We start from the raw sequence: 58,865 nt of genomic DNA, 5'->3' as shown, positions 1-58,865 counted from the left end.
AAATCCAATTTTGCAGGAGAATTTCATATTTTTGTTTGTCACTCTTGATTAGGATGAACTCTTTCTCAAGACACATCTGTTTTTTTCAGAAGGGACTGAATTATCTGTCCACTCAGAAAATTGTGAGTTCAGCATTCATCCTATTATCCTCCCCTAAGATGTTTTTTAAAGTAACGATATGTTTTTTGTAATTTTGAGGGTTTTTTCTAAGATTGTTTTTATCTGCTTTAATAAGAATTTACACATGTGTAGATGTTCATCAGTTAGTACTGATAGTATCTTTGGTAGTAAGCTAGCTAAAAAAAGCTTTAGTCAGAGAACACATAAATGCAAACAGGTTTAATCAGTTCCAGATATATAGACCCTAGAGCTCCATATAGATTTTCTCCATCTAATGGAACCATAAAGACAAGTCTGTTCCAAAGGTTTTTCCGAGAAGAGGGCACTGCTGTCCTGAGGCACCGTAGATAACCTATGCTAACTGCATTTGAAGATACATTTACTTAGTACAGTAACCTATTAGTGAAAAAATAGCTTTCCTCAATTCTTTAAACTATCTAAAAATTACACTTCTCTCTAAATGTATACTCTCTCTGTGTGCTTTCTCCGTTAGGTTCCCATCTTGTTCGCAGTCAAATTTGTGCCTTTCAGGCAATTTGTCAGTATTTAGGGAGAGGCAAAACTGCCGAATGCCTCTCGGCATCCCCTAACAGCACAAAACGGTCTGCTCAAACTTTCAGAAGATGTAATGTGGGGCCCTTTCCTGCTCTTTGCAGATGATGCTCTCCTGTCCTGTTGCAGAAGGTCGTCCTGTGGGGAGTACACGAGGGGTGTATTCCTTGCACTTTTAAGGTGCCTTTTCCCATCCCTTTTGTGTTTTGGTTCGGCAGCAGCAGTCTTGGGATCAGTTGCTGTAGCCCAGCATGCCTGCCCATGCTGTTCCCTAAGAAACAAAGCACTGAAATGGCTTTTAAAACAGTCCAGGTGTATACTTAGCATACCAAAAACCAGCATCTGGGCAAGACTCTAAGGACAGGACAGGAGGACATACCTGAAAAAACACCTGGTTGCTAGCTCTCTACAAATAACCCCCCTTATCAGAATCAAAAGGGGAGGCTCCGTCGTTCTTCCTTTCCTTCCCTTTAATATAAAGAATCCAATTCTGTAGGTGTTACTCAAATATGTGACTCAAAAAGCTCCAACACAGATTTAGTTGACCTTCTTCTGAAGGTTAGTTAAAGCTTCCGCAATGCATTTGTACCTTCTGACACTAAAAATCAAGCCTGACTGCCGAGATGCCTATGTGAATGCCCTTTTAGACTTTTGGTACAGGATACAAATATGATTCTAAGTTAAACCTGCAGAACATACGCAGTGGTATGAGCAATACGCAGACCTCAAGTCATGTTATGGTGGATCTGTGTAACGATTGGCATCTGTTCTAAGCTTCAAAAACTAGGCATGTATCTTAGATATTGTTTGCAGACCGTAGAAGGTGATAAAAATGAGAAAATGACACAAGTCTATTGGTAGACATAATATTTGAGTTACTCACCAAACGGAGATACTTGCCAAACAACAGAATGTTACAGCATTCTCAAGTTAATGAAAATTCACTAGAAGGCAAAGATTGCCTAATTCAGTGCATCCACTGATGCCGAGAAGCACTCATGTGGTACAAGGGAAGAGTGAGCTTCAGAATATGCTGAGAAACTGCACCACACTGAGTAAATGCTAAGCAGGCAGATAGAGCTCTTAGATGAGTGATGATAGCGGCTTTTGGGAAACCTGTCAATGGGAGAAAAGCAAATAATTATAAATGTACTGCTTGCATTAATAATTTTGCTGCAAACAGAATTATGTTTGGAAGGTAGAGGGAGAATTGTCTTTTCTTCTGAGTCTTTGTCTGTCCCCTCCTTTAGTCTTTACCTCATGAGTACATCTCCTTAGTCTCTCAGCTTCTTTAGTCTTTCTGCCTGTAAGGCTATTAAATCCTCTCATCTGCTGTGTCTGTGGGAGAAAGTCCATACCCTTCACAGGCGAGTGCAGACCGACTGCGCACACAGTGTTCCCTCGCCACAAAGCGAGAATGGGAAAGCTTCTGAAGAGCCGCTGTGCTGCTCGGCTGCTATTTGCAATAGGAAAAACTTTTACAAAGTTGATTGGCTTGACAAGAGGAAGGATTCCCCTTTGCTTCCCAGGGAAGTAAGGTGAAGCTTCATTATTCAGGTCAGTCTCAGGGGAACACTTTTCTCCCAAGGCCCAAGCACTTGTACTGCCCATATTTCTTTTTAGTATAGACCTGTGAAATTCTGTCACTATGGAATCTGAGCAGCTGTTAGAGACTGACTTTATTGGCCTTATGTTTAAGAAATAAAGTTCAGCCATGGAATAGCTATGTGAAAGGTCACTAACTGGAATTACGCCCTTGTTATGCCAAGACAAAAATGGTTTAAAGTGTACTATGCTTTTAACTAAATGAATTTCTCCCTATCTTGGCTTAAAAATTCAAGTTCTGTCTTTTTGTGCGCCTGTTTTGTTGCTAAATTTATACCAGCTAAATTTTCAGAGAGCTGCAGTTGTACTTTGTTAGCACACATCCGCACCTGTACTTCCCGATGTGAAGATACACGAAGCAGTGTTTCTTGTGTTACTGAAAACTTTACGGTGAGATGGAACGGGGTGATGTGGCACCTTGTCTAATTTGTCTGGCGTAGTGTGAAGATGCTGGAAAGGAGAGCTAGTGCTCATCAGCCAGACAGCAACATTATTTTCCAAGAGATGAAAAAGAAAGTCTTTCTCTGTTGATCCCAAACAATCTGCCAAGTTAAAGAATTTATATGCTTATTATTAAAATAAGAACAACTACAGACCCGATAAGCTGCATTGGAATGATAGACACTACTGCTGCGTACAGTGAACCTGCGTACAGCAGAACTAACCCATCTATTCGACAGTGGGGAAAAAAAAATCATGGTTTAATCTCCCTCTATTTATCTTGTGGATTTAATTGTAGTAAGTAAAACTCCCTGTTCTAAAACAGACAAAAGACTAAAGCAGGCTACATGAAAGAGTTTTGGTCTTCAGAGTTGTTTCAGGATTAATTTAGGTTGGCCCTTTTCACACTTGAATGTGCACAGGAAGGCCCACCAATTCCTTGTTTCAGAATTGTTTGAGCGAGGTACTGTCTATGGGGCAGAAACATTAAATACAAGCCAAAGAGAGGAGATGAAAGGAAAAACGTAGAATATATAGATGGAGAAGAAAAGGAGGGAATATTAGGAAAGAGTGACTCCTAAGAAAGAGTATGCGTCTCTCTGAGTGAGACTACAGGCATACAGTCAGCTGCAGTCCAGAAGCCATACTGCCATGACCTCCCCTATGCCTGGAATGACAAGCTTGATACCTGCTTTTGGCTGCAGTATCCTGGCGGTACCACCTCGCTTGCTTCTGATTACTGGACTTCAGGATTCTCCAAAACATTCACAAAGGCTACGTGCCCAGGAATTTATAACACACTCCATAAGAAGGAGCTGCTCAGGACAGCGAAGCATTTTCTTAAATCTAGACAAACTCAAGGCACGCTGGAGAAAATAATTATTCATATACTGATGAATAACTTGGGGTTTAGCTGTAAATGCATACAACTCAGTTGTTCCCCATCTTACCCAGTGCATGCTTAATTGGCAGTCTCAGCAAAGCCTTTGTATTCTTCTTACAGTATCGACTAACGGTCCAGTTTTGGCATGGTTTGGTTTGGGTTTTTTTTGCCAAGGCCCTCTGTCAAAGTAAGAGGTAACTGCTTGCAATGTGACTGTGTTACTTCTCCTTTGCGTTCTTTTCACCAGGTTTCACAAAGGGGCATTTTGCTGCACGTGTATCCAGATTTGTATCTCTGCGTGGTCAGAAATAAACTTACTTGTTCCAATGAGTCGGTAGACTCTGGTGTACTTTCCCTGAAGGCAGGGAGGCAGGGGAAGTCCTGGAGAGAGAAAGAACACATGAAGCATTCAGTCAGTTAAAGAGCAGGTAAGACTCTCCAGAAATGTTCTGCAGTCCCAGGGAAATGTAAACAGCCCTGTGTGTGTTGGCCCCGACGTCAAGTTCATGTCCTACTTCTCTGAGGTACCTGAGATGTCCCTGAGATGCCTGAGGTACATAGCCTTTAGGTAATTGCCCATGTAGTTAGTATTACAACGAGCCTAGAAGTGCGTACAAGACCAAGGATCTCTCATGCAGACTTTGAATAGTGATCCATCAGGCTGCCCAAATGTCCACTGTGGGAAAAAAATATTTTCAGGGCAGAGCTAGCCTTTTAATAACCTTTTAATAGCCTTAGTGTTTTGAACAGGTGCTACATAACCTCTGCTCTGAAATTTGGAAAATTTGCAAATTGCAAGTTGCAAAATTTGCAAAATTGCAATTGAATTCAAGAAAATTGGTCACCAAACTCCCTGGCTTTGGTTTGTCGGGGTTTCTTGGTGCTATACAGTCAGAAAGTGGGGAAACCCGGAGTTTTGTTTACTTACTCTCTCTGCTTTGCTCCTCTTTGTTTCTTTTCAGCTTTTCCTCTGCAGTCACAAGGATCAAAAACATTTCCTCGTAATGAAAACTGAGATTCTTAAGCATCTCTGGGTGTTCAGAGCCTGAGCTTGAAGTAAAACACAAAAGGCTAAGACAGTAGTCAGCGGCATCGAAATGCACAATTAACTATCTTCCAGTATTTAGGCAACCACAGGACTAATGACAAACAGGAAGGCTTTCCAAACACAGTGAGCCCAAACATTCACTAAGAATTCAAGTGAAGATTCTGTTTTCCAAGTCATCTGCCAGCTTTTTCAGTTACACAACACGCTACCCTTGCTAAAAGCAATCTAATCAGCAGGCAGCAAAAGTTCCATTTTGGAGCTCACCCTACTGTTTCGTTAATAGGAATAGGTTAAGAAGTTTATCTGATTGAGGCAGAGAGGCACAGAAGACAGCTTCAGAGAAGTGTAAGGCAAGCAAAGAAAGGAATGAATCTAATCTGACTTCAGCTACATACAGTGGACGTTGTTCTGTGTAAGTACTGAGAAATTACCTATAAAAGACATGAGAACATTATAATTTAGCTAAGTGTATAACCAGTGCTTTTTCCAGCATCTGAATGATAAGTAAACAGATATTTTCTTACCAACTTTTTGATTTTGTATTTTGATTAGTGTCCTGTATTCGGTTAGATCCTTTCTGCCCCTGTGCATCACTCATAGGAAGGTTGCGTGGGTAATCTGAACATACTCATTTTATCCAAGCAGATGCTCTCCTGAAGCTCCACACCCGTAGTGTTTCACTGGTGACTGCATGCCCACACATACAGCTGAAGCCTCCTTTCTGTCTCCTGGATGTCCCAGGTCTCCTGTTCTGTAGTTCCTCAGCTTTGCAGCTATCTTCAAGCATCTGACTGAAAGGGAATCGGACGTTGCACCTTAGAACGCAGTGTGTTTGCTGGCTGTATGGAGAGTGAATTGTTAAAAGCGAAAGCAGTCAATTACGCTCTGTTAGTTTATATGCTTAAGAGGACCATAAGCAGCAAGGCAGGGCGTTGTACCAAAGGAAAGGACTACTCTGTTGAAACGACTGTTTCAGTGTAATGGAAGAAGTGTAGTGATGTTGCTGTGTACTCCTAACTACAATACATTCAGTATACAGCAAATGTTTCCATAGCATTTCTCTCACATTGTCGTATGTTCTCTGCAGTAGGTACAAAGGCCTCATTAGGTGGAAGAGTATTTTCTGACAAACACATTTTTTAAGCTTAGTCATACAAACCTCGGAGGACAGTCTTGTTACAGACTGTAAGTGCTGAAAAAGGACACTATACTATATGCCTCTGGCTGCCTAATGGGTTGAAGAAGTAGGCAATACTACATGAATACAGGAAGGCATATACACTGTTGGCTAACAACTTAAATCACACGGACTAAGCCTTTCATTTCTAAAAGTCAAAATCACAAGCTGAACAGTTTTGAAAAAGGTTGCTAAATACACATGGCTGTGCTGCATTCCTGTTTGTGTACTATTTAATTTTTCATAAGAAGTATCTTCTATCACTGTATGAATGTTCTCTGAGGCATAATGATGGTGTTTGGATTTTAGAAAATCTGTAGGCCATTACTTTTTTCCCTACAATTCATTTTACTGAATAATTAACAGATTACATTATGTCACCTGATTAGAATATATTAATTAAGCTTAGAGACTTTGTTCCGTTCACATACTAAATATTTCATTTCATTTGCTGTGTTTGGAGGACATAATTCTGGGCCGGTCGTATGGTACATTGGCACATAATGGAAGGACTGGACTCTCACCCTGACTGGAGGAAAAGATTAAAGAAGCTGTAAAGGAGACCACATGACTATGGAGTAGGTTGTCTGAAACCATGAATGGCCTGTCAGAGAGCAAGAAAAACAGGAAGCTAATGGCTAGGAGGGAGGGTCAGGCAGAGGAACGGTTTGGTTTATTTCTAATAACGGAAGTAGAGATGTGCGATTTTGCTGTTGCTGTTCCCTTGTGAAGAATGTATTTTAAAGGTGGGTTTTTCTGTCCTTGAAGGCGAGGACAACACTGGGAAGTACGCACAAAGTGAGGTCAAGAAGACTGAACAGTCTCTGCTGAAATAAAAACAACAGGATCGGCAGAAGAGAGAGAAAACATTTATCCTAGCGCGTAATATGGTTACGGGTCTTTCCTAGCAGTCCTAGATTTCAGTCCATTTCCTTAGTAGCAGAAACTGCACCTGTGTCATACATCCTGGTATGTGTCCTGAGGAACTCCCTGTTCCTACTTGGTGATGCTAATATACAGGATTTCATTACGTCGGTATGTTAGAACATTTGTTTTATGTCTTGGTACACATACCAACTAATGAGCCCTCATGGGTTCATATGGAGTTATGGAAGTATTGCCAACCTGTATGAAAGATGGGAAAAGAGGAGTAGAAAGGTTGAATAAATTGCCCAGTATTACCTAATACGCCAGTAAGAGGGCCAAAATTGCAGCTCAACATGCTGTACTCTTTGCTCCAAGCAGCGCTACCTTGGGACCACCACTTTAAAAGAGTTCTGAAGTAACCATAAATTTGTATGTGAAAATATTGAGCTGAAGGAAATCGCCACTAGCAAAGGGAATCTGAGTCTGCCTGTAGTCAGTGGAGTTGTAGCTACCTAAGCCAATAAATAGAAACGGCAATGAGATGATGCTGAAGCATCTGCCCAGGCTGTTCTCTTGCTGATGCATGATTGTTTCTGCTGGTACATTGGAGAGTTTCGGATCTGAGTCCTTTATTACACTAATTAATTCCACATATTTTTGGTGCTTATGCATTTGAAATTTAAACAAGACTATCGCTTTCCCCTCTTTTTTATCCAGCATATGTGTATGTCTCTAGGAAGTGCTTGCAGCTTGGAATGGCTCTGATTTCCTGTTTTTGAGCAAAAGCATGAAGCAGTGGAAAGTCAGTAGTAAGTCAAACACAGTACAGAACTTACCTTCTCCTATCACCGCTGCTTTTGCTGCACGTGTGTTAACGCAGTGCAGGAGAGATCTAGGGTGGATGCTGAAGCTGAGAAAAGCCACCACACAGCCCAGCTTGGCCAGCCCGAAGCAGACGTAGCTGAAGTCAGGTCCATTACCCATCAGCAGGGCCACTGTGTCGCCTGTTTTCAGATTCCCAGAGTGTAGGAAGACCTGCGCTACCCTGCTGATCCTCCTGTCCACATCCTGGTAGGTGTTCACCTTCCCTTCGGAGATGAGGAACAGCTTGCGGGGAATCTTTCCCACTCTCTGCATGAAAAGGTCAATTATGGAGAGAATTCCACTGCTTGCCCACTTCTTTGCTCTTGCTTTTAAGCTCTTGCGCCTCAAGAAGTAGATCAGATCTTCCCAGAAAGATGGGAAAAAGGTCTTCAGAGACACAAGCAGCAACACTAGTCCTCCAGCAACTGTCAAAAGCCGCGTCCATAGCCCATATTATTTCCTGGGTGGGGGGGGAGGGAAATAATAGATTAGCTATTTCAGAGGTATAAAATACATTACTATAATTAATAACGAGTTTTAAGACAGAGACTGGGAGTTAATAAGCTAATTACAATTCCTCCATTTAATTTGAGAACTTTTAAAAATACCATATTGGAGTTCACCAGAATACAAAGGCCCAGAACAATAAAAAAAGAAAAAGGGAGTAAAGAGTGAAAAAGATTGTGCAGTTTGTCAGGACAGAGGAGTTCATCCAGAGTAAAGAATGTGGCCAGGGTGACAGTAGAATGAAAAAGACACTGGCAATTAAAAACAAGTTGGAAGTTTAGAAATGTAAAAAGGATCCAAAACCCAAATGAAACAAAATGAAATCAGGAAGCAATTTGACACCTTTTTTTTTTTTAAAACTTGGAGTCATAATTTTGTCTAGATTGTTTTTTGTACCCTGGCAAATCCCAAAAAAGTTGGAAACAAACAGTTAATTCGTATGGTATCGTATGTGTATTATGGATGTATGCTAAGTATTGTGCATCTGTAAGATGCGCCCAACATGCTCTTCTTCGCTGCCTGCGTTGTTTTTGTGGTCCCATGGAATTTGAGACCATCATCTAATCCTCCACAGGTTTGAGCAGTCTGATGAACATGCACACATTTCAGGCAATACTACACTGTGTACCTTCTCAGATAGCCAGGTTCCACCTCAGGATTTTCTGGCATTTGCAATAAATGGTGATTCATAACTTTGCATTATTTATCATCTTTTCAGTATTTAGAACAGCACCCTGAAGTCTCAAACAACATCATGCACAAGCACGTACTAAGATTTGGAAAAAAACCTTTCTAGCGTCAGTGTTATTAACTTTGTTAGCGTATTTCAGGCAACCAGTAATTGCCATCTTTTGAAACGGTCATCGAGGAGGACTTGTGAAGATCACACAAGATCCCTACAATCTGATGTGCGTAACATCGACCGGTGGTCTTTTTGAAGTTTCAGCCATGATTACTACAAATACTTGAAACACCTTGTGTGACAATCTAGGATTCAGGAACACTTGAGCAGTCTGGGAGCCTTTTCTAAATGATGTGGCCTCCACTCTGCGGTTTAGAAATATTTTACTGACAAGCTGGACTTTTGGTATGTTCATCAAGCTTGCTTACATTTTTAACAACATTCCGTGACTATACTAACTTGTGGATTTTTTTGCCGCAGGCAGGGTCTTGTATGTACCATAAAGCATAGGTAAAGTTGTGTGGGTAAAAGAGCAGGTAAGACTCTCCAGAAATGTTCTGCAGTCCCAGGGAAATGTAAACAGCCCTGTGTGTGTTGGCCCCGACGTCAAGTTCATGTCCTACTTCTCTGAGGTATCTGAGATGTCCCTGAGATACCTGAGGTACATAGCCTTTAGGTAATTGCCCATGTAGTTAGTATTACAACGAGCCTAGAAGTGCGTACAAGACCAAGGATCTCTCATGCAGACTTTGAATAGTGATCCATCAGGCTGCCCAAATGTCTACTGTGGGAAAAAAAAAATATTTTCAGGGCAGAGCTAGCCTTTGAATAGCCTTTTAATAGCCTTAGTGTTTTGAACAGGTGCTACATAACCTCTGCTCTGAAATTTGGAAAATTTGCAAATTGCAAGTTGCAAAATTTGCAAAATTGCAATTGAATTCAAGAAAATTGGTCACCAAACTCCCTGGCTTTGGTTTGTCGGGGTTTCTTGGTGCTATACAGTCAGAAAGTGGGGAAACCCGGAGTTTTGTTTACTTACTCTCTCTGCTTTGCTCCTCTTTGTTTCTTTTCAGCTTTTCCTCTGCAGTCACAAGGATCAAAAACATTTCCTCGTAATGAAAACTGAGATTCTTAAGCATCTCTGGGTGTTCAGAGCTTGAGCTTGAAGGAAATCTTTTTACTTCCAAAAAAGTAGGTGCCCCCCAGGACCTCCAGGGCTGTTTCTGCTTTCCAGCCAGGCAGCCTGCCGCAGTGCTGGTGCCGGGGGTTGTCCCTCCCCAGGTGCAGGGCTTTGGGCTTCCCCGTGCTGCAGTTCTTGGGGCTGATGCCTTGGCAGGGTACGACCCCAGGTTGATGCAGAGAGCAGCACCATTGGTGACTCGGCGCAGGAGGAGGGTTTGGGTGCCGCCGTAGGGAGGCTGCCCCGGGCAGCGCAGGCTGGTAGGAGAGCGGAGCCCCGCGACGTGGGGCAGAGGGTGCGGTGAGGAGGAGGACGGGCCTGGGGTGATGAGCGATGGGGCACGGGCTGGCCCTGGAGACCCCCCAGCTGGAAACGTCTGTCCGGGGACCAGCTGCAGAGATGCAGGCCTGGAGCTGGGCCGCACTTGCCTGCGGGCAGTTTATTTGGATTGATAGATCTGGGGCCTTCTGATGGACTTGCAGGCCGGCTGGCGCCCCAGCTGCTGGCCCGGCCCTGGTTTCGGCAGCTCCTGGGGCCTGGTCCTAGTTGGGCCGGTGGGGTGGCCTCTTGGGTGGCTGGCAAGAGTCCGGGGAGCTGCCGGCCCTCCTCTTCGGGGCTCGCCGAGGCCCTCCAGGGGAGCGGTCCCTGCCCCGGCTGGGAGTGGAGGGACCTGCCCCAGCCTCACACGCATCCTCCTGCGGCTCTTCCTGCTCCCCGTGGGTGGGAACGGGGGCGTCGGGGGGGCTGCTGGGACCCCCACGAAGAGCAGCGCTTGAGGTGCCGGGGCGCTCCTCTTCGCCGGCTCCCGCAGGGCTGCCGGAGGGGCCTGGGCCAGGGGCAGGAGACCCCCTTCGGGAGGCAGCAGGCCGAGGGGCAGCCGCAGGGCTGCCCTCCCGCTCCTCGACGGCATGGCCGTCCTCGAGGCCCAGCAGGCGGTGGGCCTCCCTGCTGCAGCGCTGCACGGCGACGTTGATCAGCTGCCGTACGAACGTCGCCGCGCGATCCTGGAGGCTGGCCTGCAGCAGCCGGACCAGGACCCCTTCGTCCAGCCCAAAGAAGCCCAGGACAGACAGGATGAGGTCCTCCAGCACAGCTGCCGTTGAAGGCTCCTCCTTAAAGATCAGCCCCAGCTGCTGTTGCAGCCAGGGCAGAAAGCGCTGGAGGAGAGCTGGGTGCTCGTCGAAGAGGGAGGCCCAGGTGTCGGGCTGGAGGCCGCTCACTGGAGGCCTGGGCCCCGACTCCACCACCCGCGGCTGGGGTGTGACAGGGCGCGGGGGGCTCTGGGTGGCTGGCTGCCTGGGCGCTCCTCTTGCCTGGCGGGTCCCAGTCGACGCTGATGCCAACCCAGATGGTCTCAGGACGACCTCTTCAAAGTTATCGTCCGCCCGCACCGAGTGCACGATGGACTGCACTCTCCTCTTGCAGAGGGGGCACTCGGGCTTGCTCTGAGCCCACCGCAGGATGCACCCGTAACAGAATTGGTGGAGGCACGGCATCACGTAGGCAGCATCATCCCAGCTGTCCAGGCATACTGGACAGCGGTCGCCTACCTCCATGGCCATGCTCTCCACTCACTGCGGTGGGCGGGGGGAGCCGGGGGTGATGAACTGCTCCCTCCCTTTGGCGCTGCAGCAGCGGGTGTTGTGCTGGAAAAGGAAGAGAGGCCACGGTCATTGGGTGGCCCGGCGAGGGGTGGAAGAAATGCCCAGGTCCCTCAAGAAGGAAACCCTCCCAGCTCCCCAGGGTGAGGTTTCCCCACCCAGCTCACCGCTGCTGCTTCGAGCGCGCCTCCTGGGTGCCCCGGCTGCCTAAAGCTGGCAGGGCCGGGGATAATCTGCTGACGGCTCTGGGGTCGGGCACAGAGAGCTGCAAGCAACAGCTCCCCAGTCAGGACACCAGCTCCAAGGCCTCGCTCAGCACTCCAGCCTCACAAGCTGCTCAGCTGGAGTGTGGGCATGAGCCAGCTCAGTGGGACTCAGTGCCCGCATAGGAGCAGCGAGGGTCGCCTGGTCACCATCGCTAGGTGACACAGCCCATCCGTCGCTGACAACAGAACCCATCGCTCGGGGACTCGGTGACATCAGGGTTTTCTCCTCTCTTTCTGCCCTAGCTGGAGGGCACAAGGGTGATCCCCTTTGCTCAGCACCCACCAGGCCTCATGAGGGCACTACATCCCACGTGGGGTCCCGGAGACACGTTGACAGAGCAGAGAGGCTCAGGGGAGGCAAGGAGGGTCTGTGGGGCTGGGGCTGGTTCAGCATGGAGCAGAGGAGGCATCGGGGCACCTCACAGCACACCCCGGTGCCTATGGGGAAGGTATCAAGGGGATGGGGACAGGCTCTTCCCAGCACTGCCTGGTGGGAGGGTGAGAGACGGCGGCACCTCCTGAAACTAGAGAGGTTCAGGCTGGAGGTAAGGGATCAAAACCAAAATCCCTGTGAGGATCATGAAGCACTGGAGTGGGTTGCCCAGAGACGAGGTTGGATCCCTGAGCCTGCAAATCAGCCTTCAAGACCTGAGTGGCCACAACCCAGAGCATCCAGATCTATATTCATTGTCGACCCTGCCCTGAGCCAGTGCAATTCTGTTCTCAGCATGGCGTCCGATGAAATGCTGAGAGACCAAGTACTGGTTTTTAATACTGTTCCTCCCTGGTTTCAGGGGAGCTGCCACAAGGCACCATACGTGCCAGCAACTCATCTGGGCCCCATGAAACTCTGGTGAGGGTGAATTTTGGCCTCTGAGTTTCCTATGATATCCGATAGTGGTCAGAACTTCAAAAGTGCAGATGTTCCCAAATGAAAAATCGCAAAGCTGACGTCCTTAAAGAATAAGACAGCCACTTGAATTGCATGGCATATATTTCAGGAATGGCCTTTAGAAACATGGACACTTTCTTCTTCCCATCTCCCCTAGCAGCTAGTGCTGGAATATTTTGTGGAACATTTTAGGCAGCCACATGTCATCTACATATACGTTCCATAATGTAACGTCTCAATATTCCAGTGTAGTCTATAAGCATAGCAGCTCACGCCACAGTACAAAAGCAAACCAAACTGCTTGATGTTTTGGTTTAGCCTGACAATATTTGGCCACAAAACGTCTTGTTCATGCTTTTGGAACTAGTCATTCTAACATGCCATAGAAGACCTTCTTAAGTGCCCACTTCATGAAGAAATGTAGCTAAGTGCAAGGTAGTATTTCTTTCTTGTAGGTCATATTAATAAATGAGTGTAGCAGTCACTGTCAGTGATCCAAACCATGCCACTGAGGTTGGCTCCTTTGCAAGTACGCTTTTATACCAAGTCTACTCTAAAAATTCTGGGATGTAGATTCTGCTCTCACTTGCAACAGGGTACCTACCTAAGGACAGAATGCAGCATGTAACTTGCAATGTTACTTGCCAAAAAATCTTCCTTTATTTTTTTTTTCTTTCTAGTGTGAAGAGTTTTGCATACACTTAAATTTATAGCATACAATTAAGAACTGTGTACATTAATACTAGATCATCTTGTTATATGCATTCTGCACAAAAACGCACTGCAATTGACAGGTATTAAAATGTGACACAATTTCTACATTTTTAAATTTTGTTACGTAAAAGTATTTTTACAATTCAACATTAAAGAAATACAAATAAAATATTTCAGTACAAAAAGATTTGTGTTGTTCATACACTGAACGTATTTAAAGATGTTCTATACCAGAAGTATTTTACAATGCATTTGAAGGAATTACAGCCTTTTAAAGAACTCTTTCACTTGTAAAACTGTGTCAAAATGGAAGTGGCATCCACGTCAGTCCACCATGGTGGAGAGAAAGCAGCAGTTTCCTTAGATGGTGATTTCCATTTTGTTTGAGACGTGTGAAAGCTGAATGGAGTTGTGGGTTTTACCAGGATGGGAGCATAAGGATTACTTCCTCAGTTCTCTCCACGGGAGTCTCAAAGGGTCAAAAAAAGGAAGGTATGAACAAGAGCACTTTTCATCTCTGCAGCAGAAGTTACAGGACGTGCGAGAAGGATTAGGCCTCATCTTGTGAAAGGGTAAAGCGATGTCCTGGACCCTCAGCTGTGCAGATGCTCAATGAAGGTTCAGATCCTGCTGTGCCCATCTTTCTCGTAAAAGGTCTGAAAAGCAATCAGATTTTCAGAGTGTGTGGTGACTTACAGCTGGAACAATGTTGTGTGCAACTCTGTGTGAGGAAGTTATCATAAAAACAGTCAAACTAATCAGACAAATGGTTCAGCGTGTACAAATTTCTGTATGAGCGCATCTTACTCATGTTATTTTTGAACCCTCTTCTGCTTGTAGGTCTGCAAAATGCCTTACCTAGTGGCTAGTGTGCAAGTCAGTTTTGCCATTAAGGGAGGAATACTTCACTAAGGTGAGCACTGAAGGTACTAGAAGTGAGTCAGTGAGAGCTGCCAGGGGAGAATACCTAGGAAAGGGCATAAGACAGAGGCAAGCAAATGGTGGTACTTTTGCAGCACGCTCACCCAGCAGTTTGCAGCTCAGAGACTTCCTGAATGTGTCTTTGTGTGTGAAAGCTCTCCAATGGGCTTTTCTTTTGGGGGCTTGGATTCCTTGGTTTTGAACGGTTCAAAAGGTTAGTATGCACAAAACTGAGCAGCAAGAAGTTCCATTGCTTAATTACACCAAGAACCACCGCCTGCTTACTGTCAGGCATCCATCTGCTGCTTGCATTTCATGGCACCTTTCTTTTCATTACGCTATTATCCTAAAATACACCGGTACATTGCGTGTTGCTCTTATTCAGGCTACCCATATCTCTCGCTTTGATGGGGGTCACTGTATTTGCCACTCAGAAATTATGAAGGTTCCCCAATGAACAACCGCTGTAGAAGGTTCACCCAGTTGCCAAGCCGCATCTTTTGTCCCTTTATTCTTTCTTCAGATCTCTTTTCTTTCCTTGCAAGTGCAGCTACCTCTAGACCAAATTTAATCCAAAGAGGGCAGTATTTCATCGATTTTGACAAATAGTTTCCCAACTTCTAGTACTCTGAAAAGTGCGTGGTACAGCTTGTGGGGCCCTCAGAACATTCTCTGATGAGGGTTTACTTTTCAGCTCTGCATACTGCCTAGCTTCCAGAGCATGTTTTACAAGTAATGAACACATTCCTGCTTAAGCTAATTAAAAATAAGAACTTCAACCACAATACCTCACATTCAAACCCAGAACAAATGGAGAAGTTATGAACGACCATTGATTTCCAAATTGTGTTAGCTGGATATTTCATTTACATTTACCTTTTCTTTTTTAGTTGTTATGTTAGCGAAATGTGATAGAGCAGGAGCACCACATTGGATTGATGCTACACATACCCAGCACATCTTCAATGTGGCATACTGATATGATATAACACCCTATAGAAACCACTTCACCTTCAGCTGGAGCATGATTTGTCTGGAGGTTGATGGTGATAAAGAAATCTATGAAGATAAACATCAATTAGAGCTAGATGGGAATTTTTCCTCGTAATGGAAAAAGCAAAGCAAATTAACTTGTATTTTTTCTAAATGCCTATTTTAGAAAAAAAGAACCTATAGAGAGATATAGGTTAAAGTAAGTACATGTGGATTGCTGTGGAACTCTGAATTAAAAATATAGTATAAAATTAAATTATTTTTCTAAAAGGAAAAATCAGTGTTTCAAAGACTTTTCCCTAAATCAGGATTTCACCAGAATTTATACTTTTCTAATAATGATGCTGATAATAATGTCAGCTGTAGTAATGAGCTGACATTTATTGTTAAAGAAACATTTCCCTAGAAGTTTACTGTTCTGTTGTGGTCTGCTGGTAAAAAATTAGGCTCCCACCCCCTTACCCCATCCCGCCCAAGGCTGCAGAGATGACAGAGTTCAAACTCTGCCCTCACGCAGTGCTTGTGCAGGAGGATGGATTTAATCCCAACTTGCTTTCTAACAGGATGGAAGATGGATGTGTGGAAACCAGCAGTCCCTCCCCTGCTGAGCCATGTGGGTTTTGTGCTAGAGCAGAGGATTGGTTCCGTGACCCCATCTTCTCCCACACAGGGGCCTAATGGATTAAAAAAACAAAAAAAAAACCCTTTCTTTTTTAATATCTTGTAATCAATGTTTCAATTGCTCGAACTTCTACAATGTCTCTGGCAAGCTGGCCTGCTTTGTGTGTTTACATATTTGCTTCCATGTGATGCCCCCTCAGAAAAGTGTCTAGAATGGATGCTCATTGCATCCTCCTCATTTCTAATTAGAAAAAAAATTGGTCTTGTTTAATTCAGATCTTGGTGGCTGCACTGAAAGATAAACCATGCTTGGCAATGATGTGGTTTACCTCAGTTACCAGCTGATACAAATTCAACAGCTGCCAATTGTGACTTTTCTGGTCTCTGCTTGGGATTTGTGCTGTTGCTTGGTGAGACTTGAATATGCGCAGGTTTTAGTCTGGGGTCTGTAATCCAAAACACATAATAGAACCACTTTGCTTTGGGGAGATGGGAGAGGAATTCATAATACAGTCTAACAAAGTAGCACTTTTCCATTTCCAGTTAGTGTTCTACAATAAAGCTGCCTTTGTCTGCAGTGATAGTTAGGAGAAACTCAAATAAATGAGAACATATGAATCCAGAATATCAATAAGGTTCTGAACTATGTGGGATGCTTAGAAAATGAAAAACAGAGCAGATTAGTGTTGGTCAAAAGCGTGGATGAAAGAAGAGCAATAAATTCCAAGAGCAAATGTAACCAGATACAATGAGACTTGTAATAGATCAAGGTCAATTGTTGACTAAAACAGTTTAGTATAGATGAATGAAGAATAATCGAGACCTTATGAGACTTTATTGTGCGAGTCTTTAAACCATTTAAATAGTTGAAGTAAAAAAGGCTAAGAATCAACAAGACAAGTTGGCATTTCATGTTATTGAGTGATATGAAATAGCAAAACAAAAGATAGGTTTTCACCTATAGAATAATGCTAATTTTTTAGTTCACACAGACTACTGCTTTGGGGGCCTTCATGAAATACAAAAACAAAATGTCAAAAGATAAATAATTTGACAAAGCAGAAGAAAAACTCATGTGTCAGGGACATTTTAAATGTGAGGGAGATGAAGAGTAATGTTTGAAAGCAGTAAAACTGTTTGAAACACAATGCTAATATATATACTTTAGAAACCAATATCAGTAACTAACCCATCCTTGTTACCATTTTCAAAGCAGGATTCTAAAAGATACTTGCTTCTTCTTTGTGACACACATGTCCTGAATAAAATTCAATCCCTTTCACTTGCTTAAAAAAAGCGAGTTAGCCCAGGAGAGTGGATGAATAGAGCCAGCAAAATTCTATTAAAATAACATCAAAGTGTTAGTATGCATTCATTTTTCCCAAACTATTGACTTTAATCAAATCTGTGTTTTCAGTGGAGCTTATTAGAGTTGCAAAATATCCGGTGCTGATCCAGCTTGGTTTACGATAATGGACGGCATTGGGAGCAATAAGACCAATTTTCAGTGCTTTTGAAATTCTGTCTTCCTGTCAGTTCTTTACCAGTGATATCCAGGTGTCATTTCTGTTCATATAAGCTGTGGAAATAGAGAACCACCTCTCTGCCTGGTCTGTGACTAGTATTTCAGAAATACTCTCTCTCCTGGATTTTTTTTTTTGGCAGTGTGCCTCAAGAGTTACTCTGCCCAGTTTTGTCTCCTAATTTTCAGTGCAGCTTTCCCTCATTTCTTTCCCCCCCATTAAACTGGAAACAACTCATTTGTAGCAAATATTTAAAAAAAAAAAAAAAAAAAAAAGCCCTATACATCTAAAAAACCCCAGCCTTTTTGGAATGAGAGGCCAACAATCCGTAAATTTTCTCCTTGAAGTTTTTGACACAAAATGGGGTTGAGCTTCAGGTTTTGAAGTCGTCTATGTCACTCTGGTCCCAAAGTCCACATCAAAAGGCTATCTGATTCCCTGTTGGTTTTCATCCTATTTATTATGTAGCGAATATAGTATATTTATTTTGCACATAGTTTGGTAATATTTTACACTACTGTTTGCAATGGTTTGAATATTGGAGAGAACAAAGCAGGAGTCATCAAGTCTACTTTTTGCAAACCTTAAATTAAATAGGCTTGGTAACGTGAAAAAACAGAATCAAATCTATTCTTCAATTGGCTAGCCAGCTTGGTAGTTAATTGCAGGTTTTTTTAATATGTACAAGGAACATGGCTGTAGTATATTAATTTGCAAATACAACAAAGTGCTTTCCCACTCCAAGGAATTTTAACGTGGAGAGGCAAGAAACAAGGAGGGTAGTAGTGGTTGCTAAGCCGGGTGACTGATTCCAGAGATACTTGTTCTTTCTGTCTCTGCTGGTTTGCTCAGACTAGTCTGAACCTCCGTGTTTGCACGTACTGAGCTTCTCTGATTTAACAGGCATTGAGGCAAGCAAGCTTTAGCCATCTGACAAAAGCCGAGACTAGAAAAAATCCCAGTGACCCAGCTTGTGTATCAGAGCATATTGACATGAATGTATTTACGGTTTGGAGCTATACCTTCTCATAACCACATTTTTGCCATATGGTGTGCACCTGTGGATAGCTGACAGCACATTTCAGTACAGTGTGACTTTTTTTGGGTTCAAACTTGCCTTGTTAAATCTCCCCAGCTATGGACAGCAAAACTATGTATACAAAAAAGCTTTTCAGAGGGAAGGATAAAGGCTAATGGATTTTAATGATTCTATATTTTTCCAAATAAAAATAGATGGGACATTATCCTTAACATCTGCTGGTGTTTTCTTATACAATAGGATCTAGCTCCTTAAAAGTGGTCTCGGAATGTTTCATGTGAGCTAGTATTATGATCCTTTATGCAGGTGACCCAGGGAAAAAGGGACTTGCCCAAGGACACCCAACAAATCGTGCCAAAAGCAGAACTCAGCTCCCCAGCTGTGTCCTGGACAGCCATGCACCCACAAAGGGCCCATTGAAAGCACTGTTGATGAAGAGGTTTCCCCCATACACTTGGGCTTCACAGTGGTCTTTCTGAAAAGCAGTAATAAATAGATGAAGGGATTGTGGAGCTTAGAGATGCGTGGTGTGCTTGGTGGCGTGTCACTCAGCCACTGAAATAGCATAATTGCCAGGAAGCTTGGGAAAGCTCTGCTCATCCTGGGCTCTGTCTACTGGGTCTGAGGAATATAACAAGACTGATTCCCATCTGAGCTTGAAGGCCATAAAAAAAGGGCAATCTCCTCAGTGCCTTGCTGTTCCCACTATGATAGCAGTATTATGCTGTGAAACATTAAAATGTCCAATAATCCTGCTTTCTTCTCTCTGGCTGGGCGCAATGATGAAAGCAAATGCTTTCAGAGTCCACAATTTGATTTTGGGTGTAAGGTACCCTACCACACAGGCCAAAGGGTAAAGGGAGAAGATGCAATTGGGCATAAGGTTATAAGAGGAGACTCAATTTCTGGGACTTGAAATTTAATTTTTAGTGATTCTTCTTTAATGTACGACTTTGTGTGTTTCACATGTACTTTCTCACTGCTTCTTTACACGACTCGTTCTGTGAAAGTTGGTGGTGACAATGCAAATGTTGAGATGCTTAGATTAGAAGTATGATGAGTATTATATTAAAGTGACTTCCCTTTCAGGAATTATAACTTAATCAACACAAATATTTGCAGCAGTAACTGTACTTGCAGTTCTGATACTGAAATTCGTACCCAAGACCCAACAGACCAATTTCCACTTCAGCGTTTTGCATTACAGCAAGGAAGGTAGTCGGGTTTTGCCCCCAGAAAGTGCAGGGACAAGAAAAGGGGCCAATTTTTTTTAAAAAAGCGGGGAGGAGCCCCGCGCGTGGTGTGCGGGAGCCCCGTTTCCCGGGGAAGCTGGTGATGCCGGGCAGGCCCCGCCTGCAGACAGCCGCGCAGAGAAGCGCGCTGATCGCCACTAAGAGGTTAGCAGCTCGCCAGAAGCCCGAAGCTGCGGGGAGGCGGCGTTAGTTTTAGTTCATCACAGCCGTGGTTCGTTGTTCAGCAGCGAGACGCGCTGACCGTGCCGGGACTGCTGCGGCCGCCGCAGCCCAGCCCCGGGGAGGCAGCAGGCCGCCTCGGGCCCCGCCCCCTGCGCAAGCCCCGCCCATCCCTCGCCGCCTGTCACTATCCGCACCGCGGAAGGGGTCGGAGGTCTTCGCGGGAAGGCGGGGTGGTAGCCCGAGTCACGTGACGGTGCCAATATGGCGGCGCCGTGGCGGTGGCGCGGTGGCGGCCGCTGAGGGAGGTGCGTCTCTTCCGGATGATGGGGCCGCGGCGCGGCCGCAGACTCTGAGCGCCGGCCCCGGCGACCCCCTGCCTGCCCCGCGGCGGGGCCGCCCCGCCATGCAGCCCCCGGCCCGCGAGCAGGACGCCCGCACCAAGAGCATGTTTGTGTCGCGGGCCCTGGAGAAGATCCTGGCAGAGAAGGAAGCGAAGCGGCCCCCGCACGGACAGCTGCGGAGAGCCTGCCAGGTGGCGCTGGGTGAGTCCGCCCGGCACGGCACGGCACGGCACGGCACGGCACGGCACGGCACAGCCCGCGGGACTCCCCCGCCTCTGCCGGGCGCCGGGCTGGGAGCCGCGACCCCTCCCCGGCCTGGGGGGATGGCAGAGGGCACCGCTGGCGGCGGGGGGGGGGGGGGGGGGGGGAAGAATCCCTGCTCGCCCTGTCCGGCGGGGGCAGGAGGCCGTGCTACCGCCCCGGGTGGTGTCCTCTGCCACGTCGGATCCCCGGCGGGGTGCGAGCGAGTCCCGGGCCCCCAGCTGCGAGGCTGCCGGCCGGGGCCCCGGCTGAGCTCGGGACTTTGGAGTGGGGGGAAAGTTCTCTCTCCAACACGAGACCCGCAAATACGAGGGGGAACCCCCAAATATCTCTTTAATTAAGTTCTGGTCTCGATATGAAACAAAAGGGGCTTGGGTTTGTCACTTTAGAACCAATTTTGAGAAAATTGATTATAAGCTTTTATAGGAAACAGGCTGTTTAAGGCCCTCGACTTGCGGAGTCTCAAATCTCCCAAGGCTAGTAATCTGACATCTTATCTCCAACTCGTGGTTGGACTGGCTAAAAGCTGTTAGCAGCATAGCCAAATATACGCAATGTCTGTGGTGTCTTGCAGAACTGAAAATACTTTTTGTGAAGTTGGTGGACTGGTCCTGAAATTTTCTGCAAGTACAAATTGATGATATACGTCTCTGTGTTAAAGTTATGAAAACATATGGTGTGTCATGAAGCGGAAGAAGTAAGCTGGGCAAAGCAGTATAGCTCTTACGGTTGGAGTTCTCAGTGGCCTTTCTTAATTTGCAAAAGTGACATGTCTCTTAGAGTTTTGGTTGCTTTGCACCAATATTTTTCCTTTAATTTGGGAACATTTGCTGTGTCCAGAACAGAAGAAAAGACAGCTTGGATATGTAAGGAGACTGGGCAGATGCAAATTCTGTCCAATGCGCAGTGAAAGCTAGCTTGAAAAATAGCTGTCATTTCTATCTTCCTTCCCACAATCCTTATCTTCAAGAAATTTGTAGGAGCTAATTGTAGTGATAGTAGATCCAGAGAAAGGTAACCAGATAGAAGGGTATTTTTTTATTATTATTTGAAGTTGACATTGTGAGCAATAGTATTAACACGTGTGCTCCAGCGATTAGAGACTACTTTTCCTACTTGCTTCCTTTTCCTGATTTCTTCCCCAACAACCCCAACATGCACCCAACCCATTTACAGGACTGGGAACCTGTTTTGCTGCTATGTAATTATATTTAGCGGGTGAGAAAGGGAACTTCCTTGAAAGATTAGTGAAGGTCTTTATCTTTGTTAACACATCAAAGACTATGATTTTGGGAGAGGGGTATTGTGCAATAGCCACCTATTAGCATTTGCATGTTGGGTTATAACTATTCTATGTCTGCATATTTTAAGGTACAGGCCATTTCAGGGTAGCTAATGCTTGTGATGATGGACTTTTTTTTTGCTAGCCTTGCTTGGAAAAAAAAGTCCATGTGCTTTCCTGGGCTAAAGCAGAGGTCAGCATGAATAGATAACCTCCTGTTGCCCAACTGTCCTGCCCTAGCAGGGCCTTGATTACTGTACTAAAGGATCTCTGTTATATTTAGTGAATGTTTTTGCACCATTTTAAGCTACCAATATGAATGTGGTTTCTTTTACTTAGGTGTGATTTTTTTTTTTTTCCCAAATTTCATTCTGTTTAGGTTAAGCTCTTTTTTACTCAAATGAAAAAATAAGTTTTGTTTACATATACTTAGGTTTAATTGAACTTATACTTTATATTAACTAAGACTGTGACTTCAGTTTCAAAAGTGTTAACTTAATTATCAAGACCTGTGCAACAGTAAATGTGCTAGGAAACATGGGAAGAACATTACTGCAGTCTGAGGAATTCAGACCGAACTTCGTAATCTACACAAACTATTATTATTATTATTATTATTCTTCAAAACACTGAAGATCCTTTCATCCATAACAAAGTCCAGTTAACTCTATAATTAATTCAGTTTGAGAGAAATGCGAAGTTAACTTTATGAAACTGGTAATTGTGTCAGCTGTTGTCTTCTGGTTTTTCTTTTCGCCATGTCACACTTCGAATAATCCCTTTCTACCTCTTACTAAATTCCATTTGCTGTGCCATCTTATTTATACAACGGTCTTTTTAATGGAGCCTCGAGGTATTGTACCATTTATAAACCAGTCAACATAGGCACAGGTCATGTGTAAGTGATACCTGCTCTTGGTACTAGGGAAGTCTGCGATGCATCTTTTTTCTGACTAGAGAGGAACTGGTGTATTCTACAACTGCCTAATGTAAATTAACCTGCAGCTATTTCTACAATTTCTGCTGTAGCGTTACTGCAGTAGTGTGTCTGTATATGCTTTAAATTTTTTGTTTAGTGAGACAGAGGAATATATTTCTAACTGTGGGAATGATACCCTTGTTTTCTTTTACGAGTTCTTTATTGTTTTGAGTGTGTTCAACTCCTAAGAAATTAAGTAAATTACTACTGAAAATTGTTGTTGTTCTTATATAGGAAATAAGGTATTCTTTCATTCTAATTTTAATCTGTTCTAATAATTTTAATCGTTCTAACTTTAAACTGTTCTTACCCTTTTTTCTCATCCTTTCCCAGTAATACACCTTTCACTGGACTAATACTGTACAGTTTTGGACTGCAAAATATCTTCATGACTTTGTAGAAATGAGAAGTAACATAGGCTCATGTAGGACCTAAACACGAGAAGTGTGGAAGAAAAGGAACAAAACCAGTTCCCAGTGGTGGTTTTTTTGGTGTTTTTTTTTCTCTGTCCACCCCCTCCTTTGAAATATACAGTGTTAATGTTGAGTAAGTACAGTTTGAATAGATTCCTTCATTCAGTCTCTTGCTTCATCGGTAGGTGTAACGGTTGTATCCTGTACTCTTAGTGCCAGTAAGCCCCAGGAGAGAGTGGAAGAAATGGAGGTTTTTAAACAGAGAAGCTGTTCTGCTCTGCTTTAGAAAACTGTGTTTTTAAGAAAAGTTGTTTTCAACAGACAGCGAGTGTATTGTATAAAAATAGTTGCTTAATAAGCATTTGCATTGAGCTCTGTGTATACATGGTTCTTAGTAAATCTACTGAAATAATCTCTGTCCTGAAAAATTTACAGTGGAACACAGACAGTGTGTATCACAGCAGTTCATATTGGTCTAATGCTAATTGTGCACCTGGGTCTCTCACATAAACTATTAGGATTGTTTTTAATGATATACTGTGCAGCCTGCCTGGTTATGTGACCTTCTTTGCTTGCCTAGGCACCTCCACGTGCATATCTTTGAAGTTTGTAAACAGCATAATTTGTTTAGTTAGCTTGTTAATGAGTTTAAAAATAATAATCTCTTAAACCATGCCTTCACTTAAGAAGCTAGTTGTGCGTTTTAAGAAGTCTCTGAGTATAAATGTCACGTCTAAAATGAGCCTGTGTTTCTGAGTTCAGTAGCCTTTTGGCTAGCATGTTTTGAGAACACTGGGTCAAAGAGGAGCTAATCTGGCTTCATTGTGGCAGCCTTTTCTAAAGGGTTCTTTATAGATCGATAGAATCAATAAATGCGGGGTGTTGGGTTTTTTTTTTTTTTGATTTAAGTTTAAGGCAGCCTGGAATTAGGCAATGCAGTAGACTTTACCGGGTTGGGGGGAGGGAAGCTTTTGCTGCTGTTCCATGTGTTTGTATTGGCACTGCTGTCTGGTGTTCTGACAAGCTATGGAAAGACATTGCTTGTGCCCTTGTGCTAACACAAGCTATGCCATTTTTCTGCACAGGAAAGAGTTTTCTTCCACTGAGACAAACTTGACTGTACATTAGGTTGCATCTAATTGCAGGCAGGCAATTATTTCCTCCATTTTAATATATAGTTTTGAATACAAGCAAACCACCCATCTAATACAGAATGGTAGTTACTCTCAGCATGAGCTTCATCCTGCTTTTATTATGGCCAGAAGCTCTGGAAGAAATTGTTGCAAGGCCTTGCTTGTTGTTCCAGTTGTGTTGCCTGGTAGGAATGCTGAAAGGCTTGTGTCGAGTGGGCAGCACACGTAGTGCCCAGAGTTGAAGGTGTTTCTGACTGAAGTAGATGTGATGTGTGCCGACACATTCTGGCCTTAGCTTTAGTACTGAAAGCACCAAGTGAGGCGTCAGTGTTGTGCTGTGATAACCAAACGTTGACCAAAATTCAGGCTGCGTTCTGTAGCTGTGGAAGGGAATTGAGCTGTGCCCCTTAATTCTGTGACTGGAAGAGGAGAGTGACAGTGGCAGTAGGATTCTGGAAGCTAACTGTGCCTGGTCAGGGCTTGGCAACAGACTTCAATTAGGCAACAATTTCTGTTTCACTCACTTTTGGTGGTCAGACCACCAAATGAGTGCTTCAAGTGTGGAGATTTCCAAACTATTTTGATGCAATCAGTAGCAGAGGCATGCCTGTAACTTGCTTTTGTCCTTTCATTTATTCTTTTTGGCCAGCATTATTTATTAAAATACTGTTGTGGTGCAGATGGTTTTATATGGCTTTAGAAAAACCTTTATATAATAAAATTGTGGGGAGCTTGGTCAGGCCTTGGTTAGATTTTTTTTTTTTAAATGTATGGAGTATTTCTGAGAGTCAAATTGTCCAAGAGACCCCCCTCCAAGGGACCCCCCCACCCAACAGGTCCTCGCTGTCCACCTCCCACAAATAGTATGATAGAATGAAGATGGTGTATATGACCTTCAATTTTCCTTCTGCCATCGGCTGGGTGCAGTGGGAATAAGGATGCCAAAACTGAGCTGGATTAACTGAGACAAGTTTTGAGTAATAAGCTGGCCAGACTAGTGGACACTGAACAGGTTTCAGTTTCCGCTCAAGGATCACAAAAGTTAGGCTTTGCCACAACTTCTGAAGTGGCAGCTGCTGAGGAGGAGTGGGAAGTGGGTGACTGTCCAAACAAGAAAACCCCTAAAGAAAACTCGCATTCACTGAGCTAGATGTATCAAATATGGATTTTTTTACTGTATCTCTGATGATATTCACATTATTGATCTGCCAATGGTGAAAAAAATTGGCAGCAACTTTTTAATAGGTAAAATAGCTTTCTATTTCATATGCTATAGAAATACCTGTGAGTATTCAAAAGGTGTCTGGTCTGACCTGACCAAAACATTATCAAATTAAGCAAGCCTTTTATTTCCAAACTAGACAAATTATCATTTTTAGTGCAAGGAGGTCCACTTGGCCAACTTGGGCAGTCTTTCTGCTTTGGAAAAAATAAACTTAGTTCAGAAAGTGTGGAGTTTTTGCAATTGTTAAAAAAAAAAAAAAGAGAAAAAACTGTAAACCCTAGTTCTGCAAGGTTTCTGAAATACAGCATTAACTGTGGTATAGCTGACCACCTTGGTGGCATCCTGCTGTACTTGGGATTCTGGCTGTAGCTAAAATATGCCTTTCTCTGCCAAGACCTGGAGGCAGGACTAAGCATTCTGAATGTGTAAAGCTACCCAGAAAACTCTGTTTTAAGTAACCAGCTCCTGTAGGTGACAGGAGTACACTGCTCTAATAGGAAGACAGATCTAAATAGGGACACGATAAATTGGTGGGTCCTTTCGTATATGTTATCCTCAGTAGCTCTGTGGATCATAATATGGTGTTAAAGATGGGAAATCAATAAAATCAAGAGGACTGAATTCAAATTTTGCTGACTTGAACTTCTCACTAGCCATCCTGGATACTGGAATGAAGAAAACAGCGATCCAAGAAGTGGTGCTGTGTTAAGATTCGCATTGTCTATCTGTTTGGCATGGGGACCCGTGGTTATTTCTTATCAACAGTCTCCATTCTGTGGACTCTCCTTACCAGCTGAAGCCTGAAGTATTAGGGGATGACGATGCTGGGTTTGCAGTGTTGCAGAGCTGCAGTTACTTCTAATTCTGAAATCTCAGGCACTGGGGCTTTGCGCTTGGCTCAGCTTGTTGCCTTGCCACTGGCTTGTGCAATATTGGAAAGTGAAAATTGTCTCTCCTTTACAGCTACTGGGCATGGTTGTTTGCATGATGGACTTGATTAGAAAATGGTGGGCTTCTGAGCAGAGCCATGATGCATTGTGGGCCTGTGACTCTTCAATTTTTCTGTTGTCTATTCTTTTGTTGACTATAGGGTGGCTAATGTTCCTTCAGTTCTTGTTATATCATTTATTGCTAATGGATGTCATACTGCCTTTTTCGTGACTGCTGCCTGTGTTGGCTTTCATTAATGAGAGAGATGGCAGACAGAATAGCAAGTCCCCATCCTGGATGTAGTTGATATCACTCACAGCTTGTAGTTATACAGGTTTCCTCTGCATTTTGCTTCCATTTTCTCAATAAAATAGGGGTAGTAATGTTACAAAATAGGCATACTCCGCAAGGATTAATTCTTGTAACATTCATTGAATAACAGGATTGTGCAAAAAACTGTAATATGTGTTTGTTGCAGTCCTTGTTCATTGGTATGTTTTGTGTATTGATGCTTCTGAGAGAGAAGAAATTATGGAGGTTCACAGACAGGGCTGAAATCATCTGAGCTCTGAACATCTAATACCAAACAATGATGCCCCTCCAGAGTTGTGGAGAACAAGTACTGAGTGAAGGATCTGTTTCTGGTAGCTTTGCAATTGAAACAAGTTTTGTGGGCATGATAATTTGCAGGCATGTGAGATGGGGTGGCATGGACAGGATTCCACATGGTTGTAGCTGTGCAGCCTTACTATGTGTGCTATTTTTGATATTTTTTGTCAGTGTTCAAAGTATGTGCTTATGCGGTGTCTGGTGTAGTGCAGTTCTGGTCTGTGTTGTGCATCATGGTGATATGTTAGAAATCCTCAAAAAGCCATACTAGGATCTTTCGGATTTGCTCCTGTATACAATAGAAATGAAAGAAATACTTTTTTCCCTGTATTTGATTTTTATGAAAAGCTCCCTAAAAATTGTAATTAAAAAAAAAAGCTCTGCTGGCAAAATGACAGCATGCATTTAAGATTCCTTCTCTCTCGGAGAGTTTGTTTGTTCAGCTGATGTCATATTGTGACATTTAACAAAAGCGGCTAACTATCATTGTAGTTAACAGGAAGGTCTAATGCATTGAGCTTACGGCTTATGCAGTGGCTTAAAGACTTCTGCAGACCTGAGCTCTCTATGATGTAGACCTACTCTTGAAAAAAAATTGCATACTATACCTGTGTTTTCTAAAGACATCTTTTGTTAAAAATATTTGGAAAAATTAGCTTTTTCATGTAGAAGTTGAGAGATATGCCTTCCAATAAATGGTGTAACTGTCTACAATTTCTGAAGCTGAAGATGTTAGAGGAAAGGAATAACAAATACTGAAGTGTAAGACTTCTGGTTTGAAACAGTTTTGCTTTGTTACATTTTCCTTATTTGTGTTAATGATAGTTTATGTTGGGTGTTAAATGCTTTGATTTTTTTTTTTTTCTTTCTTCCAGATGAAATAAAAACTGAGCTGGAAAAGCAAAGGTAAATTATTAACTGTTGTAAACTATGCCAGAAAACAGCAAGTGGAATAATTTAATAGTGGAAATGTAAGAATGTATATACATCATGGCAATGAGTTTGTGAATACCCAGTTACACACCTTTCTGCCAAAAACAAGATATGGCCCATGTGTTCCAATTACACGATGTTTGTGGCTATGGGTACTCAAGCCATAACTGCCTCCGAATTTCACTATGAAAAAATTGCAGAACTTCTAAAAGGTGCTAGTTTTTCAGATCCTTTTACTGGGTTTAATATAGCCTGATAGGAAATCATAAAGAGCAGTAGGTATCCTCTATTTGATAGTATATGCTCTTAACTACCTAGATCAAGAATATCAATTGAAATATTACTTAAATCCAAATTTTAAAACAATTTTCCAGCACTGTGCTATGATTTAAAATGAGAACCCAAATGTGTTTCTCTTTGCTTAGTATTCCTCATATGGGCCCTGTTTAATTCAGAATAACTTCGATCGCTCTATCATTAAGTTGTGTAGGAGTTTCCCAGTGTTTCAGGTAGTGGGACAGCGTTAGAGTGTAGTGAGGGAAGAGTTAAGTTGAAGAATATATGAAAAAGATCAGATGCAATATAAATAAATGTAAAGTGTTTTTTGCGTGATTTTTAAAGAAAATGGAACTTTAAGAAAGTATGTGTGCGAGAAACTTGCGTTACATTTGTATGCTGCTATGTACTGTTCAGCTTTAAATTTAGAAAAGGAGGAAGTGTAGTTTGCTGTGATACACATGTTTAGAAAAAATAATAACTCTTCTTATCTGACCTAGAGAAGGCACTGCTGCTCCACCAAAAGCAAACTTCATTGAAGCAGGTAAGTATTTCCTTCCATTTGAACTGGCCTGCCAGTCAAAGTCTCCACGCATTGTCAGTACTTCCCTGGATTGTTTGCAGGTAAGTGTTCTGTTTAAACTTGGACAGAGTGAAGTGGACAAACATGCAGTTGCAAAAATCTTGTGTGCTGTTGGCATTCTTAGAGTGAAGAAGTAATACTGTCCTGAGTACATACAGCTGGGCAGATACCCACTATGCCTACTTAGATGCATAAACCATGCAAAATGGGTTATTATCAGGCTTGGCTGAAAGTGCATCTTGTCAAAGTCAGAAGTGTGTCTCTGTTGTTCTGTAGTGAAGCAAGCCTTTATTGAAGGTCATGAATGCTTCCATTATTCAGTAAACATGTTTCACCTGTGGTGCTCCAAAAGGAATATTTACCATGCTGTTTCTTGTAGTGCTGATGTGATGGGAGGTCAGACTCTGGAATCTGTCTACCTTCTTCCTCCTTAGATTCTTACAGAAAAAACAAATGCATCTTAAGAACAGAACCTTTCTGTTGTGAATAGGTACAAAGATTGATGTTAAAAAACTTCGTCTGCTTACCATAGGAAGAAGTGGTCTGGGTGGAAAAAGCTTGTATTATCACTTACTGAATCTGTTTTGTCCTGATGTGTGAACAGTCCAAGTATTTGGTAGCCAGACTACTGATGGTGTTAAATTTTTGTGTTATAACTGGTTAAGTGAGGTATGCTGACTAAAACCCCCTTTTTATGCTGTACTTAACTGTCTTTTACTTAATAGCATATAATTGTCTAACCTGCATTCTTTCTACCTAGAAACTCATTGCATATGGACATATCACTGGCAATGCTCCAGACAGTGGAGCTCCTGGAAAACGACTGATTGACCGAATAGTTGAAACCATTTGCAATTGCTTTCAGGGTCCTCAAACAGATGAAGGAGTACAGCTGCAGATAATTAAGGTATTTTATTTGGTTCATTCTGGTGCAATGTTAATTTGCTTTCTCTGTCTTTGATTTTGTAACTGAAAAAGATTTTATGCAAAGCACTACTTAGGGCCCAGTTTCTTCATTTCTCACGCTGTTAGATGTGTCATTGAATTCAGGGAGGCTGTCACCACGTCGGAATTGGTGTGTGAAATGTATTTCTTCTTGGCGAAGCAGAACATAAGGGACTACTTTATAAATGTTTGTCCTTCTTTCTGGGATGAGCCATGGCCTGGATACTTTATCTTGCAGACAGCTCGATGTTCATCTTCTAGGCTAGTAATGCCCATATTCATTAGGCCAATGAATTGCTATCAGCCTTCAACTGAAGGCATTGTAACTGTGATGCAGTATCATGGCCTGCTGCTCTAGTCTGTCTGCTCTTATGTCCGTTTTTCCAGAGAGATCTGGAGCGTATCTTCTCAACAAGGCATAATAGTCCCAGTGGGCTAACATAGCTGATGTTAGAAGTTGGTGAACCTTCTAATAATCTAATCTGATGGTGGTATAGACCAATTGGCCCTTTCACAGAAATGAAGCTGTAGAATATCATGATAACTGTTTTGTTTGGAGGTGGAATATCTCCTTTAGTGGAAAACTAGTTGTGATAAAACACTTTAACAGCTCAGGAGAGAACAGAAATGGAAGTTCTGTTAAACTTTCTTTGATTTGAAATGTCAAAGAAATGATAAGAACTAGAAGTTCCTTATGATGTCTTATAATCAGCTAATGTGTTTCATAACAAACCCACTGATTATTATGGAAGATCTGCATGAAGTTTATTGCTGCCTACTTACTCAGATTTCATTTTTACTGTGTTATGGACTTTTTCAGGCTCTCCTCACTGCAGTAACATGTCCGTATATAGAAATTCATGAAGGAACAATTCTTCAGACTGTTAGAACCTGTTACAACATCCATCTGGCCAGTAAAAATCTTATTAATCAGACAACTGCCAAAGCTACCCTCACGCAGATGTTAAATGTCATTTTTACACGGATGGAAAATCGAGCTGTATGTAACTATTACTTTTGCTCATCTCAAATGTTTAGGCTTGACAAATGAACAGAAAACTTTATTATTTTTATGGGCCTGTCATTGTAGTTGGATATCGATTTGTAATTTTTAAAAAAACTGTCAAATCCTGCAGTGTAGCATACTGACTGATTAAAAATAAAATATGAAGCTTATTGCTCATAACAAGGTTTCACATTGTAGTTTCTGCCAAATGGCTTTGTATAAACAAATGATGGGATGCTTTTAAAATAAGCTCGAAGCGCATCTTTTTAATTTGACTGGCCAAGTGATTATATTTTCACTGTTTCTTTCTTGTTAACATGTGAATTCACAAAGGAACATCAGTCATCATAGAAATCTGTTTTCGCTTATCATGTTTTGTGCCTTAGATTAACTTTTTCATATTGGTTTTTTAAGATACAAGAATCCAGAGAAGTAGAAAAACCAAATCAGTAAAAATCCCAATCTCCTGCAATTCAAGTGGTGACCAGGTCTCCAAAAATGGGTCAGCTGAAGCACAGCTATCAGGAAGGCAAAGCCAGTGCTCCTGTAAGTGTGGAGTTAACGAACGGTGAGCCTGAGAGGGCAGAAAATGGACACGTGAAGTTGGAGCAGGATCTGACTCTTTCAGCATCAGGTGAACAAGAATAGGTTGTGTCTATTGCTTTCAGTTACAAAGTTTCTGTTGGAAAATTCTCTTTTAGGCTGTTTTGGGGAGAAGTGACTGGGGTTATTGGCTCAAATCACGCTTGCATTTTCTCAGTAGTTATTCAGAGTATACAGGCCATCCTTGGCTTCTGTCTGCACCGTTATAACCGTTGAAGAAAGGCTCATGTTTTCCCTAGAATTCTAGTAAAACTATATATAAAGTTTATGTATATAGAATTATAATGGAATTTGACTTGATTAGGTTGGTAAAGGGGAAGAAAAGGAAGAGAATAATCATGGTACGTGGGGAGTGACAGAATCACTTTGAGGTAATTGAATTCCTGTGGTAAAAATAATGTGTATTATGAAGACCTTATCATAAGCATATACTGTATCTAAATTAGGAACGTAGGAGATTCCAAAACTAAAAGTTTTTAACAGTTGATAAGTACAAATGACAAAATCACTGCATTAAAAATACCAATGCTTTGATTTAAACAATGGAAATAACATCAGTGAGTATTTTTGCATGACTTCTTGGAAATGGCTTTAGAGGAGACCTACTGAAGAAAATCTGTCATTTTTAACCCTTCTGCCTCGGTCATGTTTCTCCTTTTAATCATCTTCCTAAACAAAAGTACTAAAATCAAAATTATCTCTTTGTGTGTTTCATTAGAGGAAACAACTGATGGAGGAAAGGAAATGGTTAAAGGCATCTTGGAAGATGTGGTCAAGTCAGCTGTGAAAGGTAGCAGAATCTTCTAAAGTAAAACAGATGCATGTGTATTGCCAAACTTTTCCATGCTTTTATAATCACAGGAGTGAGTTATTTTTAGTTACTAAGTATCTGTCCAGAACACCTACTAAGGCAGTAAGAACAGGTTTTTATTGTCTCACAATATTATTCTTTTGCTGGTAGCTGAGAAACTTTCTAGTTTACCAGTGCTGCTTCTGTCCCACTTGACTGTAGAGCTTCACAAAGTCATGGGATAAAAAAGCTCAATGGGTGACTTTAATCGGTTTTCCTTTTTCCCCTTTAGTGGCTGAAGAAAAGCAGATAACAGAAACAGTTAAGGCTCTACCTGCATTAGAGACTGCAGATATTGCTCTTTCTGGCTCTAGTAACGAAAATGTACAAACAAATGGGATACCAGACGATGGGCAATCTGTTTCCTCCACTGATAATCTGGTAAATAACTTCACTGGATGCTAATGTATATTTAGGAAAGGAGAAATGTTTTTACTGTGCCAACTAATACAGTGGGATTTTGGGGAAGGAAGGGACAGAAGCTTTAATGTATGTGTCCTGCTCAGGTTTGAAAACAAAGCAGCAACTGCAATTTAAGTAGATATTGAAAACAACTGTTCTAAAATTTATTATGATAGTTGTATTTTAATACAGGGTAGGGGAGGAAGGGAGGAGTCAGTCAACATGTGTGAAAAGATCCAGATCACTTGTAGTCCTGTTCAGGTTTAGTTTGAACTTTGCCAAATGTACTGTTCTTTTAATCTGTAGCTAATTCTCAGAGGAGCTGTGGAATCTTCCTAATTACTCTGTTCCTTTGTCTCACTAAGGATCTAATGTTGCCTTTCTTGCTCTCAAGGAAACAGATGTATCTGGACATCAAGCTGCTGCCAAATTTTCCCATGTTCTACAAAAGGGTGCTTTCCTTGTGTTCAGGTCATTGTGCAAGCTGTCCATGAAACCACTTGGTGATGGACCACCAGATCCCAAGTAATGAGATTGTATTTATTACACTGTCTTCTTCAGGTAGCTTTTGGAGACAGTTAAGTAGCTGCTGTAGAGTAAAGCAGGTATTCAAAATTCACCTGTCAGGCCCTTGTTTCATTAGCTTGATGAATCTAGGGTTAAAACTTACTTCAAATTATCAAAAATGTAATACTTGAGGGGTTTGGGGTTTTTTTTCTGTAATGGGCTTATTAATCTTATTGGTTGAAGTGGCCTTGACTATAGTATTTGTGAAGCTTTAGATGGGGGAGTGGCAAAATGCTTCTTAGTAGCACCGAGTTGCATTTAATATCCTAATCGAAGATGTTAATACTCCTGGAAAATATCCAAGTTAAGATGGTAGATGTTGTCCAAAATCACTTCCAGGCTGATTTCTACCCCTTCTGCTCCCCGTGTCGAAATGAATTGGAATAGCAGTCATTTCTTCCTGACATGGAAAAAATGCTATAGTGCTCATGTTGAATAGAAGTATGTATTCAGAAATACAATAAAAATATAAATAATGTTGAATTTTTTTCTAGATCCCATGAATTGCGTTCTAAGATAGTGTCTCTCCAGCTTCTTCTCTCAGTACTGCAGAATGCTGGGCCAGTTTTCAGGACACATGAAATGTTCATCAACGCAATCAAGCAATATCTTTGTGTAGCATTATCTAAAAATGGAGTATCTTCTGTTCCTGATGTATTTGAGCTCTCGCTTGCCATCTTTCTCACTCTGCTTTCGAATTTTAAGACCCATTTAAAGATGCAGATTGAGGTGAGAGACTTTTTATCTATCATTTGGATGATGCTGTACTTATCAAATAAAAATACTGCAATGATAAAAAGACAGCTGGAACTTAATGTCTTAGTTTTGTCTGCTTACTAAACTAGTATATTTCTACTGTGTTCAAATGCTAATATGCATGAGATTATATTCTTCAAGAGAAATTATTGAATAGAAATTAATTTGTACGTTTGATATGGTTCTAGTAAGTTTCAGATCATCAGGTCCTTTACCTCATTTATTTTACAGGTGTTCTTCAAAGAGATCTTCCTGAATATTCTAGAGACTTCTTCAAGTTCCTTTGAACACAAATGGATGGTGATTCAGACTTTAACAAGAATTTGTGCAGGTATTTCCATTATTGTGAAAAGCAGTCACTTCCTCTGGCAGCAGATGAAAATGATTCTGAAGACAAATGCCACGTACAATGTTTAAGTGTGAAAAATTGAATTTGATCCCATAGTGCTTAGGTTAAATGTCTGGACTCATCCCCATTGCCTCCTTCAACTGGCTGATTCTTTTTAAAAATGCTGTTGCACTGAATCCTAATACTTGCACTTTCTTTTATTTTCAAGATGCCCAGTGTGTAGTGGATATTTATGTTAACTATGACTGTGATTTAAACGCTGCTAATATATTTGAACGCCTTGTAAATGATTTGTCCAAAATCGCACAGGGAGGAAGTGGGCATGAGTTGGGAATGACGCCTTTACAGGTAAGAAAAACAGCCTTGAAGATAAGGTACTATTTTTTCATAAATGGTGCTGTCTCTGCATAGTTATTGATAATTCATATTGTTTGTAACCTACTGATGTTACTTACTTTTTATTAGTTAGCTCATTTGCAGTTGGATGCTGAAGCAGTACGATTAATTTACTTTGTGATTTTGCCGCATTTTTGCGTTGTGACACGAGGCTTGCTCTGGGCTCTTCTGTTGGGCTGCCATGGAAGAGAGAATCAAATGAGCTTTCCTCTGCCTTACTCAAGTGGCTTTCCTTCTGGGACTTATGAACCAGCAGTACCTTTGTCTTGTGTTTGCTTTGCAAATTTTTTATGCCCTATCTCCACCACAAGTATTTTATTTTTAAAATTGTACTTTCCCAGTCCTTAGAGGGAGAGTAAAGTATAGACTGCTTTCAGTAAGAGCATGTATTTCTGACATTTGGCCTTGCCTATAGCACTGTTTTTCTAGCCCAGCCTAATGGCTTTCAGGGCTGAAGTGAACTTGGTGCCAGTGTTGGTGTCAGAGCTGAGTGCACCTCACACCTTCGATTAGAATTGTATCAATGCTTGCTTGATTGTTGGTTTTTTGTTTTCTTTTTTTCCCCTGTGGTCCTTTGACCAGAAAATGGAAGTGAAAACCAGGAGACCTTTGTTTCAGACTTTGAATAGAACTGTTTACTGTACACCTGAGGTAGCGAGACACTTGTCTTGCTTGTGGAGAGATCTGACACTGTAGAGGCTTACTGGATGGTCATAATCATTCATACAACAAAGCTGCATTTAGGATTTGGTGTATATTGCCCCTTGGTTGTACTCATCAGTTGTCAATAGACAATCTGCTTAAAGCAGCTGGAATGTCTTCTGTTGTCTGTCTGGTTATGGTTGCCCTTGGCCTGGATGTATCCAACCTAAGTAGTCAAGGGGCAGAAACTTTGTATAACCAATAGACTTCCCCAAACTGACGAACTTTAAGATTTGAATGGTGTGATGTAATGCCTTCCTTCTAAAAACTTGTAGATATACATATATTGGTTTGTGGTTTTGGTGTTTGTTTCTGGTTGGTTTTGTGTTTGGTGTTTTTTTTTTTTTTAGGAACTAAGCCTGAGGAAAAAAGGACTTGAATGTTTGGTTTCTATTTTAAAATGTATGGTAGAATGGAGCAAAGACCTTTTTGTGAACCCCAGTCATCAGGCTAGCTTGGGTAAGGTTGTTTCCTTATGGAGAGACTAATTCGTTTAATAAGTTTGTCCTTGTATTTATTCAGTGTTTAGAAGCTATTTGGAAGTGTTGATGCTAGGTTTTTACATAACAATTTTTTTAATACAAATGACGTATTTACAAACAATTGTTAATGTTGTTGCAGGAACCTACTCTCCAGGTGTCTGGTTCAAATAACCAGGTTCTCTTTTAAGAGCTTTAGCCGGGACATTGTCTACAGTATAAAAGCTGGCTTGTATAGAACAAGACGTGGCAAATCTTGCAGTTACTAAGTTGAAGTGCAATAATTTCTCCATAGCTTCTGCTGCTCTTCTGTCTTTTGAATGATTATTTTAGAATTGCATCGATACAGCATCTTCATGTAGTGTAGACTGTCAAAAAGTATACATGGTAAAACATGAATATTGACTCATAAATTTCTACTAAAATTTTACAACTAAAAGCTTTTGACTGAACAGGATAACTTTAAGTCCTGCCTTCTTTATAAATAGGTTCATATAAACCATCTGAACAGGAAATGGCTGAAGGTAAATGCCTTGAGAGTGGAGGGAGACGGAGTAGTGTCAGTTCCTTGGACTCCACTGTGTCATCAGGAGTTGGAAGTGTTGGTACCCAGACTGCTGTCCCAGATGATCCTGAGCAATTTGAAGTCATGAAGCAACAAAAGGAAATGATTGAACATGGGATAGAACTGTAAGTCCAGTATGACAGGAAAATTTCACTAGTAAAAAAAACTATGAGTACAACCATATTGTTAGTTATGGTCTTACACAGTCAAACCTGCAGGGACACTTACAAATTGATCTTAATGCTGAAGACTCTTGCCTGCTGTTCTCAAGAGCTAATGCTGGAGGCTGTAGTAGTTAAAAGGAATTCAGTAAAATCTTGGATGGAGAGGAGGGTGGTTTCACAGCTTTCCTTTGTGTTGGTTCAACTGCACAAGAGAGGAAAGTGTGTGTACACCTAGAGAGAAATTGATTTGAGCAGGCAGGCTTAGTGTTGTCTTACAGCTCTTAAACCATTTGTTGTCTTTTGTTGAAATAGAGTTTTTGGAGAATTAAATCATTGTCCATTTACTACTTTTTCATTAATTTGAAGATCGTTATGTCTGTAAATGCTATAAAAAGGTCTTTAACAGCAAAATTTTTAACGTTTCATGGAAACTCTCTAATTTTTAATATTTCAAAAGGGTCAGTTTTTAAGTGAGTTTTTCCAGCAATAACTTTTAAGCTTATCAGCAACTGAATGTACCTTTTGAGATGTAGCCTATGGTGTGATATAGTTAAAACATTTTTTGCATGTTCTTTGACTCTACTCTTTTCTAGTTGGAAAAAAGACATAGAGCTACAGCACAGAATCTTTGGTTTAGAAGGGCTCTGTAAAACTGAAATTCTATAGGCTATGATATTTTCCAATTGTATGTCTCAGTTTCCCCATGTTTTTGTCTGAGTAGGTTTAATAAAAAACCAAAGAGAGGAATACAGTATCTACAGGAGCAGGGAATGCTTGGCACTACAGCAGAGGACATTGCACAATTTTTGCACCAAGAAGAGCGCCTCTGTTCTGTAAGACTACATGTATTATAAGATAATTAATACTCTTGCCTCTATCATCTTCTCCCCTGTCTTCTGATGTCTGTGTGCACGCTCTCTTTAATTCATATTTCATTAATAGATAACTGAAAGTGCAAGGGTTCTAATGAAGGTACTTAATACCAATGCTACTTTTCATTTACTTGCTGTCCCAGGCTTTTTAGTAAAGTAGCTGTGTTTACAATAAAGTGCTGAAGGGATTTTCCCGTAAGTGGGAACATGCGTTTTATTTGCATTAACAGTATCTTGCCAGCAAAGGAATATCATGTTACTGCAGTGGCAAAGCATTCTCCACTACATGTGAAATTGGGCACAATTCAGCTTTCTTTGGCTCTACAGTAATGCAGATCTCGCTTTGGGGAGTGAGGGAAGCAAGAATATGCAGACTAAAGGCATTTTCTAATGAGACTGGTTTCTTATCCTTCTAATGGTTGCTCTGCCTGCTCAGTGAAGTATATCAGTCTTACAAAAGTGACAGCTGTGCAATTCTTGTACTATAAACTGTCTTGCAAATCTGGCAGTTGGATTACACAGTAATAACTGTCTCTTGTGTTTTTAGACTCAAGTAGGGGAATTTCTTGGGGAAAGCAACAAGTTTAACAAGGAAGTGATGTATGCCTATGTAGACCAGCTTGATTTCTGTGGAAAAGACTTTGTCTCTGCTCTACGTATATTCCTGGAAGGTTTTCGTCTGCCAGGTGAAGCCCAGAAGATTGATAGATTAATGGAGAAGTTTGCTGCTAGATATATTGAATGCAACCAACGGTAATTCAAAACCTTGTATTGGATAAGTGCTTGAAGAATGGCAGTGTAGTTTGTGGCCCTTAGGGACAAGGTGCAACTCACACTCATATCAGGTCAGGAACTTCTACAGGCTTGTGTGAGAAGCAGATCTCGTTGCTAATATTGGTGCTGAACCTCTTCAGCAGCTAGGCAAAATGGAAACTTTGGATGAAAAGTATACTGATGCTGACATTTCATTAAATCCCAAATACTTGCTAGAAGGAATTATTGGAAGAGGGAAGCCCCTAATGTATGTTAAATTGTCTCTGTATTAGCTGTTCTGTTTTTAAACAAATGTAGATCAGTCAAGTGTAAACAACAGTAATAAGCAGTAGCAATTGCTAAAATTAAACATACATGGCATAAATAGCTAATAAGATGTTACATGTGTTTTTGCTTGCCCATTAGATGTTGAACAAAACATGTATATGTTAGTTGACATCAAGCAGGCAGTGTTGCTATTGTTTCTAATGCAATTAACTAGCAGTGAAGTTTAGCTAGGTGTTAAGGCTTAATTCATTCCCATTCCTTAGTCCTGTTGGTGCATCACTGGGTTGGTTTTGTATAATTCTTCATGAAACCCTGGGAGTAAAAAATAAGGTGTTCTTTAGCTTTTGTAGGATTACCCAAAGAAGGATAACGTATAATTTTTTGGGAATGTACTTGAAAGTTCCGGTCATTGCTAGTTTTCAACATTGAGAAGAAGATGCTTTTATACTCTTTCCCTTTTTCTTTGCATTTTAAAACACTTGGGGCTTCATGCGCTTCTAAATAATTTCAGGCTCTGTTAGCTCTTTAGTTGAATGCATAGCCCTTCTGGGTATTTTTCTTGCATGTAGAAATAGAGCTAACGGATTGAGGAATTAGGGCTCTAAAAGCCTGTTTTGTTTTTTTTTCCTCCCTTAGGCAAACACTATTTGCTAGTGCTGACACCGCCTATGTTTTGGCGTACTCTTATTATAATGCTGACTACAGACTTGCACAGTCCACAGGTATAAATTAAAAACCCAAACTTGTAGAAGTTCAAAGTTCCCTGGAACTTGCATTCAAAATCTGATACCCAACTTCCATTCTTTTTTACAGGTAAAGAATAAAATGACAAAGGAGCAATACATTAAAATGAATCGAGGAATCAATGACAGTAAAGACCTGCCAGTAGAGTATTTATCCACAATCTATGAAGAAATAGAAGGAAAGAAAATTGCAATGAAGGAGACAAAAGAATATGCAATTGCAACCAAGTGTAGTAAACCAAGTAAGAAGGAACTAGAAACTGGAAAGACCACAGTGCTCTTGAACTATTGCAGTAACTTTCAGGATGGAATAGTGGAGTTCAGATCCCTTTTTGAAAACATCTTTGTGCAATTCATGAATTACATTTAGAATCGCTAATATAGATATTTGGAATGAAACTGGCTCAGTTATTACTTAATACTGATACTTCTGTGATGGAAACATAGCTGTGTAAGTGCATCTGGCACCATTGCAGAGCAGCACTGGAAACTAGATTTTGGATTTTTTGAAACAGAAGTGTGGGGGGAAAATAGTAGAATAACTGAAGGTGGCACTTACTTTTCAAGTTAAATTCTTGGGTTTATGTGCTAAACAACAGGTGGGTTTTTGTTTTGGGTTGGTTTATGTTTTGTCACCCTATCAAGTAGCATGCCATAGTTCAGAGGCTGGTAAATGCCACAGTCCTTGTGATAATGTTTGAAAAAGAGAGAGATCAGAGAGTTTGTCATGATCTATAGTCACCTATCCTCATTTAGACCAAATGAGGACTTCTGTGTGTAGTGCACACTAGAAACCAGTATCCCCAGCTGTACTCTGCTTTTACTCAGAATAGCTGGTATTAATTTGAATTAAATTAGTGAATTCTCAATCTTCAGCACAGTGGGGGTGTTTTCAGCGTTTTCCGTGCTATTTGCAAGTTTCCTAGATCAAAATAGGAACAAAATTGATTTGCCTGAAAATTGAAGTTGCAACCTTTAGTATAAGGATAAAGAAACAGTAAGTTATTAATTTATCAAGTTGGTGAGGGCTAGTTTTGTTTTGAGGATGTCAGCCTGAGAACATGAAGGATTTTCCATCCATTTTTACAGGCAAAGTGACTTAATAGAGTATGCTGCTTTGACTTCCAGTGAATAGGTCATAACATGTGGCATAAGTAAAGGGCTAAATTAGTTATTTTGTATAGAATAAAGTCTTAAGTTGGGGTGTGGGTCTTAGTGCTGGAGTTCCTTGCTTGCAACCTATGATAGCCTCCTGAATTCTAATGTTCTGGAAGATTTTTATCTTTAGATTTCATTTGCAGTACCTTTCTTTAATATTTTGTGATGCTCAACGCGAAGATGTGGAATATGTTCCTATAAAAAAGAAAACAATGCAACTGTGTGGTGTTCCCCTTAGGTGTAGCTAATGAGAAGCAGCGGAGGTTGTTGTACAACTTGGAGATGGAACAAATGGCTAAAACAGCTAAAGCCCTCATGGAGGCCGTAAGCCACGCAAAGGCTCCTTTTACTAGTGCCACTCACCTGGATCATGTCAGACCCATGTTCAAAGTAAGTGTGAAGTTCTCTTTGTCTCCTCATTGTTAAAAGTTTTAAGCATGGAAAAAGGGAAAATTACTCTGAAGAGTTAGGTAATGCAACAGGTGGACTCTTTGGATATATTTGGTTTCAGTTACCTAGTGTTTTGGGCTAAAATCGTAACAGACTTCTGAACTTAGTTTCTTCCTTTCTTTAGCTTGTATGGACTCCATTGCTGGCAGCTTACAGTGTTGGCTTGCAGAACGGTGATGACACAGAAGTTGCATCCCTTTGTTTGGAAGGAATACGATGTGCAATTAGAATAGCCTGTATCTTTGGAATGCAGGTTTGTATAAGACGTAGCATGGGGCTTGCTAAGGGCAGTGTAGGCTCTGGGAGGGAGGTGAAGAATTACAGACTACTTAGAAAATGAAGCATCTCATCTACTTTCTTGAAATGGTAAAATAAAATATTGCCATCTTGTCTTTAGTTCAGTTTAACATCTTGATATTGTCAAGCTTTTCTTCAATTCTGGTTTCCTTTTATTGCTGAGTCTTCTAATAAGAGTGTTTCCTAACATGCCTCCTACTCTCCTTCAGCTGGAAAGTGCTCTAATAGTGCCAACTATACATGGAAGGAAAATAGTGTAGGCATGCTGGGCAAGTAGCTTTCTCTAGCTCTTCAGGGACTTCATTACGATGCTTGTTTCTCTGTCTTGTAGCTTGAACGAGATGCTTATGTACAGGCCCTTGCTCGTTTTTCCTTGTTGACTGCCAGTTCCAGTATTACAGAAATGAAACAGAAGAACATAGATACCATTAAGACACTTATTACAGTTGCTCACACAGATGGCAACTATCTTGGGAACTCTTGGCATGAGGTAAAAACTTGATTCGTTTAAATAGTGCAACTGCATTATCCTCTGAAAACTTGCAGGATTTTGTTCTTCTGCTACTTTCAGTCTTTAGTAACTGCATTTAGCTTCTAGCATGTGTCAGAACCCTGTTTAAAATGTGGATGCAAGTGGAGATTTTTATGTCTGTGTGTATGTATGTATGTATATATATAAAATAATGCACTGCATTTTTTGGCAGACCCTATAGACACTGTGTAACCAGTACTGTAATTTTTGTAGGTGCTTTTGATACGGAATTAAAAACATATTGAAATCTCATTTGACTTCAGAGAATTCTGCACAGAAACTGTTGCGTTCTTGTTCATGTAAACAAAAATATTCTAGCTCACAGGGCCAGACTTGTCTGTGCAGTGTTTGGCAACATTTATACCACGATCACATGAAAAATTAGGGCTAAAATAAGTTGGTGGGCGATAGTTAAGCGTAGGCTGTCAGGATCATGGGTATTTTCTGAAAGCATATTTTCCAGGAGTTCTTTAATCAGATCTAAATCTGTGGTGTTGCTAAAAGGGGCATTCCTGCTGCATTATGCTCTCTGGCAATAGTCTTTGGGTACATGATAATATGTGCCAAAAGGTACTCTAACTGACAAATTACTTGGACCTGGCTTACAGCATACCCTCACAAATGCTTGTGCCAGTCCAAGGGACGTTGCAGTGGGGGAGTAAGAAAGAAGAGATAGTCAATTTTGTGCTGATGGCAAGGCACAATTTTGGCATTTTCACTGTCTATGTTGGAACATTGTTACTCAAAGTGGTAGCTGCAATATTCCAGTCTTTTCATCTCTCTGGGACAATGAACTCTCTAAAAGATCTGCTCCAGTTGTTTGTAGTTTTGAAGGTTGATGCTGTGAGAAGTAATAAAAAGGTTCCCTCTAGTAGTTAGAGATCCAAGTTAGATTTTTGGGTACTGTTTATTTTTTCTCATGTTAGAATGATTCGTGGCAGCTGGTGATCTTGAATGAATCACTGAACTGTATTTCCAGTTGTATTAGTAATGTTTCAGCTACATCAAAACTGTTATTGTTGTCAAAGTTGTTTTAAAGGTTAGAGAACGTGGGAAGGTTATAAATATTAAATATATTTATATGTTAAGAATAAAAATGTAATGGTATCCAGTAACACAATGTTTAAACATCTTTTGGTTTTAGATCTTGAAATGTATTAGCCAGCTGGAACTAGCACAACTTATAGGAACTGGGGTGAAAACTCGGTATTTATCTGGCTCTGGGCGTGAAAGGGAAGGAAGCATTAAAGGCTATGCATCTGGAGGGGAGGAGTTTATGGGCCTGGGATTAGGTAAGATTAATAATCTTGGACTTCAGAGGTGCACATGTAAGTGAAGTATGATGGCTAAGAAAGCACAATGTTATAAATTATTAAAATATATTTACTTGATTCCAGGGGAAGCTGTATTGGATTAATGAAACTAAAAAAAATTGAATCGTATATTTCAAGATGTATTAGTAATTAACAAATATGTTCTAACTTACTAATTGGGTTAAGCTATTTAACAAAACTCCTCCAGATTTATTTGCTGGAACGTGTTGTTGTCAAAACTGTTTTACCGTACTTACTAAGTCATGGTTTTGTTACCAGTATTATTAGTTCTTTCTTTTTACACTTTGTTTTTAATAGTAAAAACATAAACATATATTAGTTCCTAAAGATAAATGGCTTCAATGATTGATAATTGGTTTTCCAATGGAATTTCTTATCTCTGCATGTTGGGCTTGCCGTTCCAGTTCCTATTGTTCCTGCATTATGTGCAAAAAAACCAAACCTTAGATTTTAAGCTGTAAATTAGAGGGACAAGACAAGTTGCCTTAATCTTTGGAAAACCATCAAGGAAACCTTCTAATTTGAACATGCTCTGGAGTTCATGCTATACATAATGATCATGTTGAATATAACTGAACTGTGCCCGGCATTAACTGTTTGTATCTGACTTAGAGTTAATATTTTAAAAAAATATTTTATCATTTCCAATTTTTATTAACAGCATTAAATCATCTTAACTTAATAAACATGATGGTCAAAACACAATGCCCTAAGGAAAAAAAAAAACATACTTGTTACTGGATGTTTAATTTTGTACCAGTCTGGCAAAGGCACCATCTGCTCCATGTAAATTACAAGCTAATTGGAAGCAGTAGTCACTTTTCTTTGCCTACTTGTATAAAGTTAAGGTTAATATAAAGCCACGATTTCATGATGCTAAATACTGGTTTTAAATGGCTTTTATTGCAGGTAACCTTGTTGGAAGCGGAGCTGATAAACGCCATATGGCAAGCATTCAAGAGTCTGTGGGAGAGACCAGTTCGCAGAGTGTAGTGGTAGCAGTAGACAGGTACTGAGAATATAATCTCTTTCTAGGGAAAATGTGACTTGAAGTTACTGACCATCCTCACTTTATTTGCAGACTCTGACAGGGACTTTTGTTCTTGAAGCCTGTTTCTCTTGTGAGAAAGATGCTGATACTTAGATGCTTTCTCTGGACCCAATAAGTTTCTCTCTTTAGGCATGTAATATTCACAAAAGAAAGACTGTCATTAAATAGCAGTATGACTAATGTAGTGTATTGTGAGAAGGGACACTGTGTGTATGCATGTGTTTTTCTGCCTTTTCTTTGGAGTAAGCCAGTGAAGACCAGAATTAGGTTGGTGTTACAGTATTTAGCTATTTTTGTTTTACAAATCTGTCTGATAATTGTCTTTTACTTATGTGTGTGTATTCCGTGTATTTGGGTCTCCTTTTTTTTCTCTTTTTTCTTTTGATTTAGCCTGAACAGGACAGGTATCCAAAATGAATAAATGCCCTTATTCTGTTAAATGATGCGATTTTCTTTTGGTCTTGTAAACTTCAGTATTTCAGCATTTCTTTAGTTGCTGTTCTTCAGCTCTTTATTCATTAGTCACTACATTCTTGTCCAAATCATTATCTTTCTCATCTGTCCTTCTAAAGTGTTGTCTAAAGAGATGCTTCTATCATAAACCATGTGTTGGAAGGGGAGTTCTTTATAATTATTGAAACTATTGGGCAAGTCTGTAGAATCATACATTCAGACTTGTATTTATTGTAACATAAATGTGTCTATTAACACGTCAAAGTCTAAAAGCTTTGGGAACATTCTCCACTTACCAGTGTTCTGTATGAACCACCATCTGGTGGTCTGAAGTCCTCTCAAAACTCTGAAAAACTGAAGGGGCAGAAGGGACAATGGTGCATCCATAGTCCTTCTGCTGTTTTGATGGCCACGACTTACAGTGTTCTTGAACTGTGTAAAGATCAAGCAGGTGGCTGGCATCCAGTAAAGTCCTGCAGCAAAGCTTTCTTAATGTCTCTTTATTCTCCCTGTGAAATTTAACACACTGTCACCCAAATGAGTGTTCCAGCACTACTTGCTCTGGATAACAACGTGAGCCTGTGCCTGTTTCCTGCAGTAGGGAAGGAGCATAGTAGACTGTGACTTGTAGCAGGGAAGAGAATGCTTAGACTGGGAGAAGCACATGAACTGCTGCCAAGGAGTAAGAATGAAACAGTTGCAGAGTTCATGGTGTGGGGACTGTAAAGTACCTCCAGGACATGTGTTGACATTTGCCTACAGCATGAAGATGTGATTGACTCTTGTGGATGCGCAGCTAAAACTGCAACTTACTTCTTTGTTCTGTAGGATATTTACAGGATCAACTAGGCTGGATGGAAATGCAATAGGTATGTACGCTGACCATTTGGTGGGTTACAGGAACTCTTGCAACGTAACATCCTGAACTTACAGTAGCGTGTTTTAATGTTCAGTTGACTTTGTCCGATGGCTGTGTGCTGTTTCCATGGATGAGCTGGCTTCCCCACACCATCCACGCATGTTCAGCCTGCAGAAGATAGTGGAGATATCGTATTACAACATGAATCGCATTAGGCTGCAGTGGTCAAGGATTTGGCACGTGATTGGAGATCACTTCAATAAGGTATTTTGTAAAATCAAGTTACAGAACATGCATGAATAGCAGGTGACTAAAGGAAAAACCTATTTAAAAATCTAAAGTATATAAATAGAAATGGAAATGTTTATGGGAATGATCTTTAATAACTTCATTATATAATTTTGTATTTGAAATTTTTCTTCATGCCATTGTCTTATCTTTCTGATCAAATGCTAAGTTAGTTTTCCTCTAAAATATATACAGATGGTCCTGGAACAACAAAGTTATTTTCCTTATGAGACTGGACCATGTTTGGGTGGGGGTCTTTTAACCTAAGATTTTTATTATTTTTTTTATAGTGTCTAGCTGGCTATTATAGTTCTGCACTTGTTGCATACAAAATCCATGGGTTTGTTTGGTTGGATCAAATGACTGAGAAAGCCCTCTCTGCAAGTAACCCCCTATCTTCTAAATACCTGAAAACTAGAACATGCTAGCGATTTTTAAGGGACTGACATGAAACTTGAACCATGAATTTGTTACCAGCTAACGTATTACTTATATGAGTAAGGGTTTGAAAATATGCTTTTCTTCTAGGTTGGATGTAACCCTAATGAAGATGTTGCCATCTTTGCAGTAGACTCATTAAGGCAGCTGTCAATGAAATTTCTTGAAAAGGGAGAGTTAGCCAACTTTCGTTTCCAGAAAGACTTCCTAAGGCCTTTTGAGCATATTATGAAGAAAAACAGGTGTGATGCACTGAAATTTCTGTTAGCTTGCTTTAGTCCTACTTAAAGATGTTACTTGGTGTGGGTTAGATTGTCATGTACATGGAAGTGGCACAGTTACTTTATGCCAGTGTAAAATTGTGCCACTGGTGATTTTTTTTTTTTTTTTTAAGTTCTCCAACTATTCGGGACATGGTAATACGCTGTATTGCTCAGATGGTGAACTCTCAGGCTGGTAATATTCGTTCAGGCTGGAAGAATATCTTTGCAGTCTTTCATCAAGCAGCGTCAGAGCATGATGGGAATATTGTGGAGCTGGCCTTTCAAACTACAGCACACACAGTTAGTAAGTAATGCTCAACAGATGTGAGTACCCAAATTATCTTAGCTGCTGTGATTGTCTTGAAAAGGCCCATCTGAATAAGACTTTTGTATTTCCAGGTAAATAAACACAAGATCTTGCAGCCAGACTGTTTAAACTCTGCAGCTAGGTCTTACCGTTAAGTCTCCTGATTGCTATGGACAGGAAAAACTAGATATAGATATCCTGCTGTAGAAATCCTCAAGTTTGGAATAGATTCAATAAGTTTGTACGTTGCTCCATCTGTCACAATAAGTTGTTTTGGATTAAGGAACACATTTTACAAACTTCCATGCTGATTCAGTATCGTATAGTGAGGATCATAAGGCTTGTGATACTGATATGTGACTGCTTGTAGAGTTTAGTTCATACAGCCTGCCTGCTCTAAAAGTATATTTGAACAACATACTGCTGGCACTTTCAAAGGAAGACAACCAACTCAAATAGTCTTGAAATGGACCTTCAATATTCTTAAATGTCCTGAAACTGCACTCTTTCCATTAAGTAGCATGGGGGAAGCAAAACTATGGACAGTTTTAACAAATGCAAATAGTAACAAAACTTTTTTTGCTAACTTGAATGGCATAGGTCTTGGGAGTTGTAGTTTGTTCAAAAGCTTGTACGTGTTGGATTTGTTTTGTATTTAGTCTGTCCCTTCAGTCTGAAATCTAACTGCTTTTTCCTCTCTTGCTACAGAATATGTATAATTACAGGCTTAAGATAATTTAGGTAAATTTAGGTAACTTCATATGCAGCAGGGAAGGTAACACTAAGCTCTACTTCTGTTATTTCTCAAAATATTTTAAGAGCTTTGGCTTGCATATGCTGTGGGAGAAAACGGAACCATATAAGAAGCCATGAAATAATCCTAGGTTATAAAATTGGTAATTATCCAACCTGAGAAAATGTGATGCTGACAAATTTGGGTGATGGGGTGGGATGGGGAAGAATGCAAGGGAAGATGGAGAACCAGAAGATCTGGTCCTTTCATGTTTTTCCATTTGGTAGTGGTATACCATGGCTGACATTGTAGATCAATGCTAGTTTATCTATGGATTTCAATATCAGTAAATTTTAAGAGGTGTATTTGTTTGCTCTTCACAGCAAATATTTTCCAGCAGCATTTTCCAGCAGCAATTGACTCATTTCAGGATGCAGTAAAATGTCTTTCTGAGTTTGCCTGTAATGTTGCATTTCCGGACACCAGCATGGAAGCTATTAGACTTATTCGGTATTGTGCAAAATATGTTTCAGAGAGACCACAGGTATTTTCTTTTAATTTTTACCCTTGTGTATTCTTCTACTATCTTCTACTGTTAAACTGAGACTAATCTTGTAACTAAGAAAGAGCTTTCAGACTCAAACTTCAGTCTCCCAGCAGCAAGTGTTTGTATGAAAAGCTTATTCAGAATTAGGAGTCCTTTTGGTATTATGTAAGCAGTAAACTAGGACTAATTAAAAAATTTTAAGTCTCATCAGTCCAAATTGGAAATAATGGCATGAAATAGCCCGTCTCTTTTTATAGTGTTAGGATGACCTGGAAAACAATACTTCTGTCACCCTAATTATATCTAGTTAAATTGGTTACAAACATGCGTATTTCTTTACATCAGTCTATTGTGTGAATACTTAATGTAATAATCACTTTGGTGAAAAGAGCCTGGAGTTAGATTGCAGCTGCATGTTACCACTGCAAGATGTGCACGCTGTATCCAGTACACTGGGAAAGTGTAGAACTGGTTTATACCCAACTTAGATTTCCTTATTACCTATATTTATATAATTGTTGCCTGTCACTGTTAAACTTGCTTCCTAAAGTCCAGACCTCTGCAACTTGTAAAGCTGTTAGCAGGACTTAAGTAAAACGGATTTAAGTATTTATTTTCCATATTTTTTTCCAGTCTTTTCACAAACAGATGTCTCAGGTTTATAATTATATTTTACAGGATTTGAGTGTTATGGTAGAAACTAAGCTAACTTTTCAAGTCTGCCTGTGCCACTAGTAGTATCTAAATCTGTCAGAATTAAAGATTTTTGAGATATTCTTTTTTTTTAATGTTTTTTCTTCCTGCCCATCTCCAAGGTATTAAGAGAATACACGAGTGATGACATGAATGTTGCTCCTGGGGACAGAGTATGGGTCAGAGGATGGTTTCCCATTTTATTTGAACTTTCTTGTATCATCAATCGTTGCAAATTAGATGTTCGAACGAGGTAACAAATCTTTTCTTTATTCAGTTAGTGAAGAGATCACAGATATGCATTTTAACATCTCTTCCTTTATTTGTTTGGGCTTGTTTATAGAGGCTTAACAGTGATGTTTGAAATAATGAAGAGTTACGGCCATACCTTTGAAAAGCACTGGTGGCAAGATCTGTTCAGAATTGTGTTTCGAATTTTTGATAATATGAAACTCCCTGAACAACAAACAGAGGTAAAAACAAAAATCAAGCAAACATTAGAGTTATTTTTTAAGAACTTAAACAATCAAGGCAGCAGTTTGTATTGTTTGTCTTGTCAGTGTATTTCCACTCCATACTGCCCCAAATATAAGGGTACGTTGTTGTATTCTGTGGTATGTATGAAATCTGTCATAGTATCCAGTGACCTATCTGTCTGTTCCGTCTGAATATTTTCAAGGAGAATATTCACACTTCATTGTGAAAATGTATAGTTTTCTGAACAGTATTCATGTGGCCAACTAAATGCTTCTGACATCTGCAGTAGTGAGGCTTTTTAGTTTTATCTAAATTCTATTCCTCTCAGAGGCCACGTCCTTTGTTGACTAGCCATGCATAAGCCAAATGCTATCATCATAGAACCCCCCACATAAAACCAAAGACTTTTCATTTTTTTCTCATAGAAATCCGAATGGATGACCACTACATGCAACCATGCACTTTATGCAATCTGTGATGTATTTACGCAATTTTATGAAGCTTTAAATGAGATCCTTCTTCCTGACATACTTGCACAGTTACACTGGTGTGTAAAACAAGGTAGCTTATTTACTTGTATCTTTTGATTAATGTATTTTTTAAATGCTCATTACTTAAGAAGGAAAGCTAACTGAGTTTTGGAAGAATAAAAAGTACCATTAGGACAGTATGTTATGTAATAGATGGATGCAGTATCTTAAATATTCGAGCATCATTCTATTTTATCAGTTAGGCAGCTCTTCTGTTAATGTGTTTATAATGTGTTTATTGTGCTATTGTGACAGAGCAAAAGCTTTTAAAGAGTTGTGTTAATCTTCTGCCAACAACCTTTCTCCATTTGGCTGCATGGATAAAATACCTCATTTATTTACACACAGACACAAATATAAAAAAAAAATCATATACACACACACACACACATATATATCTCTCTCTGCATTCTGATTTTTGTCTCTCTCCCTGCTCCCCACCCCCCCCAGTACTTTCAGATACAACTTTCTAAAGAATGTGTTCTCAGGCATAAGAGTTGGAGACCAAAAGAAATCGTGCATATTGTTAGCATGGAATGTGGGGGGACTGCCTTGCAAGAACTAAGTTTCTAACTGGTGCTTTTCCTTCCTTTGTTTCACTGTATGCTTCCTTTCTGCTTCTCTCCTGTCCTTTGTCTTCCCTGTTTCGATTTCAATCTCGTTAAGTCTATTTTTAAACACTTTTTTGTTCAGCAGGTTCCTAAGCTTGATATTGTAATATACTTTAAGTAGGCTTTGAGCTAAGATACCATGCATTTCACAATATTGGTAAAAACGTTCAATGGAGCAGTAATACAGAATGCTTAATTTTTCATTGATATTGTACAAGTTGATAAATATGAAACGTTTCTTTCATAGATAATGAGCAGCTGGCTCGATCAGGTACAAACTGCTTAGAAAACCTGGTAATACTAAACGGACAGAAATTCAGCCCTGAAGTCTGGGGCCAGACATGCAATTGCATGCTAGAAATCTTCAAAACTACTATTCCTCATGTGTAAGTTCATAAATTTAATTCTCATAGTAACACCTGATACCAGAGCAACAATATTTACCATTTGTTTGTTTACTTTGTGAAGCTTGCTGACATGGAGGCCTGCAGGAATGGAGGAAGATTCAGCTGAAAAACACTTGGTAAGAGTTAATTCAGTGCAGCAAACTAACTTGAAGGGTTGTGTGTTAGGTCAGCTTTCGGAATATTTTATTGTAGTAAGTACACTCGACCAACAAATAGTGGAATTGACATTAGCTTGTATTTGGTGTCATTGTAAAATAAGATATAAAGAATGGACGCGGGATACCTTTGAATCTAAGATTAGTGAAGTCATCTGAAAACTGATAGCTGGTTGGTAGTTAGTATTTTGGATTACTAGAATTGTTCTGCCTTCTTTTCTAGGATTTAGACCTAGATCACCAGTCTTTAAGCAGCATGGATAAAAATGCTTCAGAAAGAGGACAAAGTCAGTTTTCAAATCCAACAGATGAGAGCTGGAAAGGTGTTCCTTATACAAGTAAGGAAAACATGCAAGTTTATTAAATGAACTTTTACAGCCTCTCTTAGTCCACTTCTGCAGTCCTGCAGAGAAAGTTTTTTTGGCACTTAAACTTGGAGTACATCTTTACAACCTGTCTTTATGCCATGCAGAGAAATTTTCTCTTTATAAGATAATTCACAGCATCACTAAATATCAAAATGCTAGTGGTCATGTAGTGTTTTGCTAGCCTGTTGTAAATGAATTGTCCTAAGTTGTTTCTGAAACTTGTGTTACTCCATCTCATCAGACCAGAAACTATTTGCTGGGCTCCTTATAAAATGTGTGGTACAGCTGGAATTGATACAGACCATTGATAATATAGTGTTCTATCCAGCAACAAGCAAGAAGGAAGATGCTGAGCACATGGCTGCAGCTCAGGTACCATCAGACTTATTTATAACCTTGTTGTGGCAGTAAAGTATAAAGACTAGTGAATGCTCTCACATGCATTTACAAAATAGAGTGTATATAGTCTCTTCCTTTTTCTAACTCTCAGCACTACCCTGAATGTGTGTGTTATTACTCTTAAGCTGTGATTATTTTTTTTAATTCTTTCATTATTTTTATTATCAATATAATATATTATCATTGGTTTTATAATGAATACATACTCATCAAGAATGTTTTTTCTTTGTTTGTTTCGGGGAGAGCATTCTGTCCTGTTTAGCCTGAGTGTCTTCATTTAGCCACAGTTGAGGCTTTGCTCAGCCTCTGGTGTTTACACAGGAGGAGATGCAGAAGTTGAACTTTAGCAAGGTTAATGGTCAAGATTTAACTCATTACCCGCCTCAGAGAGGTCCTTGTCCCTGAAAATCCTGATTCTAGGGAATAGTGCAAGATAGCTCTTGCTTAGCTATGTTAATAAAGCCGTAGGCTAGAAGTTTGGGCTAGTGTATTCAGGTAGTGTTTGGGGGATAGTGTAGTTAAATTCGTAGTGAAATTAGCTAAAAATATGGACCAATTTTAATGAAACTTGACATTAGCCGAAAATGAGGAGTTTCTACACTATGCAACATTTAAACTTGCAGTATTTTTGTGGTTCATTTTGATGTTTTTCCAGAATTCAGCAGACCTATTCAGCTCCTAGGAGAGAGGAAATGTTCTATATTGTATTGCTATGACTTTTTTTATGCATTGATAAGGGAGGTTCTTCCCTTGTTCTTGATTATTTTTTTTTCTTATCGATAACTAGGAGAGATCATAACTTCTCTCTTTTAAATTATCCTACTGAAAAGACTGCAACTCTGATATTTGACAGGACCATTCTACTGTGTTGTACTGCACTAATATTTCACTTGCACCTAGAAATGGAATCTAGAGTTAGTGGTATATGGTCTGTGAAGTTTCAAAGTTTCTTAAGCATATCTAAAAAGAGTATGTTACCGACACTCTCCCTCTCTCTCCTCCTTTAGCGAGATGCATTGGATGCAGATATCCACATTGACACAGAAGACCAAGGAATGTATAAATATATGTCTTCACATCACCTCTTTAAGTTACTAGATTGTCTGCAAGAGTCTCATTCATTTTCAAAAGCCTTTAATTCAAATTATGAACAGCGAACTGTGTTATGGAGAGCAGGTGAGGCTTTTATTTTTAGTTTGGTAAAAATAGTGAGCTCTGTTTATAGCTTTAGCTATTGAGATACAAAAGTATACCATTGCAATAATCTCTACAGTTAATCTGACAGTGTTGCATGCTTTTATTACTTGTCTCCTTCCTGATGACTTGAATAATTCTCTTTGCTAAAATATCTGCTTTTTTGATTAAAGTAGAGCTACACAGTTGGTACTACTGTAGTTAAATATCTTTATGAATAGATTAGGTCTCAATCAAAATCAAGGAGGAGGAAATACTATCTGGACAAGAAATCATTGCTGTTCACTAGTGGAGGTATTGTTGATAAACTTTACCTCTTGGCTAGTAACCTCAAACGTGAATGTTCCCTTTCTCCCTATGTGTAACTTATTTCTAGGGTTCAAGGGTAAATCAAAACCCAATCTCTTAAAACAAGAGACCAGTAGCTTGGCTTGTTGCTTGAGAATACTCTTTCGAATGTATGTGGATGAAAACCGCCGAGACTCCTGGGATGCTATACAACAACGACTGCTTAGGTAAGAGTATCAGCTTGGTTCTGGTATGTTCTGTTTTCAGACAGTATGGTACATCCCTGGATACAAATGTTCTGTTTTAAGTTGCTGAGCAAAGCACGCAAATTATATGAAGATACACATATATATACATACCACTCTTTATTAAAAGTTAATTTAGCAACAAGGAAGCATGTTAAAAGTTAATTTAGCAACAAGGAAGCAATCTACTTGGAATAAATGAAGCACCTTCTTGCCTGACATAATCTTTTCTTTACAAAAGTGGTGGCGCATGAATACTTTTCATATCTGAGTACATAATGATATTCAGAGGTACAATAGGATCTAAACAAAGCGCAGTATAAGCTGCTGTATACCTGGAACTTAAATAAACAGAGATAATCATGCTAAATAAATACAAAAAGGTATTGTGTTCCCCTTATTTGAAAAGTGAGTTGTTGGTACATAAAAGTTCAGAGTATTGATCTCTAATTAAATGTAAATAACTCTTAAACTTGCTGTTGGCACTAATGCAGTGGATTTCAGTAGCATTCTGATTTATCAGCATCTATAGACATACTAATCTTTTTAGTGTATAAGAGAGGAGGTTCTATTCCTTCTTTAATTAAAATAGCGTCCCCAAAAGAGCCCTAGTAAGTAGTACAGTTTGTACCATGTGTTGACAGTGTACAGCAAGGACCAAAAATTTATTAATACAATTGTAATCCCTCTTCAATCCGTGGTGCTGAGCTCTGCAGATCTTTATTAAAGCTGTCTAGATTTGGAGGGAGAACTCTTTCATGTTGCTGTTGCCTAAACTGTCCCAATATAAGGATCAGGAAATTATGTTTGCAGGTTGAAGGTGACAACGCTTGAATTACAGAATGCTTATGAGGAAAATTAGACTCTTCCCCTTCTGACTCCATGGTTCTTTGTTGACAACATGAAAACTATTTCAGTTCAGTTATCTGTAATAACTACTACTGTAACAGAAAAATCATTGAGACCAATTTGTGTAATTAAAGTTGTTGCATGTGATTGAAAACTTTCCCGTGGAAATGCATCTTACTTGAAAACAAAATACACTATGAGAGGACAAATAGTGCATGTTATAAAAATATTTTGTGGGTTTTCTTTATGATTTGTCTGAACTGTGTCATCTCTTTAGTGTATGCAGTGAAGCCCTGGCATATTTTATTACTGTGAACTCAGAAAGCCACAGAGAAGCTTGGACTAATCTCCTGCTCTTGCTTTTAACAAAAACACTAAAAATCAGTGATGAAAAGGTAAGAATAGGCTGGGAGTTATGTCCCTTTGCTTTCAGGTATTTTTTCATTTCTGCTTCTGTTGGATTCAGTCTTTATTATCATCCGTATTGCAAGGTGGCTCACTTACTCACATAGCACGTACTCTGCTTGAAATACAGTAATCATTACAGCTCCATTTTTTGCAAGTATTCCACACTGTAAAAAATCAGACTGCATCCATGAAATTCACAGTTCTATAGAAATACTGATAGAATTGCTGCAGAGCTTTCATATAAAAGCACAATGAGTGTGCAATAAAGCATGGGCTTGTACTGTATTATAGCTGCACAAGAATGGTAGAGGTAAATTTCACCACTGTAAAATTGGAATTCTGGTTCCTTGAGAGTGGCAAAAAATAATTCTCAGGATCTCGGCCCTTTAGAGGAAAAGGTGAATGCAAATATTCACTACATCAGAACATGCAGAGAAACTTCTGGAATTTGCTTACTTTTTTTTAAGCTTTCCAGTACTGTTGAGCTTCATCTTGTTTAGGACTGTATTATTTTTTTTCCTGGTATATGTTTGGTTTTTTTCTGTATTGCAAAGTGTGTAATTTCACTTCACTCTTGTGTAGTTTGGGATGTTTTATTGCAATTTACCAACATTTTAAGAAATTGGTAGTAGTGGTGGCTTGGCTTCTCCATGTAGCAGCAATTCAGTGATGTCCCTGGGGTTATGGTGTTGTGAGAATAGTCTTAACTCTTTGTAGATAAAATGGTGACTTGGCCATTCCTTAGTACACAATCCCAATATCTTTTATAATAAAAAAGTTCTGTGGTGAAAGTGTTCCCTCTAATACTGAGCATTATTAGGAAAGGAAGAGAGAGCAAAACATGTTTCTTGTTGTGTAAATTCGTGTCAGATTTGCATCTTGAATACTGTTTGCAGTTCTGATCCCCCATATCGAAAGGGGTGTAATGGAGCTGCAAAAGGGTTGAGAGAGTGTAACAGGGATAAGGGATATAGACTGGCTCCCATACATGGAACTGTATGTAGGTTAGACTTTTACTCAGTTATCTTTTATCCAGAAAAGAAATAAAAAGGAGGGGTGCATAAAGTCATTATTAGCATGAACATAGGGAAAGGACTGATAATTCTTATACTGGAAGAGATGGTGAATGAGAGTTTTGGAGATGGCAAGTCACTGGAGGGGAAGAAAACCCCAACAGACATATAATGGAGGTACTTCTTCACACACTGGTTCAGCTGTGGAAGGCTTTGTTATGTATTGTGGATGATATTTTAAAGAGACTGGAGAAGCAACTGGACAAATTCACATTAGAGGCGGGTGTTTCTACAGGTAGCCCCAATACCCACCTCTAGCCTGAGAAATCCCTGAGCCACAAAATAGTCTGACTCTATTTTAGAGAAGTAATGCCAAATGCATGCTCTGTGTACGGTTTCCTGAGAGCATCTGCTAAGGCTGCTGTGGAAAACAGACACTGGGCTTGATGGCCCTTTGGCCATCCAAGGGGGCCTTTGATCAGGTGAGACCTTGTGTTTTAACAAGTTGGTGTACTCATGAATGTGAAAAACTCTGCACTTTCCTGTAGTAATAGAGAATAACATTCTCTTTTTGTATCTTTGATAGTTTAGGGCACATGCTTCAACATATTATCCATATTTGTGTGAAATAATGCAATTTGACCTGATTCCTGAGCTTCGAGCTGTGCTACGGAAGTTCTTCCTGCGTATAGGTGTTGTGTTCAAAATCTGCCTAACAGAGGAGCAGATACGGACAACTGGGATGAACTTGCCTTCGTGGTAGCCCTAAGTAGGGTTGGTTACTCCTGCTTGTACATAAAGCTATGTTCCAGAGATGGATTAAATTGGATGGGAAAAAATGGGACCCTGGTGTATCAACACAGCAGCAAGTTACTCTTACCACAATGGCATTTGGGGAGGAGGAAAAAAAATCCTGTTCTGTCCATCCTACAAAACTATCAGCAGTTTTATTTAAATTATTGCTTACAGAGTTAATACAGTAGATGTAAAGTCTCTTTGTTTCAATGCTAGTCATCCTTATGATCAAGTCTCTCTTCTAGCCTTTGATCAATTGTTCAGTCTTGCATCCCAGCTAAATCTGATAAATCAGCTGGATTCCTCCATAGAAGTTATGCCCCTTGGGAATAATGAATATAGTTGTATAGCCTTGTGATGTTAGCACATGTGTTCATAATAAACTATACTGCAGTGGCTAATGACCACCTAAGATCATTCTGGGTTTTTCTTTGTGTGTACATGACTAAGCCAGGCAGCGTGTTATGGTTTTTGAAGTGGACAGCCTGCGGAATATTTGGGGAAAGGGTTTTCCTCCTGTTTAGCAAGTAAATTTTAAAGCCTTTTTTAATACCAGTGCTTCATCTTCTGAGACTTATTTTTGGTTTTATGGAAGGTTTTAGGTTTTACATCAGGAGCACGCAATAGCTGTTACTCTATTTAGCTTGTTAGTCTTGAGTTAAAGGCATTTAAAAAAAAAAAAGAAAGACTTTTAAACTTTCCATTTACTTTCATACATTGCCAGATCATGGACAGAGCATATAGAGTAATGTTAAAAGCAAGGTTCACAACAAATAAAACCACCTTTTTTTACCCTTGACTATAATGTATTTAGTAGTAATTGTGTCTGTTCAGCAAGAACTCTTGTCCTTAATATATACCAGGTTCTGTCTCTTTTTACTGCAGATCTGCAACTTCTGATTTGTCTTTGTGTGCAAATGATTTTTGTTCCCAACTATTAGTTCCTATTGTGATCTAAAAGAAAATTGAACTTAAGTTCATTCATGTCCTGTAACAGTTACCAATACATTTCTGTGCTTTGAAGGTATCTGTGAAGCAAATGTGACTTAACACTGCAGCTTTGCTTGCCCTAGAGCTTTTTCTTTCTTTCACAAAACTGATGCGTTTCAAAGACAGCTGTTTCCATGATAGAATACCAGTTTACAGCTGAAGTACTGCAGGACTGAGGTCTGTCCTTTGAACTAATTTTAATTTCAAGCTTTAAGACTTCTCTAAACTGGAAGAGTGTGGCAGGATGGGAGGAGAGGTTCCACTTCCTAAAATAATGTAAACAAAGGTGTTGTATTAACTGCTGTGCTATCCATATTAGCCAAACCTAAAATACAACAGTATTAAAAAAAAAAAAAAAGCACCAAACCAACAACCTACTTGAATGGTATTAAGTGTTTAACTTGTTTATTTTGCTTTTTAAGTTGAGTTTCCTGGTAGGGTGGCTGTAGTTGAGGTTGTCTTGGGATATTCCACTCTCAGAGCTGTTGGGATTCTTTCTTTTTCTTGTGAGCTATTTCCAAAGGGGTTCATATGGTGCTTTTCAGTATATCGGCTTGTTCTACATGAGCATTGTTTGGGAATGGTTTTGCAGTCAATAGTAGTGGTAAGGCTTTGACTTTTTTATTTTTACTTTTTATTTTTAACCAAAGAAAAATAAATGCTGGTTGTGGCTCTTTAAATGCCCATTAGATTAAATCTATACACTAATATTTAGTAGAAAGGAATATATGGCTATATTTTACAATAAGAAAAGACTGAAAAATAAGCAATGCTGATACTTGCTGCATTTAAAATGTCCTTTTGTGTTGCATTTAGTATAGTTGCTCATTCCTTGGTAATGTCACTTCATCAGTTACAGTAAAAATGAAGTATTTATTTTAATTCTATTTAAATCTGTAAGAATAGGCTATTCCTTTTCTTCAGGTTCTAGATAGTGCTAAAGAAAATATTTGAAACTTTTTTTCAGATTTTTGAATGTGTCACTGCCTCATTGAATGTATACCCTTATCTCCAGTCAAAACACAAACTTTTTAATGTTGCATGCTTCTTCTGTATTTTACAGTTTTGAAAGCCTTACAACTCATGTCTTGAAACAAGTCTCTTAATTTTCAGATCTTAAATTACTTTACAGTTGCATTGTGGGCTTTCTTTACTGTAATGCGCAACATTTGTACTGTCTGCATATAGAATAAGGGCCTTCAATCAGTTCTTTCCTTCAGCCTTAGTTCTGAGAGACTGTTCTTTTACTTAACTAAAGCTTTTATTGTATTTATACATTTATAAACTGCTGAAATTAGGTATGTGACGTCAAAACATCCTAGACTGTAGTGCTTGAAGGAGAAAGGGGACTGGAATGCAATTGGATTATAACAGCCTTAATCCTGTCAATTTTCTGGAATTGGTTGTACATGTTAAA

At 40.0% G+C, this 58,865-nt stretch overlaps 1 pseudogene; it reads left to right on the top strand.

Annotated features, from left to right (window-relative positions):
• Positions 1-20,314: 20,314 nt before the first annotated feature.
• On the top strand, positions 20,315-57,176 carry LOC132321013 (brefeldin A-inhibited guanine nucleotide-exchange protein 2-like; annotated as a pseudogene).
• Positions 57,177-58,865: the final 1,689 nt, after the last annotated feature.

Source organism: Gavia stellata, unplaced genomic scaffold (assembly GCF_030936135.1).
Source record: "Gavia stellata isolate bGavSte3 unplaced genomic scaffold, bGavSte3.hap2 HAP2_SCAFFOLD_61, whole genome shotgun sequence".
Taxonomy (NCBI): Eukaryota; Metazoa; Chordata; class Aves; order Gaviiformes; family Gaviidae; genus Gavia; species Gavia stellata.
This window is presented reverse-complemented; position numbering and strand designations above follow the sequence as displayed.